This window comes from Glandiceps talaboti, chromosome 8, assembly GCF_964340395.1.
Source record: "Glandiceps talaboti chromosome 8, keGlaTala1.1, whole genome shotgun sequence".
NCBI classification, from domain to species: Eukaryota; Metazoa; Hemichordata; class Enteropneusta; family Spengelidae; genus Glandiceps; species Glandiceps talaboti.
This window is the reverse complement of record NC_135556.1, coordinates 6968085-7029032: the sequence shown is the minus strand read 5'-3', so window position 1 is coordinate 7029032 and position 60948 is coordinate 6968085. Positions and strand designations below refer to the sequence as shown.

At 37.5% G+C, this 60948-nt stretch overlaps 1 protein-coding gene and 1 long non-coding RNA gene across 2 annotated transcripts; one reads left to right on the top strand and one right to left on the bottom strand.

Annotated features, from left to right (window-relative positions):
- Positions 1-16315: 16315 nt before the first annotated feature.
- Positions 16316-17249, bottom strand: LOC144438785 (uncharacterized). The gene is made up of 2 exons (XR_013481083.1): positions 17199-17249; positions 16316-16519 (listed from the first exon to the last, which is right to left on the bottom strand). It is a non-coding gene; the product is annotated as an uncharacterized LOC144438785 (long non-coding RNA).
- Positions 17250-19349: 2100 nt separating this feature from the next.
- Positions 19350-41062, top strand: LOC144438784 (major facilitator superfamily domain-containing protein 8-like). Its single transcript, XM_078127952.1, has 10 exons — positions 19350-19417; positions 29236-29368; positions 34211-34451; positions 36149-36262; positions 37752-37937; positions 38588-38693; positions 39213-39347; positions 39823-39929; positions 40316-40527; positions 40841-41062. The coding sequence occupies exons 1-10, from the start codon at positions 19350-19352 to the stop codon at positions 41060-41062; spliced, it is 1524 nt and encodes a 507-aa protein (XP_077984078.1).
- The last annotated feature ends 19886 nt before the right edge of the window (positions 41063-60948 follow it).

The following is a 60948-nucleotide window of genomic DNA, read 5'->3' as shown; positions in this document are numbered from 1 at the left end:
GACCGTAACATATGGGATTCCCCCTGTGCCTTTACACAGTGTATACGGTACCGTTATACGTAAAGCATGCAACACATCGTACGTAATAGCATTTACAAAATTACACGTTTTATAACTACTCCGTATCCAACACAAGAGTACGACCATCGCGGTATCACAGATCAGGGCTATTTTCTCTCATCTAGCGACATCAGCATTTATGGTAAAGTACGTAATATATAACCAACGAAGGAACGAACACGGAGTCATTTGAATCGATTGGCGATTGCCACAGTACATGCTAGCATCCCGTGGAGTTACATTGTATATTGGTGGGCGTTTCTTCAACGCTGAGGCGAAGCGAAACGCAAAAGTAATAATTAAATATGACCTTTAGCTCTTGAAATATGCACTCCGGAGACTCCAACTTCTTGCAGGAGACCACAGGGACGTGTAATATTGCATAGATTGTTGTTTTCCAGGTCTACAGACTAAATATATATATTCCTACCTGTACAGGGAAAGAGAGCTCATATTTATAGTATACTTAGTACTATAGATCGATACATTTGTAGCAGCAAGATTCGTATGAAATTTTCCTAAGAAAACGGAAATCTAAGCAATAATACACGCCCCTGTGCAGGAGACGTGTCTGAGTCCCCGGGGCGAATATTTTAAGACATATACGCCGGTTGTATAATTCGAAGACAACATTTTGCTCTTCACTGGCTACATGTCCATTACAGGATTCAATACAAAATGCTACTGATCACCTACAAGGCACTCAATAACACTACTCCTGCTTACATCGCTGACTTGATTAACAGTAAACCTGCAACTCGTTCACTTCGCTCACAAGCAGTGGCAGACTTATGGAACAGTTACAGTATACCACTTGAACTTCGTGTTTCGTCAACTGTCGATAAATTCAAGAAGGACATCAAGACGCATCTGTTTGTGTGCGTGTGAAAAAAATGTCAAATATTACATGGAGTTCAGAGACTCGGGTTATCTTCATTTGAAAGAGTGAAAATATAGCCTTGTTCAGAATGTAGTGTACATAAAAAGTTTTAATTCAACACCGTTTCTGTGATTATTGAGGAAAAAATTGTTATTATTCCATGTTATGGTTTCACTGAAGGAAGGGTTTGGGCAAACCATGTAAATTTGTAATACTGCTGTGTACCAGAGACATGGTCTGTGTGTTCATCTTATTTGATCCCTGTATCGTTCAAGTAGGATGAACTTACTTAGGTACATAATTCTTGTAATCTTGGGTTAAGCATTATGGATGACCCTTCTGTTATTTTTAGCACAACTGAACTGAGGTGGAAGTGCTACATGTACATGTATAGGCATTATAAAGTGTCTGGATATATGTGCGTGTATGTGTGTATGTGTATGTATATGTGTGTGTGTGTGTGTATGTGTGTGTGTGTGTGTGTTGTGTGTGTGTGTGTGCGTGTGTGTGTGTGTGCACATGCACACATGTTGGTGATGGTCTGAGGATTGAATGTTTATTTTGGATTTTTAATTTATAAAACAATTTTATCATGACTTCCTACAGTACTTGAAAAATCGATGTCAGGATTATGTGAAACAACATAGACTAAATGTGTTTGTTACTCAATATCGCAAAGAGCTAAAAAAAAAAAGTGTGTAAAAAGTTTGTTATTGTGCAGTCTGTAACAAACATTTTGCACATTTATTATGCATATATATATATGCATATATATATATATATATATATATATATATATATATATATATATATATATATATATATATATATATATGCATACAAATATATATATATACATATATATATATATGTAATCATAAATCATTCGATGGAAATGCTAATCAAATAAATAGTGAGATGTGTTTATTGTAGATTGAATGCATTTTTTCAAGTTTTACAAATGTGTTGTGAGTTTCTTGAGGTAAACTCTACCCGAGTTCCTCAGCTGTTTCACTACATGCAGTGTTCCAAACCATAGTTCCTCCACCAAGTGGAGTATGGAAATCTATGCAAGTTTTAACAATATTAATAATTAACCCCTCTGTTACAGGGATTCTCAACAAGGTATGATAATTATATGTAAGTTCTATCAGAGATCCTCTTGTAGGGATCCCAAACCTTAGCCAAAACACCGCCAGTTTGTAAAATTAGATACTGTACATTGTATGTCTATTATCTTGTTTTCATTTGTATGCAAATTCAAGGTTCTACCAGATTTCCATCCTCTTTTACGGGGTTCCCAAACCACAGGCTTAGCCAAAACTTAAGTTTATAAATTGCATATTGTACATTTGGGGCCTTGATATCACCTGTATACAAATTACAAGTTCAAGACTCTTTGAAGATGATGTGGTGCAGACACTGAGACCAGTTTTACATTCTACTTGCAGGAGTTGTCAAGATCATAGCGAAGATGAGGCTGTATGCGGGACAGAGAAATGGGATACTAACTTGTACAGTGTCACAACTGTAAAGTACAGTCCAAAGGTCAAGACAGGTGGAATGAAACTGATTCAGACGACTTCACTTGGATTTAGTGTTGACCCCTCACCCACATACTGCTTCTTACAGGACAATGGCATTGAACACAGAATTGATTGATTTGATAAGCAATGGCGTTGATGCCAGTGAAATCGTCATCAAGATATCGTCAGGTGCTGATATCCATGCAGTGGGTAAGATGGGACTGACTGCCCTCCATCATGCAGTTCACAGGGGGGATATTGATTGTGTTAAGTTACTGTTATCTCATGGCTGCAATACAAATCTTAAAGATGATTGTGGCTACACCTCCATGCACATTGCAGCAAAGTACGGCCATGAAGACATCATCAGAGAATTGTTTGATAGTGGCGCTGACGTTCATGCCAAAGATGAAGTGGGTTTCACACCATTGCATTTAGCACTGCAGGAGGGTCAAAGTAAATGTGTCGGTATTTTACTCCGCAAAGGTGCCAACCCAAATATGTACTACAAACACATGGGTTATGAGATTCATATGGTTAACCAGCTGAGTCCGGCATGCCTTGAACTTCTCCTGCAGTACGGCGCCGATCCCAACACTCGGAATGCAAGAGGGTTAACGCTTCTGCACCTTGCGTGTCAGGAAGGCAATGTACCCTTTGTGCAGTTGTTGCTAATATATGGAGCTGACATCAATGCAAAGTCACAGAGTCCATCCAGAGGTGACATGACCCCTCTAAAGTGTGCAGTGATGGAGGATGAGCGGAATGTTGCACTTACACTGCTGGTGAATGGTGCTGATGCAAATGAAGGGGACATGAGGAAGAATACCCCATTGCATCACGCAGCCACACAAGGAAATGTCGAAATGGCCAAAATTTTACTCGAACATGGAGCAAGCATCAGAGCTGAGAATGAGGCAAGAGCTTGTCCTCTACACAAAGCATGTTGTTTCTCCCACGATGCCGATATTATACGTCTGTTTCTGGAATATGGTGCAGATCCGAATGCGATGACGGAAACGGGTGACACGCCAATCACCTGTCTGCTATGGAAGTATGGGCAGATTGCCAAAGATGACATACGAGAGGTCGACCGTGAACTCAGATGGAAAATTGGCCATCTGTTGAACTATGGTGCCAAAGTCAATTTTGTCATTGACAGACGAGATGCCTATACAGTGATGTTTGCTAAACTGAGTAAGGTGGACATACTGTGTGACAGTATGAGTTTACTGATTGAGACAGCCAACAAGATAGCCATTCATGATAACAGTGGAAATGCACCAAGTAATTTGTGCTGCTGGGTAAAAGAACAGTTACACCACACCAAGCATAATCCAAGGTCCCTTAAGTTCATAGCTAGGTCATGTATTAGGAAATGTTTACAAAACACTTGCCCAATCAGTATTCCAACATTGCCCTTGCCACCTCCACTCATCAAATATTTGCAATTTATGTGAGTTTACATTGCCATCTATGATGCATAGACCATCTACTCTGTATAAACCTCTCTATGTATAGACTATATACTCTGCATAGACTTATCTACCTATGCATAGAAGTTATCTACTCTATGTGTAGACCATCTACCTATGCATAGACTGTCTACTCTGTATAGACCATCTACCGTCTGTATAGACTATCTACTCTATACATAGAATATCTGCATTGTACTCTATAGACTATCTACTTTACATAGACTATCTACCTATGCATAGACTATTCTACTCTGTATAGACTATATAATCTATGTATAGACTATCTGCTCTATGTATAGACTATCTATTCTACTCTATGTATAGACTATATAATCTATGTATAGACTATCTATTCTACTCTATGTATAGACTATATAATCTATGTATAGACTATCTACTCTGTATAGACTATATAATCTATGTATAGACTATCTGCTCTATGTATAGACTATCTATTCTACTCTATGCATAGACTTAAATTAATATGAGATCACTCCCCCTTCACCATAACTGACATACTCTAAATAAAATGAATGCATGGGAAAAATATATGAAAATCATTATTGACCATAAAAATAGCCATTAGTGATTGTTCAGACGATGGTACATGCTGAAACCAAAATTTCACACTGTAGAATGATGTTGAAGCATATGACATATCACAAGAGCTCTGATCTTTAAAAAAAGAGAGAGACTCTTATTTTGTATGACAATAGTTGATCAAAATTATTCCAGTATGATCATTACTATAGTATTTATGGTTTGCCAGTCACATAGTAAAGATGTACAGTGTAGGCATTGGGGCAGTACTATGTACTACTACACAACTAGACTGTCTTCACGTAAATGTACAGTGAATTTCACAATACCATGCAGCTTTTCTGTGTGATACAACCACGCAGAAACCAACAAGAAACTGGACATGCTACACTTACAGATAGCAAGATTGAATGAGTGCAGGTTCTTGCTACATTTTGTCCAAGTGAAGTAAACTGCACATGCCACCATACAGACATCAAATGAACACCGCAAAAGGACATTTTATGCACCCTTCATCAGATGTTTAACAGTTAAAGAAAAATATTGGCATTCAAATGTCATCATGGAGTTGCAATACATTTAAATAATTTATTTCATTTAGACTAAATGTACCAAAACAAATGTGATCTTGTTATTGAAGTGTGGCATAATCAGTTTCTTGTTGTTTTCTGCTTGGTTGTATCAAACAAAAATGTTGCATGGTATTGTGAAGTTCACTGTAAAACAAGATGATAAAAATCACATCAGAAGCAAATACTCAAAAATGACTTGATGGGGTAGTAGATACCTGTTGCCAGTTCCAAGATGCATTGTGCATCTCGCCATACAATGCCATGTATTGTGTACGCGCCGAGGCGTTTCCACGCGCTACTTGGGGGGAATGGTTGTCACCTGACCATACCCTGGGTTCACCTGTAAAATCCCTCTCTGTCATTGATGGCGTTTAGTCTTTGTTCTATAAAATCACTCATAATCAGAGAGGTCAACATGTCTTTTCATAATTTCCTGATGAAAATGTTATTTCAAAAAAAAGACTAAATATAACAACATAAGCGACGTCCTCTCGCGCAATGCTTCTTGGAACAGGAAAATTGACTATTGCTATTTTTTGTGGGAAACAAAAGTGTATCACTCATTTTACAAAGAATTATATTCATTGCTATTGTGTAATTATTGGCATTTTAACAGGGTATACTGAAAAAATGGAAATTTTCGGTAAAGACTTATTTTCGCTAATTTCACTACAAAACAAAAATGCAAAAAGAGAGTGACTAAAATGCCTCCTTGTGTACATGAAAACAATGTACTAGTCTTGTAAATGACCAAAATTAGTGTTTAAAATATTTAAGAACTAGCTGAAGACTGTAAAATCGCCAAATTTTCTAGTAGCAAAAATATCTGCATTTGCAGTATATTGTTGTTTGGCTGATGAAAAAATTAATACTCCAATTCCAACCAGTGCAGGTTTAAGGTGAGTGATTGCAATCAAAAATGTTTTGTACATCAATTTATGAATATTATAGATGTATAATGTATGAGACAATTTATTAAAACTCTTTTATGAATTATTATTATAGATGTTGCTTTCAGTGCAATATGCCATTTTCTTGACAACTAAGAACCAGAAAACTTATTTTCTTTAGTTCTAGGGAATACCCTGTGTGAAAAGGAATGTTTCAGTATAAGTATTATATAAATCAATAACATATCGGTGTGAAGGACTGCTGTGAGCTTGTACAGCTAAAATGATGTTGGTTTGGTGTTTCATTTCACTCATGTAACATGACATGTTGTACACACTCGGAGAACTTCAAATGCCAAAAAAAAAATTAGTTTTACATGGATGCTGTGCACAGTGGGGATGTAGAGGTAATTAAGTTGATATGTTGATTATCAGTTAAATGAATATTTGAAGTCAATGAAAACATCAAGTCCATGTGTAATGTTTTCATTAGAAGACTGTTTTTACTGTACTGTAAAAGAATAGCAATGTATATCACTGTTCAATATGATTGGGCAAAGGATCCTGCTGTGTTTATTGTGTCTCTGTTATTGTTAGTCTAGAGTCCAAATATGTCTAGCTTTGTGTCAAACACATAATGTCCCATGAGTGAAACACCAAACCAACATCATTTTAGCTGTAATTTTACTAATAATTACAAAAGTTCAGTATTACGATTAACTTTCATTGGACTTTGTGGATTAAGGAAGAATTTCAGGAAGAAGTTTTTGTTTTTGTTTTTGTTTTTCTTACATAATACAAGTACAATAGTAAGATGTCTTTCAGATTTGTGAGAAATTTTCCAAGCCAAATGTGTATTTTTTTGTAGTGTGTCCAGCACATTGCTACTTTTGAACTAGACTGTTAGATACACTGTGTCGATTCACCCGCACTGGCCTCATCTGGGGTTGATCGGTGTGTGTGTGAGGTTGCACTCCATCACAGCATACCTTACAGACTACATTTGAACCAGGGATTACCTGAATCAGTCATAGCATGCTTGTATACATATTTGCATACAGGTATGTAATAATATTTTCGGTATTGCACTTCTGTGCAAATACCAGTAGTATGTGTATGCACTGATACAAATAATCACTGGTACATACATAATTATGAGTAATTTGTTATCATAATTGTAGCTTTTGTATTTGTTTCCATTGCGACAATTATGGGGAAAAAACGACTGGGCAAAAAAAAATAATAATTGTTTCTGGTCAGTGTGCGCATCACTAAAATACCCTCGCGTCAGTCTTTTTTTGCTGTTTGTCCAGCCCATGCAGTCTGCAGATCGGGGGGGGGGGGGGGGGGGGGGGGCACAAAAATAACCCTCCCTACTTCAGTGAAGACAACTGCAGAGCCACTCATGAACAAGCAAATGATATCTGCACCACATACACACTTTATACGAAATGTCCTGACCAGAAACAATTCTTTCTTTTTTTGACCTAGCAATGAATTTTTCAGCCTGTCCCTCTTTGAGGCTCTGCCAAGGCAAACACTTCTGACAATGAGGCTTAGTCGTCGTGAGTTTCAAATGAGGTGTTCACTAGGTTCTTTATTTCAGTGTTATTTCTAGAATGAGTTGAGGAAAATATCTGTGTAGGGTCAGTAAAGGGGCATTTATTTGAACTAAGCTGTGTAAATTATATATAGTATTAGCAGTATTATATTTATAATATTATTTATAACCCTAGCTCTTCATCCGTTGTGATCACAGCGCCACCTAGTGGTCAGTTTGAACCAGGTAAAGGCCATTGAGAAAAAAATTATCAATCATGGCTGATCAAAAGCTCAAATTGTTTATATAGAGAATTTTTTAAAAACTCAATAAAAACAACACTTTCTGAATAACTGACCTGGATAGTCATATTTTTCATCACGATGTCGTTGTTATAGATTATGTGTTTTATTGTTTGTGTTGTGTTATACTCAAACTGTTCATTCTAGCTAAAATGAGAAGGAACACTGTGTACATGTAACTTACAGTTACATATATAGCAATATTATTGTGTTATGTATATTAAGTTTTATTTGTATAAATTTTGCAACCATATGTGCAGAGCATATGTGCTTCAAACGGTAGGGTTAACCCATGCTTCAAAAGTTATGTCACAAGAAAATAAATATTATTGTTACTGTTCAGTAGCTGATCCAGTTGAGGGCTAGATTTTATTTCATAACTTTTTTATTCAAAGTATATATGTATATTTATATTTTTTTGAAGAAGTTGTTGTTCATTGGGATAAGAGTAAACAAGCATACATCTTGAGTTGTCAGGTATACTTTCTTCAATATCTTTGTAATTGTACCTTCAAATCTTTGCTTTCAGGGTTGTGTATGTTAATGAGACCCCAAATGTTTAACCTGATTGGCTGCTCAATGCCCAATAGGGAAGTTGCAAACCCACCATATTGAATGTTGCATCATGGGAAATATGATAATAAATATCAATCAATCAGTATTGTAAACAATATTGTTACATAGTTTGTAATCACAAATAATTGTTTCATGGTTACCCTGACCATTGTAGGTTTATTCTGTTGATATCTCCTCCAGATTAGGTATAAAGATAACTTCAATTAATCCCATAATCCTTTGCCTCTGAGCATGCTCAGTCTGGATTATAAGTTCCTTATTGGATGCCTCATTTTGTTTACTAGTTTTAAATGACAAAGCCTGTACCTTGTCTATTCTGTGATGCTCCAACATCCCCTAAATGGCATTGGATAGTTATTTGCTGCTGAAGCTTTGTCATTGCCGCCATATGGATGAGGATTTTTAATTTATAAAACAAATTTATCATGGCTTTCTACTTGAAAAATCGATCTGAAACAAACAATATATGCTAAGTCATTGCATGTAACTGAATACATTGCAAAAAGCTAAACATGTTGTAAAATGTTTGTTATTGTACATACAAAAGATGCAATGATAACATTGTTTTATAAATTAAAAATACAAAATGAATACCCAATCCTCATCCATATGGCCACTGTAAATTAACACACCTTTCAACTACTTAGAAGTTAACTTCAGTTTCTGAAGCAGCCATGTAGGAAAAACAGGTGACATGGATAGTATAAAAGGAACGCTGTGATTGGTTAATTTGTTGCTGGATAATGACAGCTTGTACTGTTTGAGGGCGTATTAACATACAACCCTGAAAGGAAAGAGTTCAAAAGCATAACTACAAAATACATTGTAAAAAAAATACTCCCTGATTTATACTGAAGGTGACAAGGTTATAGTGATTTTTACTTTATTTGTGTATCTGTACTTTTATTTTTTGAATATGACAATAAATATATGTGAAAGATATTCTAGGGAAGTTAAATTTGTGTCTGCCTGTAGTACTATTTCCAAAAATAGAAACGACTGTAACACGAAGCTGGTTGGATTTTGACGACAAAGTGGTGATCCGGGTGATAAAGTAGAGCGCCCTCTTGAGTTAGGTAGTAACTGACAGCTGTCAACAATACTACCTTACACCATAGACCCTCCACTAACGTTGGTGGAGGGTCTATGCTTACACGTTATATATTAGCCACCTATGTCAATATGAGACTGATAAAGACGGTGTAGGTCACATCATAAAACCAATGGGAGTAAAATAAATATTATCGAAGTGGTAGGATTGGATCAGTGCTTTGCAATGTAACTGGTCGTGCCCCCCCCCCCCCCCCATCGAACCTTTTTAAATCTACAAGGGCACTATTTATCACTTATTTGAAAACTTTTTTATTAATTTAATTATCCTTTAACCTCTTCTTTTGCTTGTTTCATACCTGTATACTCAAACTGGTCACAGTGACAGGTCACCAGGAGTGTGGTGGCAATAGATGACCATGTAGCTTAGAATATGCTTTGCTGTTTCATGAATTCCACAGAGTGTCTCATGCAATATGGTGCATACGCTACTGCATGTAACACTAACAGACTAACGCGGAACACTTACTAGACTATAAAAGAATCGTCGTTGCGGGCGCTTAACAGCATGAGTGGGCGCATACAACGACGAATTCAATCATACAGTTTACATATGTCAACTTGGTCATTCGAAAATGTTAATGACCTGATAGATTTATCTATTCATGTTATTGCGTTCCCTCCCTCCCACTGGCATTGGCTTGATATGACATCGTGTACTACCAACGTAAGGTACAAGTAAATTCCTCTGTAAATTCCTGTAAAGATTTCACAAACTCTAGACTGACACCTGTTGATTCTCAGCTTACTTTGCTTATAAAGTTATATATATATATATATATATATATATATATATATATATATATATATATATATATATATATATATATATATATATATATATATATATATATATATATATATATATATATATAGTAAATAGTATCAAACTCGTAGAATAGAGTGCTCGATGCTTGGGTAAGCAGGGCGGGAATAATCAAAGTGGGTTGGTTGGAACTTGAGGTGCTTGGTTGTAACTCCGAGTTTCACGCTCAATGCGTTCATCAGACGTTGTCTGATGAACGCATTGAGCGTGAAACTCGGAGTTACAACCAAGCACCTCAAGTTCCAACCAACCCACTTTGATTATATATATATATATATATATATATATATATATATATATATATATATATATATATATATATATATATATATATATATATATATATATATATATATATATATATATATATATATATATATATATATATATATATATATATATATATATATATGCTTGTTCCCTATATAGTCACAGCATTGACCTCTCCATCACAACGAAGAGACACGTGTATGCGTCACAGACCGATGGATAATCAGTTCACACTTTAACCGTTTTAGCAAAAACAATATACCGTTATCAACGGAAGTCGTGACATGGTAACATAGGAACGGAAGTAGATATAATTATAATGATAAGACCGTACCCATACCCGGTTCGGCTACTGTAGAAATAGCACACATATGCATGCATGCCGGTGTTGCGGTACGTATAGGACAGATCCATCGAGTCCTGGAAACATCAACTATGTATGTGGCCGCTTTCAACACAATGTGTTTTTTATGTTACATGTGTCAAATCGTGGAGATATGAAGGGCCTAATAATACCTCGGAGTCCATGGTCAAATGAATACACTTCGCACTAATTACACTCTGCATATGGTCCAGCTTTCTGTTCAGTTTTCCATCTCTGTTATTTGGAGTGCTCAAAATTTACCAAATGTTTATTCATGGTACCGCAGTTATTTATAGTTCACTTTAAATATTGCTACCGTTTGTTCATGCTTATTTTGTATACATTTGTAGCATACAATTTGGGTGCGGTCATATTACTGTTATAACTTCTTCTTCTTTTTTTATTGTAGGCGTTATATTGTACACAGATAACCATAAACCGATGGTCCAGATGAATTTTGAATTCGTCGTTTGATCTGGAGGACACCCTGCATAATTTATAACATTTATTTGAATTGTGGTGACAGGTGTTGATTCCATGAATCAGTGTCATGACATGGCTGACTCTAAAAGGGTTCATTTCGAAGAGGAACCGTTCACTGCCTTGAGCTTAATAGCTCTTATCCAAACAAAAGAGCGCGAGTTTTCAGAAGATGCGGTTGAAGAGATGGTGAAAAACTTATATGGAAGTATCAACCGTAGCGATAAGAACGAACAAACAGCACTGCACCATGCGGCCTCCGAAGATAAGCTGGGTTTTGTAACCGTATTGCTGAAATATGAAGCGAACGTTTCCCTACCAGACCTTGCTGGGAATATTGCTTTACATTACGCGGTTAAAAACAATAATATAATCATGCTACGGAAACTATTAGAAGCTGGCACACCGGTGAACGTGAACAATAATGTAGGCTTTCCCCCATTGCATTTTGCTATCCGTGACGGCAAGGCAACATGCATCGAGGCGTTACTGCAGTACGGAGCTGAGGTGAACAGGCAGTATGTTATGTTTAACACGTCATTCTACGAAATTCACTGCGTGAAAAATGACAGCCCAGAAAGCATGGAATTGCTGTTAAAGTTTGGTGCAAAAACTGAAGTACGCGATGCGAAAGGATTGACGGCTCTTCATCATGCTTGCCAAGGCGGAGTTTACTCATTAGCTGAAAAGTTATTGGAATATGGCGCCAACGTCGATGCAGAGACGCCACCCATGGCTAGATATCGTGGTAAATTCACGCCACTGCGGTACGCTGTGATGAGCTCCGAACGAGACATCTCACGGTTACTTTTACAGAATGGTGCGGACCCAAATATCGCCGACCTAAAGGATGTATTTCCCATACACGTTGCGGCGCAACAGAGCTATCCAGATATCGTGCAGTACTTGTTAGAACACGGAGCTGATGTCTCGGCGAGAAATAACCAAGGTCAACAGGCATTACACCGAGCATGTATTTCAAGTCGCGATTCGAGAATGTTGCTGATCCTGCTTCAACATGGTGCGGATCCGAATGCCATCGCCAACAACGGCGAAGTGCCAGTCCATGGTTTACTGTGGAAGTACGGTCGAGCACCTGTTGATGAAGCGGACACTAATGATGCAGAACTTCTAGAGAAACTTCTCATACTTCTGAACTACGGCGCTCATTTCAACCTTCGTAATGACAAAGGCGACAACTTCAGTATTACCAATAATCTGCGAAACTTAGACAAGCTGCCACTGAGTTTGAATCTTATTTTGGAAGCCACCGATTCGATCAATATTTACTGCGACAAGGGAACCATACCACGTATGCTCGGTAGTACATTGAAAGAAATGTTCATTGAGATGTCGGCAATCCCGCGGACATTAAAACAACAGGCCCGTAAGCAAATACGGAGTCTCATTACACAGAAAGGCAAACCTTTGGAGAAAACTGACGAGTTGCCTTTACCAGTAGTCTTAAAAAATTACCTTTTGTTCCAATAGTTTGTTGTCGCCTCCGACTTGAAGTAAGACTGGTGTAACCGTTCGGTGAATACTGCCATTAGTTATGTTTATCTAGAAACTTGGTATACATTATTGCTATCATTTTTTGAGGTTTGACATTGCATATAATTTGACGAAAAACTCAGCACGGACTTAGTCTGTCAGAAGTATAATAAAGACGACTTTTCAAATGTTTTCATGGCATCTTGCCTGTCAGACATATATACAATATTGCAACGTTTGCGACAGAAGTTTATGTGTAGCTAATACATACATTTTTGTAGAAACTAATAAAATATTCTTGAAATAAAATAAGTTTTAGTTAGCCGATTTTTGCTATTTTTTGAATGGAAAACTCCATTATTTAGAAGGTGCAGACCTAGCCTTCATATTTTTCAATATTCATTCTTTCTGTTTGGTTGAAATGTGTGTAACTAATATACAACAACATTTGTGCAGTTTTTCAGAATTTACTAGTTGTCAGTGGTTGACGGAAGTAAAACCTGTTGTTATTTTTCATCCTGAAAGCAATACTGTAGAAGAGAAAAGATGGAAGTCTATGGTACAGCTGTAGCTGATGCAGCGATAAAGGGGGGGGGGGGGTCTAACAAGCTGAAGGGGAGAAGTTGGCTTCTGGACGTGGGAAAGAACGTTCAACACATCATATTCTCAGTTAGAAACTGATAAGCAATGGATGGCTATTCGAAATATTAATTGACTAACTGGTAGCCCAGAGACTTGGCAATTGAACGATATGTTATGCCAGACAGCTAAGCTACTAAAGTCTCTTGGCTAATTAGTAGTGGATTACACTTTATGAATACTTCACCCTATCATAAATATTAAGCCACAATGAGCAGCCATTCATGAGAACTTTATGATATATCTCTTGAGCACTTTGTTTAATATCATTACCTAATAAGGCAATGATTGACAGCCCATTTAATCAATTGATAATTATCACCTGTTGGGTAATAATCCCTTATCATTACTACACACCATTCATCTGTTCACAGGCAGATGTGACATAATACGTTATGAGAAATGTAAGCCTAGCCTATATAATTATAATGAGCTCATTGTTATTCATGTTATGCAGTTTTTGTCATGTGATCCAGTGGCAGCTTTTGCTAGAAGTTGGAATGTGAAATTATACCAAAACATGCAAATTATGGTACGTGATCAGTTTGTCTGAAATGACAAAATGGCTGTGCATTTTTTTGACCTTGCACATTTGCATAGTATTCCAAAATAACGATTTGACAACACTGGGAAAGACTATGTTGGCCAATTATTCGATCATTTATTTACTAGGGTCATTTGGTCAGTGTGAGGGTTAATATAGGGGTAGGTTTAGACCACTTAACACACACAGAGATCTACATCTTAAATTTGTATCTCAGACATTGAATGGTTAACTGATTATACATGATGTAGGTCCCCCCCCCCCCCCCAACTGAATCTTTTATTGGGTCTATATTCAATGAGATGTTGCATCACATCTTATACAATGCACAAGCCAGGTTCAACAAAAAATATGGAATATATACTCTGGTCGTTCTACGTCATGACAATGTGCTTCTATGTCACGACAACGCTTGTCAATGTCACTGGTTCTGTTGCGTTCAAAATTTGAGTCAAAACGTTCAAAATTACCATTACTTTCCCCCAATTTTTTTTATATTACGGGCGCTGGTATAATTATGTTATTCTCCAACATTCAGCCAGAAAATACTCCTCTTGCAACTCGTAGTGACAAAGGCCCCTTAGGTCACTCGTATTTTCTTTGCATGAATTAAAAAAAAAATTGGGGACTAACATCTAAATAACATCCAGCCAGGTTATTTTTGGCAAACTTACATGCAGGAACACTGGAAGTCCCAAAACAGCACTGCAAGTTCAGGAACTCTCGATAAACTAGTTTTCAGAGATGCCTCCCTACTGAGACTATAAATAAACCAACGTCCATTCAATAGCTTATCACTGTTGTATCAACATGTTGTGACAATAGTTTTAGTTTGTGTCTATCTTAGAAAACCAAAGGCTCAACTACCAGGGTAATAAGTCTTAATATTTATTGAAAATTCCTGTCTCTGGTTGTGTGATTCATTTTTAAAAAAGTCTTATGGTTTTCAAACATCAATTTACGTCATATGATGGTAAATCTTCCATTCACTTTATTACAACACATGGTGAAATTAAAATCCAAGTTTCTATAAGTCAAATTACAATATATCAGACATGACACTACAAATTAACAATGGGTGCTGCTACATTTATACATATAACTTTCAACAATTTCAGTAAGATGTTCTAAACATGGATAACAACTTGCAATTTTATAAAATTTTGCAGACATGGAGAACAAATTCAGCTAGGTATTAAAGTCTTCATCATATCCCATCTGCTTCGTATTGTCAAATTGCCACAATCAGAATTAGAGTGATTTCAACCCCAGTGACCTTGACCTCACATTTCAAGTTCAACTGCATTTTGACAGCAAAGTATCCTGAAAAACATAACTTGTACTCTTTGCGTTATATGCCCTTCAATTTGATATAATGGGACCTATTTACTTTACCACTGACAATATAACACTATATTTGGTGGAAATTGGTCAGTACAGCAACATTAAGTAGAGCTTGTGAAAACACGATGACAACGTCAAATGCCTTCTCATTTTCATTCTGGCAACAGTAGTTAAGAAACACTTTTGAGACACGGCATATAGATAACTATTTTCAACCGAGGAATTTGTGAAATTTAGTATGGACTGAATTGTCTATCCACATCACCTCTTCCCTCGTCTTTCCAATCTCACATGCACTGCTTAATCTCTCTAATACTTGAAAGAAACCATCTTTATGTTAGCTGGAGGATGAGTATGACAACTTTGTGACAATAACATGCTCTTTCAAGGTGTGTATCCGCATGTCACATACAAAAGTCAAATTTCACCCAACTTAGAAATTGTAAATTGTGTGTTCGATGTCATATTCCTCATATCAGCATCATTTATTATCACCTGGAAATGCTTCTCACAGTCAAACCACAATCTGTGAGTGGTCTCCATGGTGAATAATTGCATTCCAATGACATCATGATTACTGAATCACATGTTAGTGCCTGTGGTGTATCACACATGGCTAGCCACTGCCATTTATCGCAGGACATGTATCCCTGTACTTTGATAAGTTTTACTTGTGTTACATCCAGAAAGACTCATCACTGTGTACACATCATTCAATCACTCATTATAATGTTTAGTAATTGATTAACAGGAACCTAAACCATGATGACTCTATAAATCTTCATCAATAAGTATCTGTCAGTTGTATTGCCCAAATCCTGGGTTGGTTCAATCAAATATATATACATATTGTTCAAATATAACTGTTGCATTATATTTGCTATGACTTCTTTGGTACATTTTCTTGCACTTTTTTTACAATTTGTCCCGTGGCATCTTTGACATCTGGGAGCACGTATGTTTGTTGAATGTAAACTCCTCCGATAATACCAAATACAAGTCCTGCAGCAAATTTTCGTGGCATCAAAATGCCGGCTACAAATCCCAGCAAACACTCTGGTTTTGCTGCACTCTCCAGGATATACTGCAAATGGTTAAAAGTAATAAACATTATAGTTATATGTAAAAGTAACAGATCACATACAAAGCTACTGTTCTGCTAACCCTCCTCCCCCCCCCCCCCTCATCCTCACCTTATTTGAGTATACATATATCTGCCACCCTTTGGGGTGTGTTTTCTAGCCCTTTGGTCTAAAATGGGGTCTGTTTTTTTTGAGCGGAAAGAGTCCAAAATGGGGTCCACTTTGCATTATTTTTTATTTTGCTCAGTCTAAAATAGGGTCCATCCTCCTTTTACCAAATCATAACTGCCATTAATTTGCCCCAAAATGTTGCCTCCTAAGGAAAGTGTATTTAGGTCTAAACTTTAATCTTTTAAAACCCTGAAATGGTCTGACTCTAAAATGGGGTATTGATTTCTGGTCGAAGTGGGTCCTGGGGTTTCCAGTACTGGTACCGCCCCCGGGTGCTAGGCCCCTGCATGGACGTCCATCCATGGCAGGCTTGTGAAGTTGTATAACTAACACAGTAGTAACACCTTCTCCAGCTCCCAGGCTAGGCACAGTTCCGGGCACAGGGAAACATGGTTTTGCTTGGAGGGTAGGATTTATAGGAGCAAATACTACAAATAATACTAAAGAACGTGCTGTGTATTGTCATGACAATGTATATTCAACTGAATATATGTAACTGCTGTAATATACCTGGTACGAAGACTTGCCATCGCTGCTGTCAGTGTTGTCGTTGTCCGCCATATTTTATACACCCCAAGCCAGTGTTACTTGACAAAGGGCCACTTAGAACCTGTAGAATCAGTAGGGGTCAAACACACGTACGACCTCAGATTCCGTGATGGACACTGGTTGATATACTACCTGGAGGGTATATGATCAAACGTTTCTTTCTATTAAAGTAAGCGATGTTATTTATATTGAGGTGAAAAAAAAGTTGTCGAATTACTGTTTTTTTTCCGCGACTGTACCAAAATTACAATGGAATACATGACGACGCTTTGAGGAGACCAACGATGATGTATTCGCTTGTTAACTTATATATACCGTGGGGAGGGGCTTTGATACAATATTAGGTTAGACGCATAGCTAGCTAGGTAAATATTGTTATAGGTATTTTTATATTGATGTGGAAAGGGTTTGATACGAGTAAGAGATCTTTCTTATTTAAAAGCGCTTGGGGGTATTATTTACAAAATGATGAAGTGGTATCCCGGGCAAATAAACTCACTGCGTGTCATTCATGTACATTGTACAATTATGGGTTCAACTTGCCCCTGGTGCTACGACACGAGTATGTCTTTGTAAAGTGTACGTGGTGACTGGGTGTTTTCAATGTATAATTTGGTATTTTTTGCATATAACAGAAAGGGATAAAGAAGTTGAGGATTAGCGTTATGGTTAGTTTAGTTATCGAGTAAATGTAGATAATTTTGATATAAGCCTATATCTGTCGTTCAGTATTATTGATTATAAAGGACGCCCTCTATCTATACCTGCTGTCTGAAATAATTGACACGTGTATGATTGTAAAAACATGTGATCATAACAAACTTGGGATTCAAACCTATGAACGGGCGAAGAATTTTTGCTTTTAGCCTCATGTGAATTTGACATAGCTTGATCGCTGCTAAAGTGGCACCAGCTGACTCTATACGCTTTTCACTCAGGTGAAAACACTTATTATATTTTTTTTAAAAAGCCATTATTATGCTAATGTCGATGCATGTCTTCTATATAACATTATGATTGTCTTTTTCCATTGTTAGAAAAGTTGCTTGCATAGTGGGGATTTCCTGGACAATTTTGATACGTATAATAAATTACGTCATCGGATCGTTTATAAGTTATATCTTAATACCAGATTATTTTGATTTAGTCAATAACAAGTGATGGCTAAGTGTGCTTCGGTAAGTACAATACTGCGAGTATATACCTCAGAACTACGCCTAAAATACGTATAAACTCCGCTTGTGCCCCTTTAACGTTATACCTGTTCAGCGACGTCGATCAGAAGTAAATTTTCATTCTTAGTATTATGTTGGCGTAAACCAATCAATTGCAAAAGTAATTATAAAGCCAACGGCGTCAGAAAAAGAATTGGTTCATATATTACACGCATGTATTCTAATATCTTACATATATTTAGCACGTCACGAGGAAGAATATGAAGGTTACGTTGATCCGTATACCCAAATATCAACTTGTTCATTTCGAATAATGTTGGTTTTGTGGTATGTGTATAGTAAAGTCAGCAAAGTGATATGTGTAGTCCACTGAGGTAGTCGATAATCCTACCCTCGTTATCCCAATGCACGGAAAATCGTATTATGGACGTATTGCCGTTAATAAATAAATATGCATGCCATACAGAGGATTTCAATATTTGACCATCTGATCACGTGACCTTTGACCTTAGGATGACCCTTGATTGTTGGGAAGTTAATGTACATGTATCTATTGGACTTCGATTTACTGCCAGAGTGCAATGACATGTATCTATGGGTATAACCAAGCCTTGAACACATTACGTGAGTATGCTTTAATAATCTAAACTCATACAAAAGTTTACTTCCAATATTGTGATTTTTTTTCTAATATATATAGCCTGTACGTACCTACATCATCAACTTGAAGGCTACGTGAACCTCAACGTACACTGTACAAAAACACCTAAGGCTGGCGGTATTGTATCTGTAATTTTTCAAATTTCAGGTCGTGTGTTCTCAAACTTTGGAGTCGTTTCTTACACGCTAAATAAATCCCTCTGAGGGGAAAGTCCACCCGCCGGCCTAAAAGGTGTATTTTGGATGTATAACACCAGGAAGGCAATCTTAACAGAAAATGAACAATTCCGTGACGACGAATCATGCCGATGAAACTACACCCTTGTTAGAAAAAACAAGAGATAGGTAAGTATTTATTCTTTATTCAAATACTTGTATGTAATAGTGTACGTATTGTCTGCTCAATTCCGACTCTGTGGGACATATCAGTACCATGTATTACCGTGTACGCCTTGGTGTGGAGAGGGAAGGGTGCACGGTTACTTGTTAGGGTTTGGAATTGGGAGTTGAAGTCGCCACTTGAACGTGAGGTGTAAACGTAGCAGAAGCTATGACCTCACACAGACAGTAGTCTCCGCCTGGTGAACTTTGACCAATAATTGGGACAGAGGATAACTCAATACATATTCACACTCTGGCAATGACGTCATATCTATTATCAAAATAATTATTTAATACATTCTCCTTATTCATTATCAAACGCACCAAAGTCGAGTCCCAGGTGCATTTTACAGAAATAAAAACTAGTCAAAAAAGAAACATACAGTAACAGCAAATCAGATGTAAACTGAATGCCTTTCGCACGGACTAATATAAAAATAACTTGAAGTCTCGATTGCTTTTCCTACACATATTATCAGAGTGCACACTTCTGAGCTAACTACCACACATGACATATCCGTAATTAGTAAATTTCAGTAATTATGTCAATGTCTCTCTTAAATTAAAATCTACATCAACATCTATATATACACGTGTACTTTTTTATCTTTGTTATCCGTGTATGGGTTACATGAAATTTAGAGTTTGCATTCCTAAGATTTCGCCTCGTTTTCAAAGATAATTATTTATGCAAATGTTACATTAGAATAAAAAAAACTACTTTGTAGGACGTGCGCGTCAATGTATGTACCAAATTACATGAAACTGACTAAAGATGTTTGCTAATATAATTACCGAAAATAGTTTATTGTGCAAACGACAAGCTTTACAGAACACGTGCACTTTCTTATCATCAATGTATGTACCATATATTTTTCAGATATTTCTAATTACCAAAAATCATTAAGCAAACGAATCATTAAAACCAAAAGCTACATCAATACGTTTTACATGGCATGTGCGCTTTGTTCTAAGCAATGTATGTACCCAATTGATATAAGAAATTTGAAACTTGTGCTTGTAAGATATTGCCTAATGCAATGTGATACATAAAATCATTAATTATGTAAATAAGTTCATGGAATTACAAGCTACATAAATCAGCTTTGGATGAAACGTGTGCCTTCTCGTCACCTGATGTGTGTACCAAGTTATTAATTCTCTGTATTTGTCAAGACGAAGAGATTGTACTAAATGTGACGTCATCACAAAATGTTTTCCCATAAACCCTTGCGGGCAAATCTCTGAGATGGCCGAACACATTTCCAGCGCACCAGGGCTTAATACAAAGATTTCAAAATTGAATAAGTTACCGATCCGAGGTGCTATTTTATCACAAACTGATGTGTAGGTTGATACTAACGAAGAAATGAGACTGGTTTAACTTTTCCATTGAATAAAGAGACATTGACAGTCTTGAAAACAGACATGATATATTAATATCTTATCAGTAAGAATTGTCATTGAGATGTCGTTACATTCCAACAGAACACCGATGCTGTATATAAGAAATGCCAACAGCGAATGTACTTACTGCGTAAACTAAGATCACTGAATATTAGACCAGATATATTGAAAGCATTCTACTCTAGCCACATTGAGAGTGTAGTTACCTTTTCGTTTCTAAGCTGGTTTGGAGGGTTGACTGTTTCAAATGTTAACAAATTGCAGACAGTTGTGAATACCTGTACTAAAATATGTGGAACTGAATGTAAAAGCATGAAATCATTATATGGAAAACGAGCACTTGTTAAAGCCACAAAAATTACCAATGACCCTTCCCATGCCTTAGTTCAGTATTTTGAGATGCTTCCCTCGGGTCGCAGGTATCGAATTTTATCCTTGAGAACACGTCGTGCTCGGCTCAGTTACGTACCTTCTGCCATCAGAATACTTAACCAGAGAATGTAAGAAGTAAAGGAATGTGAATGTTTTTATGTAGTCTTTTACAGTTTTTAATGTCTTCGTACTTTTGTTGTTCTTAGTACTACTTTAATGTGTAAGATTATATGTATGCTTTTCTGTGTTGTTGCAAGACAAATTTCCCCGTGAGGGATAATAAAGTAATAATAATAATAATAACAATAATAATAATAATCACAGGCCTGAATATCTACAAAGTCATGACGGCCAGAAAGTCTTCCGTGCCACTATATTTAAAAAATGGTGTAGTCGTCCCCGTGATAAATACATTGTATATCCCGTCTTCATCGAAGACCTCCTCTTCTAGCTAGGGGCTCTCTTTTACTTTCGAAAAAGTTGCCTCAGGTAGTTCCTGTATGCGGTTCGAAATCGTTTGCCATATAAAAGCGGGTTGATAACACTATTGATCAGCATAAAGTTACTTGGTAAGAGATGGGCCAGTTTTGGAAATGTGTCGTTAACGTCAATCACAGTTACAAACACAAATGGGAACATGACGGCGAAAAACACGCAAATAACCCAAAATATGTTCTTGGTCAGCGCGACTTCTTGTTTTTGAACTGAGTTTTGAACTGAGTTTTGAGCTGTAGTTCTTGTGTTGCCCTTGTCACCACTGTTATTTGGTAATGAATTTGTTCCGTGTACAGTCATAGGTCCGACTCGTTGTTTGCTGTCGTGGACTTTACGGAAAATCTTGTAGTAAAAAAAGCAAAAACTGACCATTGGAATAACAAACTGAATGACAGCAGCCAGGATAGTATATGTTTTACTTGACAAGCGGTCAAACATACACGTGTTCAGCTTTGGTACATAAGCATACCGGCCCCAGCCAAAACAAGGAGGCAGACTCAATATACAAGAGAAAATCCACGGAAGGATACAAAGAAGGAGTGCATTCCTGGGCTTGTTAAACATGGGAAAACGGTTGTCCTGACAGATGACAATGAAACGACTAAAGGTGATGACGATGAGGCCGTGTGTCGCCGACGCCATGCAGTGTTGAGTTATCGCGCCGTAAATTGTGCAAAACGTATCACCCATGACCCATTTACCGTAGATAATGGGCGACAGGGCCAATAAGCACGTTAACAGAAGGGACATATCCGCCACGCAAAGGTTCGTTATGAAAACACGCGCTACAGCACTGACGAGCTTCTTCCGAGCAAGTGTAATGAGTAGCAGAGTATTCGTCACACATCCTGCCAGGATTGTAGTCAAGACGATACAACATTGTATCGTCACTAGCCACAATGGATCCGAACTCGAAAAGCTGTCTTTGGGCATAACTCCTTCGACCACAGTCCTGTTTGAAGTGTCGTTCTCCATTTTGCATTCAGCCTTTTTCCTGTAGGATAATTTCTTTAGAATGTCAAAGAACTCCACTTCCCTGCCAAACCGTTCTCCTGAATTCGAAACAGATGTATCTGTAAGTTGAAACCAAGAAAACAATTGTACTAGTGTGAATGAAGAATCAGTGAACAGTCTGTCTCTCTGTCCCTGGCTCTGGGTCTGCCCCTGTCTCCCTCTCTCTCTCTGTTTCTCTGCTTAACAGGAACTATTACATGTACCAGATTTAGACTGAATGCCTTCCGTAAGGGCAAAGACTTTAGATTTTCGTTCCTACACACGTACACACAATGATTGTTGAAATGCAAATATGCAAATAGTTATGTTTGAAAAATGTACCAAATTATATAGTCGGCATTTTGAAGACATAGCCTAATTACTGAAAATCATAAATTATGCAAACGAGTCATCAAAACTAAAAGCTACATTATAAAACTTTATATGGTGCATGAACTTTGTTACCATCAATATATAAATATACCAAATTATATGGCATTTGAAGCTTACACTCTTCATCGTTATCATCAATGTATGTATCAATTATATTGAACTCGAAGAGGGCTTTCTTAAGATATAGCCTAACTACCGAAAACCATTAATTATGTACCAAAACTAATCAGTTCTTGCCACTACCCTACAGAACACGTGCACCAAATTTCGTATAACCATCCTCACAGAAGGTAAAATGAAACAAATCAAGAAAAAATACATTATAAATAAACATGTTGATTATCTCGAAAAGAGCAACTGTACGCAAAGTTAAATGGCAAGAAATGCGTATTAAAACAAAATAAGGTCTGATAAATAATGAACAATATATTACCAACTTATTTATAACCATAGTTCTGTTTAAAAAGGCGAGTTTTAAGATTGAGGCAATGCATTCCATAATTTCGGCGCAGCGCGAGAAAAAGCGCGATCTCCAAATGACGTCAGTCGGGTTGGTATTTCTGTAAGGAGATACTTTCCACCAGAACGAAGATTACGAGTTGGCTAACGCTGATGTAGAGAGATGATGTCACAGATATAGTCAGGGGCGATACCGTGAGAAAAAAATCTAGAATTCAATCCTCTATCTGTTGTATTGGTAACCAGTGAAGTGTACATACAGTGTTTCTATCGTACTTCCTGGTATTTGTGATCGACGAGACGTACAGCAGTGCTGTGAACTAGTTGTAATTTTTTTAAATACTATCTTGGGATATGCGAAATAGGATGAACATTGAATGTTCATGACTCCTAAATGCTTCTTTTTCCTTCAGATTGAACAATAAAGAAATTTGCATTGTTCATTTATTAAGTATTCGTGTCTGCTATTAAAGACCCATGAGGCTATGATGTCCCACTGACAGAACAACAGAGGCGAAAAAAAGCGTTTAAAAATTTTATGTTTCTTGGAAATTGAGCGAAATAAACGTGTCGTGAAAGCATGAACTGACACTCCTGTACCCGAAGCGTGTGGAAGCACCTTGATATCCTCGAGTGGCGTTTCCTTCGTCATAGTTTCCATAGTAACACATGATCACCCCGAACAAAATAATTATGTTTTGTCAGACATGGGAGCGTTTCCTGAGTATAGCTATTATAATTGTAATCACGTTATTGTCGGACTCTATTTATAAATATTTCACGAAGTGCAAGAGGCATCATCGTGAATATGAAAGAAAAGTTTTATCTTTGTATTAAATATTGATATAAATATCATCACGTCATCATCTCCTTGGTCATCTGTCAACCATGCTGTTCACATGACGACGGTGTCTCTGTCTGTTGTACAATGTAATACAACGTGACGTTAACCCTTTCAACAACTTTTGTCTACAAAATTGATGCTGTTGATGAGAACGTCCTTGTTCAAGTGGTGGACAGTTCAAACTGGCTTTGAAGCGAAGGGGTCAAGAGGCCTTCTACTTGAATATCACACTTTCAAACACAAATGCTGTTGATGAGAGCGTCCTCTTACAAGTGATGGACAGTTCACACTGACTTTGAAGCGAAGGTGCTGAGAGGCCCGTTCTGGTTATCACACTTTCAAACTTACACAATTCATACAAAAATGTAGATTCACGCGATGCTTTTATCAGACTTATTTTTTTTTGTTTACCTGTGAAAATTAGGCCTATATGGTGGCCCACAGGAGACAAAGGAAAACTAAATTTGTGGTCTAAATAATTGATTTTTGAGAACAAAATACTTATTACAAGGATAAAACTTTTCTTTCATATGACAAGACATTAATTTCTTCTGTCAAAATAAAAATATCAAAGCAAAAAACCGATTTCTGTAACAAAACTGTCTTTTTACAGAGCAGAAAATTAATTTGCAAAACGAAAATGTTCATTCTTATGGCCAAAACGTTATTTTCGAGTGATAATATCTAAGTTGCAGTATAAAAAGGTTTAATGGTTGGTGCAACGTTTGAAACATTAGAACCATTTTTCTAAAGTTCTGTACCAAGAGTTCAATTTGTGCAAAGCAGCGCTACTCGTATTTTAACATGTCTGTTTTTTAGAATTTGATTTTTAGCATTTTTAAACTGTACTCATTTGTTTTTTCCTTCTCATGTTTTTGTTTTGTTTTTACGTACATGTTATGATTGTAGTGTACAGCGCCTTGAGATGTCATTTTACTTGGAAGGCGTTTTTAAAGAAATAAATATTATTATTATGTATGTATACATACATACATACATACATACATACATACATACATACATACATACATACATACATACATACATACATACATACATACATACATACATACATACATGCATACATACATACATACATACATACATACACACACACACACACACACTTACATACATACATACATACATACATACATACATACATACATACATGCATACATACATACATACATACATACATACATACATACATACATACATACATACATACATACATACATGCATACATGCATACATGCATACATGCATACATACATACATACATACATACATACATACATACATACATACATACATACAATATCAAACTTTTATTTTGAATTTCTTATAACGTTGTGGATGTAGTATATATCAAGAGGAAGAGATAACAATAAATGCAGCTTATTCCCAAAGCAGTTATATAGGTAAAATTTGAAATGAGGTGGTATCAGTTGAATCAAAGTGTGAGGGAGCCAAGTGTGGGGTGGAAATCCTGGAGATTTTTGAATTTCAAGGACTAAAAGAATACTTTATTATTTTAACACGTCAAAGTTTGAGTAGCCCCCACCCCCACCCCTTCACTCCCCATTTTTTGAGTACCCCCCCCCCTTTCACTCCCAAGTTTTTGAGTGACCCCCCCCCCCGGTCGTAAATAATGATGGCTCCCTTAAGACAGCTCGGGAGTTGATATTTCAGAGAATCTGCTGATGGTAGCTAGTTTCGGTCCTAGACTTAATCGCCCCAGGCTAGACTTTAGAGATTTGATGACAATGAATTGGTGACATCCCACATAATCACATACATGTATATAATGCACAATGAATTCGGCTCCCTTCTTTACTTAGTACTTACATTTCCTTCGTTTATTGTTGTTTGTTTTCGGATTTTTCTGTTTCGGGAATGATCGATCTCCGCGATGTCGAAACAAACGACAATAAACGAATAAAGCAAGTAAAGAAATTAAGCCGTATTCACCAATCACCACATTAGATTTCACTCAGATTGATATAACAATAATGCCATGTAAGATTTTTGGAAATGAAACAACTTCACCAAAGTAGGTGAAATTAGTATACAGTACGTGTTCCCTATGGCAGGACTGTAGCATGGATACGCGGGAAAATATATTATCGATCGAAACGATTAATATTGTCTTACAGTATCAGAACAAAGACTATACAACTGAAACTGTATAATGTGAAGGTGGCAGCGGTGGGATTGAGTCCTTATCGTTAATTCTGAGACTTGTGCCATTTTTCTCGTCTGACAACATTTAAACCATTGTTTTTGAAATATTTAAACCTGTGAAAGGGTCATGTTTAGGAGAAAGAAAGTTGAGGAGCACCACATTTTATAAAACGGAATCGTTAGAGGGTCTTATTTTACACAACAAACTGGGTTCGAAACTACCCCCCCCCCCCTCTGTAATTACTGAACGTTCCCTAAATATTGCTGCTTCTTTGTCATTACCTATGTTGTTTTTAATAGTCGGTTTAACCCCCATTACCTATCAATGTCATATTCTATCATCCTTTATAGGATTTCCTTGGTTCAAACACCTATACGTGCGTCAGTGACCATTGAGAACATCCCTTCATTGTTCAAATATCTTCTGTACTCGTATTTCAAATTGGATGTATTCAATAACAGGTGTCATACACACATTACCAAACAATACATTCTGTAACACAATTAAGGAATATATAAGCTTCATTATCGTGTAGCTATTGTTCACAATTCATGTCGATTTTCTGGACCCCCGTTACCTTCGTTGTACGACCTCCATCTTTTTGTTGGCTGTATACTAGTATTCAAGAAATGTAGAAACAATTTATGCTGTCTCAGTGCCCGAAAACTATTATTCATCAGGTGTGATCATTTTTTTTCAGCAAAATTAAGGAAGCCCTTTATCAGAAAATTGAAGATTGCGGCGCGGAATTACCTAAAACTTCGCTGCTTTATTTATCGTTCCTTTGAAATCATAACCGAATTTAGCTTGTTCGCCATCTTGTTTTCGAGGAAGTCATCTTTCCATTTCTTTGTTTATTTGGTAGCCATTTTGAAGTTATAGTACGGGTACTTAGATTTGAGATAAGTTCAAATTGAGTGCCCTCGAGTTTTGAACATCTAACGAGATTTTTCAATGCAAGATGGTAAGGCTTAGAAATCGTCAGACATGCCCCCACTCTGAGGAATTACGAACCAAATATATTTTGCTCCATCATCTAGAAAACAGAACCTATTACACTTTTATTAAACTTATGCAGACAAAAGACAGATATGAAACCACTGGACTGGCTAAATTTATTTTCAAAAGCTTTAAGAAAGGACAAAATAATAGAGAAATATAATTTTTTGTTTTGTATTGCTACCGATGTGTACAGTGACTTTTTTGTGAAATTTCTGGGGGTTATTTGTAAAGTAACCTTTGAACCTATGAAGCTTATGAGGCTGTGAAATGTAACGAAAGGCCAGTGGCCTAATTTATGCAAATAAACTTTAATTAAAACTGAATTGAAATCGTCAGAATTGGTGCCTTCCCGTTGACTATGACGTCAATTGCGCCTAGTAAAAATGTGAGTTCTAAGCATGTTTGTTCTAGAAAGATGGATTTTTACTGATCAGAAGTCAAATTGCCAATAATTTCACGACTCGAAATTGTACTACTTGCATTTGGTACCTTTTGGGGTATGTACAATTGTGACCATTTCGCATATAGGAAAACATATAGTAATTCTTGTAGTTGATAAATGATTTGTAATGACTCTAGATCTGTTGTTGATGCTTGTCAGTATCTATTTATTTGTTTATTGTTTGCTGGTTTGTTTGTTTGTTTGTTTGTTTGTTTTCGTAAACATAACTAACTAAGCCTGAGTGCCCTGTGGATACACAGGAGCCATAACAAAATGTTTCGTCTGATGATCGCAACAGCGTGTAACGACTGTGTAACAACTCCTGTGTATCTACTTCAGCATAGACATTTTGCATATACTGAGTTTGTGTATAAGTATATTGTGCTCTGCTAATATTGAGCACGATTCTCTCCAGAAAGACGACATCATAGTTATTATAATTGTTATTATATATATACATATAGCCACAGGTTTTAGAAACTCATTAACCGCGACAAAAGGAAACCTTAGGGTCGAAAAACGATTGAGACAAAAATATCATGTCCAACGGCGAACATTAGTCACGAGAGGCTTGATGAAATTTTAGGGAGAGATTTTATATATTTGATTACAGTTGCATTTCCATACTTTCTTACAGCAAGGAAGTCCATATATATATATATATATATATATATATATATATATATATATATATATATATATATATATATATATATATATATATATATATATATATATATATATATATATATATATATTATATGTTGTATATTTACATCAAATCGAAAGTAAACAGGACACAAACAATACACACACACACACACACACACACACACACACACACACACACACGGTTAGTCATGCCGTGTGTGGGCTCTAGCATTCCTATCGAGCACGAGTTTCTGAAAATGAAGACAAATCCAGAAAGATGAACTTACTCTCCCAAACAATCGACTCCGTTTGTCCCACCGCCCATCTATACTTCTCCGGAGTGACGTAGTAGACTTGCCGACTACAATAAACCAAGTGACTTCTGCTGTGCAATGATTGTTAATGCATGTTTATATATCACTACGTGTATGGAGCAGTCAATTTCTTGGGGGGGGGGCGACTGGTTACGCTGTCGTCTTGTGTACATTCATGTTCTAATTCCTTATACATGATTGTCACATTGCTATTTCTTACAGCGCTATATTTGAAGAAACTGATGAGGACAACAGAAGACGATGGAGGTCTATCCGGGTGATGTACTTGACTATGTTCGTGGCCAGTCTTGGATTCTCCATCGTCGTCACCTCGATATGGCCTTACCTACAAAGCGTGAGTGTGGCATCGTCCATCTACGATCATTAATATTAGTTGCTTATTCATGGCTTTCTGATTGATATCAAAAATCACGAAGATGAACATACTAGACAATGATCCCTAGACAACGGTTGCAACAGTGCTAAGGGGTTGACCAGAGGTTGCTAAGAGTTTAATCATATGGAGATTGTATACTCGCAGGGAGCCGAGGAAGTGTAAACGATAGTTGTGTTGTCAATCTGTCTTGGCATTGAACTGTGGAAACTCATTGACCACAATGTGGAAAGCGCTCAGTAAAAAAATAGAAACATACAGTTAATATATATTGCTGTCCTCGTTTCCACAAATCTTGAGCCTAAAAAACGCAAATATTAGAAATTGAGTAGCTATCTGTTATCACCTTACAAGTCGCCATGAATACTATGCAAAGAGTATTCACAATGTTCGTAGTACTTGTCATGTGCGTGTGTACTTGTGCGTGTTGCATACATGCGATGCGACGGTCCAGCATTTAAAGAGATACTCGAGTACTAGTATATCAGTGGCCACTATATTGCTTTATATTGATGACCTTCCTACTGACATTATGTGATATATATGCTATGAGAACGTGACGCTGAACAATGGAAATAGTAGCTGAAATGTTCTATTGATAACTTATAATACATGTATTTATGAAACAAGGGTAGTCAACGAAGCTTTCTTGCAAAAAGGTGTTCTTTACACAAATTTTCAAATTTTTTCATCGGTAATGGGAGGGGAGGAAACAAGGAAGAAATACGGAGGGGAAGTCATGATTTTGATACTGTAGGAGGGGGAAAAATCAAAGGGGGAGGGGTGCACACTGTGTATGTCAAAATGAATTGTTGGTATGGTGGATATCACAAACAAAAGTGGGGAGTGGGTAAAACATTCACAATATTGGGTGTGCAGTTGGCTGACGAGAATTTGAAACCCAGTGGGAGGGCCCGAGAGAGGGCAAATATCAACACCAATGGGAGGGCACATATAAAGAACAAGCAGATGGATCAGTTACCTGGAAAATTTGCTTTATGTTTAATCTTCTAGGAGATTATCACACTGGACAAACAGTCAATCATGCACACTCTAGTAGGAAATAGAGTTAATGCACTCTAAAGTGATGTGTTCAGTTCCTGAACACTTAATTGTAACAGATTTTGAACGCAGTATATGTGTTCAATATAAATACTAGAACGCGTGTGTTCAGATTTAGAACACCGTGTTTTTATTTTGAACGCATAACATATGTTCAAAATCTTATAAACTAGAACACTGTTGACGCATCAGAACACTGTAACAGTTTTTGAACACAAAGTAAGTGTTCAGAACAAGAATAGAACACATACATTCTAGATCTGAACACTAGTGTTTTATGTTTTTGGCACAACCGACGCTAAACTGAACACATGGGACGCGTCCGAAACATCACAATCTTGAGAGTGTGCACAAATGAGTGTGATAATCTCCAAGAAGATAAGAGATAAAGCAAACTGTTAGTGATATCTTGCCAATTATAAGATTAGGAGTGTTTGAATTTAGATAAGAGAAGAATGGACAAGGCGTCTTTATTTAGTCAATAAAGAGATAATTATATACAGCTGAAAGAGAGAAAAGTAGCCAGGGAAAGAAGAAAACAATTATATCACCACAAAACTCAGTGAGTCAATTGCTCAATTTCACACACAAAATAAGTTATATTGCACCACAAAAATTGACCATTCAATCGGTCAATCATTCAACCAAATAATAAATCAATCAATAAATCGATCGATCGATCGATCGATCGATCGATCAATCAATCAATCGATCAATCAATCAATCAATTACATGCTCGCTGGGCCCTGTTGTAGGATATCCCCAAAATGGCCGAACACATGTCAAGGGTAGTCTATGTCAAAGGTAGTCGAGCTGCTTTACAAGATTTCAAAGTTGAAAGAGTTATCGAAATGCTATTTTATCACCCACAATCATAATATGCAAGTTAACAGCAGTTATAAATACAACCTCAGACCACAAGTGAACTAAAGGCAGAAATAAATCTGACTTTTCCTTTAATGCACATGTATGGATAAGAAGTGTTATTTGTCAGTCTGTTTTTTATCAATCTGACGTGTACCCACTACGTAAAAATGCTTGTGAACCCCATCCACAATGCACCTTAGTCTAGTATACACCGTTCATTGCGTTGACAGCAATCCTGTGTATCATGTGTGTAATGAGGATTTCAAGGGAATCCCCTGGAACTATTATCAAATTAACTACCATATATCCCTTAAGGGTACTTATCACCAAGTGATTAGCTCTCTGGTCGACTTGTATTTCATTGTTTCTTGTTGTATCAGGTGTGATCCTATCATATTTAGCAGGGTATTGGTGACAAGTACTCTGTATTATCAACTTGACATTGTAGGGCGAAGGGCTGCGCATCTGCTACATCTTTTGGAGTACAACTGTCGACATCAGACCGTGGACGAACGGAACCTGTTACAAACAATGAAAGGAAAACAATAAATTGGATTAATAAAAATTGGCACAGCATGCTGGAAGTACAAAGACTTGAACTACATTTCAGCATTTGATAAGGACAGTTGTATGGCCACTTCACATAACAGTTCACATTCACAAACAAATTAGAAGTTTCCGGCATGGCATTTCATGCTCACAATACAGAGGCCGCCATAGAACTGTTCTTACCAAACCCTGAACTGTGCTACAAGTCTCTAGCTCTGCTGTTCCAATATTGTGTGCAAAGTGTCAAAATCATATTCCATTCATTCGCGGTATGATGTCAGCAGCTGTAACGTCACTTTCTCTGTTTTAAGCCTGACAACTGTATAATCTAGACGACACCAACCAGTTATAGATTGTGACACTCTACGCTTTGGAATATTCTTTTCTTAAAAACTGCATGTGTACCTACTGTCTTGACATTAAATTTACACTGTTACCAGTACCGTAGCCTGCGGGGGGGGAAATGGAGGGGGCAGCTGCCCCCCCCCCCCCTAAGATTTTGGAAAACAAAGAGTAAAAAAGCTACTTTTTGAATACATAGCGATGCTATTAAAATTGTTATTTACGTGACGATTCCTAGCATGCGCGATTTCAATGGATAGTTCACTAAAATGACTGTACACTGACTCATGGCTAATATGTATCTTATATCGTTATTGTACGCTGGCTTAACTTTGAATTAAAATCTGTCCAGTTAAAAATTGTAACATTTTGCAGCAAAATAAAAAAAAATTGCGCTTGAAAGTACAAAAGAAGTGCACGCACACGCACACGTACACGTACACGCACTGTGCATTTTCCGCGAGTAACAGTAGTCTTGAAAGTCTCCTTCATTTGAAGATCATAGCAAGTCGCAATTATAATGTCAGCGAGTGAAACTCAAAAAAAAGACGGAAAAAGTCGTTCAACGTGAGGTTGCCTGCTATGCTGCATGCAGTGACTCGTGACTCTGAAGATGCGCTCGATCTCATTTACATCTTGTTCTTATATTAAAACATTTCATGCTGATAAAACGGCAGATCTCTTTTTGTAATATTTGGTGGCTCTGAAAAACTATTAAACTAGTTACGCAGTTTAAGATCCACTATTTGAAGATATTTCTTTCAATACTTGTGTTCGACGTTGTCTTTGGTTAAAATGTTGTTTGATATAATTATCTCATTGCACACTGACACTAGCGTCATTCCGCAATTCATTTTGAAGCGACAATTTGCTATGGAAAGAATGGCCCTGAATTAAATTGTAAACAGAGCTGTACCTTCGACATCAAAATCCAAACTTCAATTTCCAGTATAATGATAATGACAAGGAGAATTCACTGAGTTCACCTTGGGTTCCGACATAAACGAGGCCATAACAGTTTTGGGAGTTGGGTAAAGAAAATGGATAATGATTATTTTGTTGTGTTACTTATTTGAGAAAGCACCATCCATTTTGTTACTTTGAATGTGACATCTTTTCGGCAACTACTTTGAAAGATACAACATTAGACCAGAAAAAATGAAAAAGCTGTTCAACCTACCCATATATGTTTTTTTCTGGTGATGGGCAATATATCCTCATGCGGGCTTCGCATTTTTTTTTTAAATTAAGGATATGTCTTTATATTTTCTGAAAATGAAATCGACCTACTTACCAATGTGATGGGTTAGGTTACCCGTTGACATGCAAATGTATGTAAATTAGCACTTTTCTAAATTTTAAATGCATGATTGCACCAAGACAAAGTTCTACCCCCCCCCCCCCGGCAATTTGGTCAGGCTACGGCCCTGGTTACTATATTAGAGATTACATATTATAGACTGGACCCAGTTTTCTGAATCTGTCCATGTTTTGATCGTGCTCTCATCTTGGATAATGTCACGCAATCACAACAGCAAACAAGGTCGAGACTAAACTAGCCATGAATAATATTGAACCCCGGAGTAGGGGGGGGGGAGTTCTCGCCAAAGGCTTTCAAACAGGACGAAGTTTCTGTTTAGTGTTGATCAGATGTGTGCCAAAAAATGACTAATTCTGGAAAATACAGCCAATGTTAAAACCAATATTAAAACTGTACGTAGTTGTTATCTGTGTAGATACTAGTTGTTTCAGACGAATGATGCTATAGTTTAGCCGTGCAGTTGGTTTCATTACTAATAGTCTCTGTACCTAGCATCAATAAAGTAGTATGCAGTAGAGTGTTTAGTATTGTCGACTACAGCTACTAGACGTAAAAAGTAGGCAAATATCCGCATATTGAGAACACTGCGCTTTCCATAGATACATCACCTCTCTTTACTTTTGAAACGCGTATGCAGTGATTTCTTTATTTCTTTGTTTTAGATCGCACCAACCAAAGACACTACTTTTCTCGGCTGGTTGGTTGCCGCCTTCAGCCTTGGACAACTGGTGGCCTCGCCGTTGTTTGGGCTATGTAGTAATTATGTTACGCCGAAATGGCCGGTAGCTTTTACGTTGGTGATCGGCATATTTGCTAACATCCTGTACGGCTATGTTGCGGCATTTCATACAAACAACGGTGTGATAATGATGGTTTCGCGAGTTTTTGTAGGAATTAGTGCAGGTAAGTGTACGTCACAATCGATATCGCTTCCTTGACACCGTGATTCCTAAATTATTCTTTCCATCCCAATTCTTTATAATAATCAGATATTATCTCCCAATATTTTTCTTCGTTCAGCCAAGGAAAGTACCTGAGACCTAATTGACCTTGTCATTACTCGTCTTGCGACTCGTAGTAGCAAAACCCTTAGGTCATGAGTATTTTCAGACTGAATATCGGTCAACCGATTGCAATGCTTTTCGCAAAGTTGAAAGACATCTCTTAGATGATGCTATACACAAAATATCCCTCTAAGTAAACTGCTCGTTCTGGAGAAGAAGGTTTTTAAAGGAAAAATGACATTTTTTTTCGAAAATCCAATATGGTGGCCAAGGTCGTGTTTTATTGACAAAATTAAAAGGGCAGGGGACATGCATACTACATACCAAATTTCGAGCAGCCAACTGGACCCCTAGGTTTTGAGACGAAATTGTTTTTTTTTACGAAATCCAATATGGCGGCCAGGTCATGTGACCAGCCCGAAATTCCGTTTTCTAGTTCTAGCTTGACAAAAAAGGGCAGAAGAAGAAAGAAGAAAGAAGGAAAATACTAACATCATAATTACTGCTCACAAGGAGCATGTACATGTAGATGTGTCGTAGAGTGTGTAGTAGACAAGTAGAAATCAACACCTACTTGTTACATTGCATACAAAAGAAATGCGTATAAATGGTAGATGTATACAATGGTGGAAATCCTTAATTACAAAGCATAGAATGTACTGTACCCATCACCTAACCTGATTTTTGTGTGCCAAATCATTGACCTCTGATACAATATATATGTTAGTCTCGGTTACCCAGACTCTTGCCGTTGAGGACTCCACCCCCAGCAGTATAAGTATATTTTTGAACATTCATTTAAAACAGATTTAATATAAGGCTAACTTTGAAACATTCTTATTATTACACACAATGTTTCATTTGTTAAATTCTAATGACTATTACTATACATGTTACATTGCCCCCTGAATAACCTTTGACCTTTTCATCTGGAACGCGTTTACGTACTCATCTCATTTCAACAAAAAATTAGGTACGGAGGGCATTAATTTTTATCAATTTTTGCAAACTGCCAAAGGTTTACCCTCTGAGTTAGGGTGACCGATTTCCAGTCGTGAAACAGAGTCACTTGCTCGATCGTTATTCATCTTTGGGGATGTAATTCCTTGAACTGAAGACACTAATTGCATGGTGATTTTGAAAACAAAGATAACTGATGGCGAATTGCTGAGATAAAATAACCTGACAACTAATCGAAATCTACACCAAATATAATGACGGATTCACATCGTTGGATCTGAATGTGAATAAAAAAATATTCAACCGATACCTAGCCTGGCCTGGCCTGGCCTTGCCTGTACCTGGCCTGTACCTGTGTTTTGTACACACCCGAAATTTTACCTTCGCAAATTCAATGTCCATCGCATACGTGAAAACCGTATATTGATTAAATATTTGGTCAACAAATGCAACCGTATAGTGTACATGCCTTGTTCGATTTTTTGTTATCAGAAATTTGACCCGTTTCTTCATAAATATGTGTTGACCCTGTCCTTCTACAAAGAAGATCAGATCTCGTATTCTTTGAAGCGTACAATGATTTGCAACTTGAATTTGAATCACTTCTATAGAAAATTACACGGTCGTTTCTTTTAGGCAACAACGCTGTCGCCAGATCGTATGTATCGGCAGCAACAACTCTGACAGAGAGAACTCCTGCTATGGCCAACCTTAGTGCAGCACAGGCCCTTGGATTCATCCTCGGACCAGGTAAAATAACAAGAAGCATGGTTTTCTATTTAAGGCGTATAATATCAGAAATCTTACAGTGATCATTGTAGTGTATGCACTTTGAGCTAGAAGTAATATGACTTGAGATACGCCAGTTACTACAAAACCAGAGAGACTATAATTATTTCAATTACTAGGTGGCATGGTGTTTTTTTTTTACATCTTACACAACTTCTTTTTTTTTGTTATAATTATTCAAACAAAATACAATTTACATGTTACATTGATCGCTCTGAACACAAATAAACAGGTCTGTGTTTGAATCTTCCTTATTTACATTTCATCTGACAGTGATGTTGATTTGTGTTCACAGTGAGATAAAATGTATCAGTTTTTATATGCTTCCGCGCTATCAGAGTCTGTATGCAATTTGTAACAAAAACGTTGAGCGAGACATGAAAAGAAACATCATGCTGCAAATAAAGTTCAAACTCTATAGTCACTCTGGTTTGGTAGTACAGTGGCATGAGCCAAGTTTAAAAAAAAAAGATATGTTTTATTTTTACCCTGATGAAAATACCTGAAACCTGGATTTAGATATTCTAGTATAATAGTACATGCCTTCGGTGGCATTAAGATTGTTTGGACATTTGGTGGCATAGGTTCCATCAACATAGTAGTGTATACGTAAATTGAACTATTGTAAAGTAATAATATGTACAATATAAGTTTGATCGTGCCAATACCAAATCATGTTTATAGGGGAACGCCACTTCAGGAAATAAAAGTATTTCCTTAATCTTTCCATAATCTTTCGGTTCTGGAGAGTCATTTTATGATTTTCACATCACTTAAATCTTGCATGATTGCCAAGAAATGCCTAAATCGAAACTCTAATAATTCAGCGTCATTGGCTAGTAGTGACCCACTGTTGCAATTGCCTCATGGAACTTGACATACATGAATATGTATTAGATGAACAATGAATATTCATGAATCATAAGGGCTTAATTTCTTCTGATGTATATTCGTGAATATCCAATGTTCATCTAATGCATATGTATATCTGCTAAGTCCCGTGATGCAACAGTGGATTGCTGTGAGAATAATGAAGGTGAAATATAGTTTCAATTTGATGTTTTTTTATAATCGCGCGAAATTTATGTGATGTGAAATCATGAAGTGGCTCTCCACAACCCGAAATTTATGAAAAAAAAACATTATTTCCAAAATTGTTCATTCACAGAGTACAATTTCATAACAACTTGTCACGTCATTATCATAAAGATCTATAAAACTATTTGAAGTCAAGGTTACCGTCAAATTTGTTTTGTACTAACCAGATCATGTCTTGAAGATTTTGCCGTGACGTCACTCAGCAACTACAGTCTAAAATGTCTGTGAGTGGGATGAACTGTTCGCACTTTGCAGATAATGTGGTTTATAATCGTATGATTGTTGGATGATGGTTGTTTTTTTTTCAGACAATTGATTAACCATTGTAAATATATTTTTATCTGTCTACTAGTCATCCAGACTGCGTTTACACCTATAGGTGAAACTGGAATACGATTGGACGCCATCAAACTGACACTTAATATGTATACCGTTCCTGCCTTCATGAACGCTTTACTAGGAATTCTCAACCTTATTCTTCTGTTAGCTGTATTCAAGCCGTATATTGTACCTGACACGGGAGATTGTCATGATCGAGGTAACAAATAACAACAAATATACCACCTAATCAATCAGCGTCCTGAAAATGAAATATACCTAGAGCTTAATTTACATTTGCCACTGAGACAGACAGACAGACAGACAGCCAGACAGACAGACAGACAGACAGACAGACAGACAGACAGACAGACAGACAGACAGACAGACAGACAGACAGACAGGCAGGCAGGCAGGCAGGCAGACAGACAGACAGACAGACAGACAGACAGACAGATGGACCGATAGATAGATAGATAGATAGATATGTGGCCAGGTAGGTTAACAGACAGACAGACACGCAGACAGGTAGGCGTGCAGGCAGACAGATAGATAGGTAGTCAGCCATACAGAAAGATAGATCTATAAACAGACAGGTTGGCAGGCAGGCAGACATACATACATAGACAGCAAAAGGGGAGACAGAGGCGACATGCAGAGACAAAGATGTCAGACATAACGTTATTCCATGACTGACCGGGGAGTGCAAAATTTATATACATATTAGATTGTTAGCAGTGACAGATTATACGATAATACTTAATATAATGAAAACATTAATTTTAACAATTAAGTTTTGTTTTGTTTTGTTTTGTTTTGTTTGTTTTATTTTGTTTTGTTTTGTTTTGTTTTGTTTTGATCTACTAACAGATCTTGAACTAGCTGAAGAAGTCGAGGGAAGCGTAGATAAATTGGCAGTAATCGCCTGTATCGTCGTGTTTTTTGTCATTCTCTTCGTGTTTTCACTAAACGAAACGTAAGTCAAATCCCACTTCAACCTAATCTCTACAATGCCTCGAGTCCACAACACCTGCACACATGAATTCATTATTTTCATATCTATGACAACCAATGTTACATTATATAACATGGACGATTAGCTATAGTTATAAAAATTACGATGTGAATGACGTCATTCTGACGTCATTCCTCTTTGTCCGGTGTAGAGTGACGAGTAATTCATTATTGTTTGTGGCACGTTTTCTAAATCTTGTATTATCTTTTACCAGCGAATGTGTCTTAAATTATCCCTACCTGTGAGATTACAATGCATTAACAAACAGTTTAATGAACGTGGCCCGTCATTATCTACATTGTCCTGTGATTAATAATGATAGGTGTGAAAGCAACTACATTGTAACAAGAAAATCACACGTGGATACAACAATGGTATGTTTTGTTATTACAAAGGAATCAATTCTCTAGGGGCTTAAGAAGTGAAAAATACAGCAATTGAGGTAAAATTTAACACGTATCCGTTACTTTTCTCATGTAGAATTGGAGTGCCTCTCGCGATGGATATGTATGCCTGGACCCGTAAACAAGCCGTGTTGTATACCGGCTTTATCCTGGGATCAGGTAGCATCATTGCAATGGTTATGTTTATGGTACTCAAACCTCTATCTAAAAGGTAACCAGTCTTCAAAAACCTTTATTTTTAAAATTGAAGGTAGCCACAATTCCCCCGGCCCTCGCACCTGTTCTAAATACTGAAGGCTCCCAATTATTTTCAATACGTACAGTATCCTACGGCCGGGAGTGTACAGTCTACTTCCCCCTATTAGAGGAAATCAATCATAAATGCAACGTCGTATAAACATGGATACAGTTTAAAAGTGTTCTCTTACAAGGTTAAGCTAATTGTTTCGATTTAATACATCCACGGTACACATATTACCATGGAAGTACCTGATACTTCTAATCCAGTGATGTTTCAGGTTAACCATGTTTAAACTCAGTGGTCTGAGGTATAAAAAGACGGATATTTACATTGCTTCATAAAACTCCCTATTCACAGGTATACAGGGTTATAATATTCAAAGTGGTCTCGATTTTTAATTTTCTTGAAATACCCATTGTACATTATGCTTTATGATTATTGATAGATTTGATGAACGAAATCTCTTACTGGTTGGGGTGTTCTTGATGTTGATTGGTTTTGTACTTGATATTCCAATGCCATGGTCATCTGACTATCCACCTAGACCTATTTGTAAGTTTCTATTTTTTATCCCTTTATATCTATCAATGTGTGTGTGTGTGTGTGTGTATGTATGTATGTATGTATGTATGTATGTATGTATGTATGTATACAAATATGTATGTATGTATGTATGTATGTATGTATATAATGTATGTGTGCGCGCGCATGCGTGCATGCATGCATGCATACAAGTATGTGTTTTTTATGTATATATGTATGAGTGATTTTGTTTGTTTGTTTGTTTGTTTGTTTGTTTGTTTGTTTGTTTGTTGTGTGTATGTGTGTGCACGCGCGCGCGCATTTGTACAAGGAAATTACACATTTGTCGTGAAATATAGAAAATTACGATGCCCGATTCGGACCTTTTTCTCTTTTCTTTCTTTCACTCTCTTCAGATAATTTGAACGTCACAAACAACAGCTATGAACTCACAACGTCTCATAGTGAAGCAGTCGGCTGTGCATGGAACGTCGGCTGGTGCAATTATACACATAAGATTTATCTTGCTCAGTACCTGGTGGGGGCGTCATTTCTTGCTGCCGGATACCCTATAGCTACCGTAATGAGTATGACGATCTATTCAAAGATATTGGGTCCTAAACCACAGGTAAGCAGCGATTATTCGTCAACTTGAGGGGTTTACATGTTTTTTTTTCTTGCCAGTCTAAAGTTCATGCTTTAGTGTTAGACTAGATTTCAAATATAACGGAGTTTAGACTGTTGGATACATCTTACTATATATGTCAGCGCCTAATTCGTCGGTCTTCTCTTCAAGGTGACCAAAAGGGGATACGACATGTCGTCGTATCCTGGCGCGTGAAAATTGAACCCCAAAAAAGAATTGTTAATTTTTATCGAATTCTTTGTAACAATATTTTGCCTGATTGATTATATCTCTTTTTTATCTTTGCTATTCATAGGGTCTGTTCATGGGGTTTCTAACAGGAGCTGGTAGTCTTGCACGGACTGTTGGACCAATCTTTGTCAGCCAATTCTACGCTAAACTCGGTCCAAAGTGGACTTTTCTTACAGTATCAATAATATTGATGTTGACTTTGATCTCCATTGTAATTACCTATACGAGACTTATACCATTTATTGACAGACATAAACAAATAAGAGGGCTTTCAATACAACAATGATAAGGACGATGAAGTGTTACCATGGAGATTTCGAACAACAGTGTTACTCTAGATATTTGATCGGCAATGTTATACCATGAAGATTTGTACAATAATGTTACCATCTACATTTGTACAATAATGTTAGCATGGACATTTCGAACAACTGTGTTACCATGGAGATTTGGATAATAAAGTTACCATGGAGATTTGAACAATATTACCATGGAGATTTGGAACAATAAACAATGCAACTTTATCGAGTTTTTACAAGATGAAATTTTGAAACACAAACGAGTAATGTTATAAAGAAAAGAACATCTACATTAATATATAAAATTTAAAGATTATATGTCAATAAATGATTTTAAACAAATATATTTCGATGGATTGATTTTTATTTCATTCATGAAAATAAAACTACTGTAAAATCTTACATCATGGAAAACATTAGAGACAAACACTTACTTTCTGTTTTGACAAGAAATGAAATTTATAGTACTAAAAAAAACATCTTTTTTGAAAATTTACATTAATTCAGCCCTCTTTGATGTCATATGACATAACGTAAAGGAGTAAATAACGAATGTCCGTTTACCAGAATGGTTTGATTTAACAAAAAAACTGAATTCGGCAACTGACAGGGTATTGTTTCTATGCAGAGTTTCACCGGGCCCAAAGGCGACAGGGCCGTAAAAGAAATGAAAGACCTTGTATACGTTTCGCTGTTAATGTTCTAAAACGGTGACCTCCTCATACAAGTTTGTTGAACCAGGGTATTGTGTATGCTTCTTGATTTATCCTTCAGTTTCTTTATGTATTCCCAGTGCATTCAATCCACAACATAGTAGTCTCGATTACCCAGCCTCTCGTAGCTGGGGGCTCTGCCTACGAGATAGACCATCCCAGTCGTTCGTGTGTCGTCTTAAAAATGATTCAAGCTCATCTAATGCGCATTCTCAGAACTCAGGCTGGGTAATGATGAATATTCATAGCGTAATGGGGAAGAATTCTAGATTTTTATTTGTGGGCTCGCTGAGCGAGATGAATGGGTAAGCAAGTTCCGGCCACAGCTGAGAGGGGTCCAAAATTTACAAAAAACCCTCAATTCCAGGCCACTGCTATGCCTCAAGTGTCTACGTCTACTCCGACTACAAGACAGCAACCACAAACTAGTGGATACAAGCATCAAAGTCAAAGTAAGAAACGCACCAAGAAAACCAAGACAAGTTCAGGGTCAGGCTGCGAACACTAGGCGCACGAGTCAGCCGAGTAAGCCGTCCACTTCCTCGACCAATCAAACACAAGGATCAGGAAGTCGTCAGCAGTTCTCCTGACTTCCTTCCCGACAGGACCGTGAACACCACGAACAGTGGTCCAGTGGGGGAGGGGGAATGTATAAGTTTATACGCAAAACATTGGGAATGCATTACTTCAGACGAATAGATTTTGTCTACCGTAAGGGAGGGTTACCATGTATCTTTTGTACGCGATCCCCCTCTTTCGGTCGTACCGTTCATTACTCCAGTTTCAAGACTGGCCAGTCAGCGAAAGGCATTTCTGGAAGCTATTGACTCCCTAATAAGCAAAAACGCAATAAGGGAAATTGATGCCCAGTCATCAGGACCCGGCTTTTACACCCACTTTTTCCTGGTTCCTAAAAAGTCGGGGTGATGGCATCCCATACTGATTCTATCCACTCTCAACAAGTATCAGCGAGTGCCCAGATTCAAGATGGAAACAGACCGATCCGTTCTCACCTCTATTCAGCCAGGCGAATGGATGGCGTCCATAGATTTGAAGGACGCTTACTTCCACATTCCCATTCACGAGCCGGTCGTCACTTTCTCTGCTTTGCAACAACGGGTAGTTTTTGCACTGGTGACCACTCTCCATGCATGCGGTTTTCTACTAAATCCTTATCCAGACGACTGGTTGCTACATGACAAGAAAGTCGAACAGCTACGTCGCTTTGTATGAGACAGCCAGATTATTCTGAGGTCTCTCCGATTTTCTCCTGAGTCCCGACAAATCGATTCTATTTCCTAGTTAGGACATGATTTTTATCGGGATGTGTTTTATGACCAAACAGGGAATAGTCTGTCCACCGCAAGAGCAAGTAGACAAGATTGTAGTACTGGTAAGGCTTGTAGCAAAAACAAACCCGCATACAAGCCAAACTATTTCTGTCCCTATTGGGTTTGGTGAATTCCATCATTGACTTTTCACCATGGGCATGCCTCAGAATGCGACCAATTCAGCTCTAACTGTTGGCTTACTGGCAGACCAAGTATCCAATCAACAGAGTCCACGGTTCCCATCCTACCACCCCTTTTTCCACACCTACAGTTGTGGTTGGACAAAGAGGTAATGTTGGAAGGAAAACAAATGCCTAGTTGGAAAACAGATATTTCCCTTTTTACCAATGAATCCAAGGTGGGATGGGGAGCCCATCTGGACCACCACTGGACCTCAGGTACTTGGGATCTACCATCGATCAACAGGTTAGAATTGCAGGCAGTTGTTCTAGCTCTTCGCCAGTTCGAACACCTGGTGCCACACCGCTGTGTGCTAGTCAATACCGACAACACAACAGTGGTGGCTTACATCAACAAAACAGGGGGACCAGGTCACCGACCCTATGTTATCTCAACGGGGACCTAATGCTCTGGTGCGAGGACAGGAGGATAACACTAAGGGCGTGGCACCTTCCGGGGAAGCGCAACAGGATCGCAGACGCACTCTCGTGCTGCATCCAAGTTCCACAGAATGTAGCCAATCAAATCTTCATCAGGTGGAACAAGCCAGTAATCAACCTGTTCGCGACATTTCTCAATCGCAAACTGTCTCTCTTTGTATCTCCAGTACCAGATCTCAGAGCAATGGCAGTGGATACCCTGTCACTCAGTTGGGGGGGGGGGGGGGGGTTGGAGGCCTACATCTTCCCACCTCTACCCCTACTACCACAGAAAAATTCAAGAGGAAAAGTGTGTTCTATCTCTAGTCGCTCCACTATGGCCGAACCACTCGTGGTTCCCAGTGTTACTGTCTCTTCTAATAGATCTCCCATGCAAACTGCCCCAGAGAGAAGATCTGTTGTCACAGTGACGGAACATCCTTCATCTGCATCCAGAGACGTTCCATCTACACACATTCAGATTGTTGAACAATCTCTCATTGCAAAGGGGTTTCTTGCAAGACTACCGCGGTCATCGCACGACCCCAGCATGCGAGTACCCTTGCCACTTACGGGGAAAAGTGGAAGAGATTCTCTAGTTGGTGTAATCAATGATCGATTGATCCACTCCAAGTTACTACACAACAGTTAACTGCCATTCTGTTTGAACTATTTGATGTACAGAAGTTAACTGTCCAAACCATAATGGTATACCGCTCAGCTATTTCCAGTACCATTAGGAGTGTTGGGGGCCTTGGACTTTGGACAAACTAAGATCTTATCTAGTTTGATAAGGAACTTCCACATTAAGAGACCGCCTCAGCCCATTTCAGCTCAGCAGTGGAGTCTGATTTCGTTGGAATTTCTCACACTTAAAACTACGTTCCTACTAGCTCTTGCTTCAGGCAGTCGTAGAAGCGAGATCCATGCACTTGATATTGGACAGGGTCGAATCCAGTGGTTACAACACCAGGTTGTACTTCAGACTCATCCTAAGTTCATTCAATTTGCTAAAAATCATGTTTTAGGTCAAGTGGTTTCTCCCATTATCATTAAGGATTTAGCCACGGTGGTGGGAAGGGACCGAAAAGAACGTCTTTTATGTCCAGTCAGAGCTCTCAAGTGGTACTGTAATCGCACTAAGGACATTAGGGGCGATCCCTTGGAAATCAGACAACTTGGATTGTACAACGGCCGACATTTCTAAGTGGATAGTTAATACTATTAAAGTGGCATAGAGTTCTTTCATGGCTGATACACGGGCACTTTCTAAAGTTACTGCTCATGAAGTTCGTGCAGTGGCTACTTCCTGGGCACTCTGGTCTGGCGTACCCATTAAGTCAGTCATTGAGACAGGAACCTGGCGCTCTCAGAACTCCTTCATCAACTTTTAGTTGCGGGACATGGCTCAAGAGGCAGTCAGGATGTCTGCTCTAGGTCCTATCAGTTCGGCTCAAAATGTTACTATGCCTTTCAGTGTGGAGACTCCCTCCACCAACTAGTTGTCGTATTCTAGGCTTACCCAAAAGTAAGCTAAAGGTGGATATTTGTTTGTACAGAATTTTAATTTCTACTGAGATGAATTTCTGTTTAAGACTAATACCCACCTTTTACGCTCCCACCCTCCTCCCCACAGTCTCCAGTCCTTGTAATCTTCTGTTATGTTTAGGACCAAGGAATACTAGGATTGGCTAGTCAAGGTCATGTGACCACTAGGAGGACAGGCCACAAGGTGCCGGGGGTATTAATTCATATTTGGCAATAAACAAGAGGAAGCAGAGGGACAGTAAGCTAAAAGGTGGGTATTAGGCTTATACAGAAATTCATTTCAGTAGAAATTACAATTATATCAGGGGGTAGGTAAACCTAATATTTTTCTAAATTACTGACGAAGATCAAATGTAATTCAGGGGTAATTTATAAACATTTGGTAATTACCTGCTGCAGTGGAAGAGGTCAAGTGTTAGGTAACGAAAATGCCAAGGTTGCAATTTTATGATACATGCTTTTTACAGTAAATGTCAGGCCAGCTAGTCACACACGGAGAAACAGTTGTCAGTGGATTGATATCAAGAAGACAGTAACTAGAACATATTCACTTTTCATTGATACACATTTTTTACCATGCCTTTCGGGTAAAACCCCACCCGATGTGTGGCTTTATGTTCATCCTGAGAATGGCAATCCCTATGATCGCAATGCAGTTGGTGTGTGGTATCCACCATTGGTGGAAATACCCACACTTAAACACAACTATGTTGCCAAAGAGGCAAATAACAGAGGCCCACAACAGTTGGTCAGAAACAATGCTGGGAAGCAAGTAGGAAGAGTGCCAGCCAATCTGTGTGGCAAATTTAGGGAACTGCTGGAACAAGGATTGATAACTAAAATTGAATGGTAAGAAGGATAATTATTTGTTACATCATATATCTACCAGAAAAATTGAAGGAAGTGCAGATAAATTCTAAAGCTACCCATGAAAAAGTACTTTTTCTGTAATTTCCTTTGTCCAATGCATTTCTTCAGTGCCAATGTTTGCACTGATACTATTTGTTATAAGTATATTCACATTTAATATGAAAAAAATGCTCAAATGTATAACAGTTTCTTCATATGCCCTCAGACATATAAAACACTAGTATGAAACATTATGCTTGAAGTTTGAGGTCTAACAAAAAACAGTATGCATTGACACATCATAACTGTGAGGTGTCACAGTCATGACATCAACATCTACCTACACTTGTTTGTGTCCATTTTTTCTTATGAACTTTCTTTCATTCAGTCAGTACACATGTGATTCTGGACCAAGCAGTGCCCCACCACAACACCAACGTTTTGTTAAAAGACAACGTAGGAGGGATCGGCCAGGAGGGTGAGCCATCCTTTCGTGTATTTTCCATGTACAAACCAAAACTGGCTGTATGGAACCGACCAGAGAGGCTATCGACAAAACTCTGGAACACATGGCGGGTATGGCCAGGCGTCTACCTTAGTTAAACAATATACCAGTAAATTTTGTTTCTCTCTTTCACTATCCATTTAGATTCATATCTATCAAAATTAATAAAGATATGAAAACTCTGTACCTCGTAACTCATTTTCTACCAATCTATCTATAATGATGAAAACAGTACTTATTCGCAAATTGGGTAACAGACTGTTGTATTAATTTACAGTGCCATTGGATGATAACACAGGGTCAACAACATATGGTCAGCTGATTCATGACTACTCATAAACTAATCTGTTAACCAACTGTTGTTGACTCAGTGTTGATACGGATTAAAAGGGGTATTACTACTGTAAACTTATAACATATTAGCTGTCACCCTATTAACAGATAAGCAGTCTTTTAATTATAATGGATAGAGATAGTGGTAGAAATGGTTGAGAAATCAGAGGAATAGAGTTTTCACATCTCTGCTAATTTTGAAAACTAATGGATAGTCATAACAAAAACAGTTTGATTTGTATGTTGATGGAACAGGCCTAACAAGGAATATTCCATAAGGAGGTGGGGAGAAACAAGACTTTGAAACGTTGTTTGTGATATGGTTTGTCACTTTTACTTGTTTGTCATAATTCTAGCCCCTACAGAGTTCTATGCGTAAGTGCAAGTTTAAAAGTTTTCTCCACAAGATTGTTTGAGATATGAATAATATTGTTGTTGACGTTCATAGTTTTAAGCCAAACAAAATTTTATGTGCAATGTTTATATGCCAACCTGTTTATCTTACCATTTTACCGTTGATAAAATGTTCTAAATATTTTATTGTTGTAATTAAAAGTTACATTTTGTCATTGAATCATTTACGTGTTGTTGGTCATTATTTATCTGCATGCTAACAGAGTTAGATGAAGAAGTTACTGGTCACATCTATGCATTGTCAACTGTGTGCAGGATATGTTCCCCAACAATTACTGACATCACCAGGGCACGCTATGTGTGTGACTATATACCTGTAATTAAAAATACATGGAATGTTGATGTCACAAGAGACAAAGAGAAGAAGAACATCCCCCTCAATGGATGTAACATATGCAGGAGAACTTTGGATTACCATAAATCATGCATGGAAAAGAATAAAAAGTACAAAACTGACAAAGTAATGAAAAGTTATGATCCTAATGATCATACATGTGTGCTCTGTTTCTCTGGGACCAAAAATGAAAATCATACCTATGCTGTTGCTAGCAGTGCTAGTGAGCCATGCCAATGTCACAAATGTACGACCATGTTAGTAAGTACAGAAACTCAGACACCCCCATCAGTAACAATACCCACAGAAGCAGAAGATCACCAAAAACATTTTTCATATTGAAACTAGGGAAATAATCCGAGACTTCTCCTCATTTGACCAAACCTACAAAGACATCTCTAACTGTGTACAATTCAACCCAGAAACATACTACAGTCTAAGGAATCCAATGATCAGAAATGTTATCGAAGGACTTGAGACTGGTTCCAGAGTAGGTGTTACTATGACAACAAAAATGATGGCTGTAGAACAGCTGTATCGAATTGTTTGCCCAGGAATGATGGCTCCATTTTCATTCCTTGTATCATTGCTGCTATATGCTTTGACAGGGAGTACCATGGTTATATCAATCATAAGTAAGCTTAGCCCAAGTGGCAGTTGGTTCACATTTAGGAAATGGCTCGGTTCAATGAGTAATCAACCCATCCAACTACCTGCTGGTGATCTGTCTATTGCCTTTGAAAATGACCAGATAGTACAGAAGCAGTACGAGGTGAAAGCAGGTGGAAAACCATGAGTTTCTATCCTTACCAGCATCTGTTACTCAATCATGGGAAGTGGAGGACTTCAATTAAAATCAAACTTAGCTCCAAGGTATGACTTTTTATATTTTTTATTCTTGTTTTGGAATACACAAGGTACATATAAATACTTGGTGAAACCTGTGTTCACACCATACTTGGAACACTAGCCTGAGTAACATTCACTGATTTAACAGTAAACTATGATTGCATATCACCTGTGGTAGATGTATATAAATTCAATGACATGGTTTGTCATACAGGGGACACAGTTCATATGGTAAACATGATCAAGATTAGACCTGTTCTAACAGTTATTTGTTTTTACAGTAATTAGTTACAAAAAACACAGTGATGAAACAGGACAGGGGGAAAGAGAGATATTCAAACTAACGCTTGTAAGCAATGTAGAGGGGAAAAAGTACTGTTGGAACAGTGCATGTTCACAAATATTTAGAGAATTTTACAGACTTTGGATGGAAAGAACATATATACATGCTGCGCATGCATCAATCATAACAGATTTTTAATCTCTGTGTTACTGTATAGTAGTAGTAGGCAAGGAATCCCTCGGAACAATGCTTATCCGAACACCGAAGGAAAATTCCAGAATGAAATCATTTATCATAACCATCTCTGAAAGTGGGGAAGAAGCAAATGTTGAAGCAGCTGCTGATGATGTAGCTGCCAACTACAGCCACCTACAGTCCAGCCATCCAGGGCACCCAGTACAAGTTTTCTGTGGTGAACCTGTCTTTGTCAATCCAAACTCATACAAAACAGTGACAGAAGTTTTACTTAGTATTGGGGAAGCAGGAAATGTTTCCAGAAGTGGATCAAATGACTCGATCCTCAAAGACGGGAAACGGTGCTGGTTGAAAGTTACTGTGGATGGTCTACCATACATGATTGCTCGTAAGTTAATTGCTGAGTCTTTCCACTGTGGACTTTGTTCAAAAACACTGACTGGTATGGCAGCATATGAAAAACATGTTAAGACAGATCTTCAACACTGTCCCCTTCCAAAGCCATGTCTTGAGTTTGATTGGGTTTTACTCTGCCCAGGCAAACTGCATATAGAAATGAACATGGTTAGGAATTTCCTTCCTGTGAACTGGGGGTATTTATGTCTGACTTGGCCTTTGAAATGGGCTTTACATCAGAGAGAGCTCAACAGTATATGCAATTTGGAGATCACCATATTGCATGGCAGTTGCTGAATGTGGCCGTCCATGGTAACATCAGGGAGCTATTGGTGCCCTATGTTCGAGATTGTTTATCGAAAAAGCAGTCAGCATCAGTGAATGATTTCATCCACTTTGGTTCTGAAGCTAAGGATTCAAACTACACTTACATGTTTGAGCAAACGTACAGGTATGCAGGTGCCACTTTGGTGTACAGAATGGGAGTCCGACTGAACAGGGCAGACCTCATATCTCGAGCATCCCTAGTGTTTGCTCCTCTTTGGAGCAGAAGCAAAGATTCCAAATACCAACTCCTGGACCTATACAACAGGTACATAACACTAAATCTCAATTTATTTCCTATGTAAAGGGACAGTAGCTGTAACTGTTGATGATTAGGTCGGGGGGGGGGGGTGTATACTGACAAGAAAATGCAAGAAAGAAGAAGAAACTGCAAGCAGCCATCACAAACAATAAGTGTTGCAGTCTAAACAGGATTCAACAGCTTCCCGAAAAAAGAGGTTGAGCCAGAAGGTACAATGTCTTTGACAATGACTTGTTGTTACTGAATTGACATTGTCAGCATTGATAGGTAGTTTGTTGGTCACTTTGGACTGTTTACTTCTCAGAATACCCTCAGGTACCTTTGCTAAATTACCTCAAACCATATAGTACATGCATTTCTGTAGTTTGAATATGGTGCCGTTATTGTGTCAGTATGACTTCATCAGTGATAGTAGTTTTACTCTATAATCCCCAGGGCCAACAGAGCAATGATGCCAGACGAACTCCTGTCATTTTTGGAGGCAAACAAAAGTGTATCTGTTTCAGGAAGTTTATATCATGGAGAGGACATGGATGCCCGCCTTGAAGAAACCAATAAAGCCTCTAAACGGTGGTCAGCTGGGGCCATGTTCGCATATCAGTGGATGCGCACTTTAATTTCAGGAACTTGGATAATCTGACAGCAGTAACCCTTGATTTTGCTTTCCCTTTTTTGTCAGTTCCCTTCCTGTCTTAAGGAGTAGAGGGATAGGTTACATGTTGAATAAGGTGGTTAATTAAAAATGCAGCCCCTAGTAATTATCGACTGATAGAAGAGAAAGGCAATAATTGTTTAATCCAGTACTTTGTCACCGATGGCTGACAAATATGACGACAGCAACACACTGGAAAGATGTTATTTATGGTCCAATATCATTTCTCTCAAATTGTAGATTAGAAGGAAAATGGAGGCCATTCTGAAAGTGGAATCAAAATCAAGTTCAAGTAATCCATCACGATTGAACAAAGTGGTGACTGCTTGGCGTATTAAACTTCGTAAAGAAAAATAAGCATGTTTTCTTATTCACTGAAACTTTCTGAACATCAGGGAAGGATAAGTAAGGTTCATTTTGTCATATATTTCTCTTTTAAGTTCTGTTAGCCAGTAAAAGACATTTTCAGCAATCCAACATCACATCTAAATTTTAATTCTCGGAGTCAAATTGGAAGGGCTCTGTGTAAGTCAAGTGTAATTTGGTCACCTGATGACCTTTCATGGAAACAATAGTAGTATCAATGATTGTATAACTTTTAAGTCTTGCTGTTGATTGTTTCTTCGTGTTTGTAGATTCATCTTGTTGAGATTAGAAGTTAACTGTGTCTCTGTCATAAATCAATTTCAATACAATAAAATATCGCACATTTCTCAAGAATTGTATAAGAATAAGAGCGTCACCTATCAGATAAGGTCATCACCCATTTTAACACATGGAGCCCTGGTACAGGAAATGTGCCGGATCAACACACGCTTTACTTGCAATCAATATCTGTCTTCATCTGTAGTCATCCTGCTTTTTCAACTCTCTCATGACGCCAGAAGAAGAAAGAGCCCATGTTGGTGTGGGTGGAAAAAACTTGACAAGGGCCTAAAAGATATCACAGCAACTTGTGAAGAAAATCAGAAAATGGTGCTTGATAAAGTAGTCTTAGGTGGTGCTTCAAAAACCAGTGTTCGCCATGAATTAACTCCTGTCTACGTCACAGTTGAGGAACGGAAACAGAGTGAATTGCTTGAAAACAAAACAAAAATGCAACTGGTAAAACTTGTTGAAGCAGCTGTTGAGAAAGTTTGTAATAGTGATTCAAAATATGAAATTTCAGAGACATTTAACACTATCAAAATGGCTAAAAAAGAAAAAACTGATAGAATTCTATAAGGAACTCGAGAACTTCATTGTACTAAAAGCAGCTGAACAGTTGGCAAAACTTGAAGAAGATGGAAACTTGGACTGAACTAAACCCTGTAAAGGGTATAATTGGAGGGGTTTATGTGTTTTGCATGACAACGGCTTGTATCACACCCAACCAAAATTGAAAATGTAGATACAGTAAAACCTGTCTAAACCGAACACCCATGGGACTGAAAAAGTTTTGTTTAGAGAGGTGTTTGGTTTATAGAGGTTTATGTTACATTGTTTCTATTGGCAAGGGACTAAAATAACTTCGGTATGGACAGTGTTCCAGTTTAGACAGGATTTGGTTTCGACAGGTTTTACTGTATATATATTATATTGTGAAAACACCAAGAGCACACTGAAAGCTCATGTAAGTTTTCAAAATATATGACTGGTAAAAGACGTCTCAGCATAGCATACACCCTGATTGAGCTAATGTGTGATGCAAGGTTTGTTAACATTTTTGTATTGTTAGTCTGTTTTGGGACCTGAGAGAAAGACGATTAAATAAATGTTATTAGTTTAAAAACATGCAATAGACTAAGGTTGAATAGTGTCATTTATCACTGTGCATGAATGTGTCTTCCGTGTGTGGTTGACAGACCAATTAATGACTAATTACACTTTGTATACAGAGAAAAATATATATTTATTACTGGTACAGGAACAATTAACAAAAACACAAAATAAACCTTATAGAATATCTCTCTTTGGAATGTTAATCATGAAACAGGCTTTCGGGAGCTGAAAATTGCACATGAAGAAGTGCATAAAAACTGATATGCTGACATGTCAACTTGGACGGCAAGTTCAAGTTCGAACAAGTACTGGCTTGGTACTCAAGGTTTTATAAATATGTTTACGTAATAGTGGCATCAAAACTTACATGAAACCAATAAAAGTTACATGTATCTCTAAATAAATAATAGATAATAAATAGATAAATAAACACTAGTATGACCGAGTTCTTTTGCATACATGAAATTACTTGAAATAATGTTGCAACACAAAAGGGTTGGCAAATGTCCTCACTAATGAAATATATCAGTTTTGGTAAATACCGAGCTTGACAAACTGACATTATGTCCACAAAGCTATCACAGGTAAAGAAATCTTAGCTTCATGCAATGTTTTGGAAAGTACTGAGTCTGTCTAACTGACATGTCAGCACAACAATAACAGAAACTACAATATTATGCTTATGTAAATGTTTGTAAAACACAAAACAGGAACAGACATTACAATCTTATGTATATGTAATTGTTTTGGTAAATACTGAGTTTGTCAAACTGACATGTCATCAAAACAACAAGAGTTTGTAAAACACAAAACAACAACAGAAACTAAAATCTTATTTTCATGTAAATGTTTTGGTAAATATGAGTTTTTAAAACACAAACCAACTTAACAGAAACTGAAATGTTTGCTTCATGTACAAAAAAAACGGTACATAAAGTGTTTTATGCAAGTGCAAAATTTTGCTTGTCTGCTATGATCATTAATTTATCCTTTATCAGTGTAAAATGAGGACAAAGCAATCATTTCATGATAAACCCCTAGTATGTGGCCAGTATAATCTGTAATTATCCAGTGTAAAATGAGGACAAAGGAAACATTTCATAGTCTAGTGATGTAATCAGTCTGAAATTATCAGTGTAAAATGAGGACAAAGCAATCATTTCATGATAAACTCCTAGTATGTGGCCAGTCTACTTATGTAATCAATCTGTAATTATCAGTGTAAAATACTTCCTGTGGCCGAATAGGTAACATTATTAAGCCCCCTTTCTTTCTACATGTTTTATGGGTAAATGAAATTGAATTACAATTCAACTTTTTTTTCAGTGGAAAGCAGTGCAAATATTTCCAAATTTAAATAGCTTATGCCCATAACCTTCCATCTATTTGTTTTCACAAATTTTGAAAAATGAATTTCCACAATTTCTCAATAGTGTTCACTCAGGTCAACTTACCTTCTTTTTAAGCCCTCTCTTGTGTTTGCAGCTGAAACTATTCCTTCTTGTAGTAATCTGCCAAGAATTCATTAGGTATCTTTTTCTTACCGTAACAACTCTTTCATCCAACTTCCTTGTACTCAGTATCTATGGCAGGTGCTTTCTCTGCTGACTAGAAATGGAAATATTGGTATTAATGAAAGGTACAAAGTAAATACCTAAATTGTATATCATTGATGGGATCATCATGTCATGAACAATTCTTAATCTAAACATCTCTAAGAACGTTCCAACCAAATTTCAGATCGATCTGCTGAGCAGTTTTGGAGTTAAAGATTTTTGACCAAAAATCATATTTTTTTACCCAAATCACACACCAGTGCAGTGGTAAGATCACTTTGATTTCAACAATTTCCCAACTAGACACCTAAGGTAATATGCCCACCAAATCACCAAATATCATGGCAATCGGTCCAGTCCAGTGGTTTTTGACTTGAAGTTGTTCACACACACACACACACACACACACACACACACACACAACGCTATCCAACTATGATAATATGGTTGTTTTTTGGCAAGATTAGAGAGAATCATTTCCATTCAACCATGAATTCATATACTGTATGTTGTGAGACGGTGTGTAAGCTACTATTTATGGCCCACTGACTTCATTAGTTTGCTTAATGTTTTTGCCTGCCGACGAAAAAGACACATATTTGATAGAAAATCACAACTTTGTATTTCTTTCTAATATCAATAATCGATTGATACTCGGTGAGTATCAATCTGCTAAGACAGTGCTCTATACCGCAGTGGCAGAGCGTAATAGTTTTGGTAGTACTGGAACTCTTTCTTGGTTGTAACTCGGAGTTTCACGCATAGTGCGATCATCAGACAACTCTGATGATCGCACTATGCGTGAAACTCCGAGTTACAACCAAGAAAGAGTTCCAGTACTACCAAAACTATATATATATATATATATGTGTGTGTGTGTGTGGTACATGTATATATATACACATATTTATAATGTGTGTGTGTGTGGTTACAACTTATGACTTCCTAATTCTTCTGGTTAAGTTGTGTTCTGCATATTCTCCCCAGTGAGACATGCCCGTGTGCGTGTGTTTGTCTGTATGTGTGTGTGTGTGTGTGCGTGTGTGTGTTTTCAATATATTTCTCCATTTAGCCAGAAAATACTTATGACATAAGGGTTGTCGCTACTCCTCTATCAACTTGTAGTAACAAGGAACCCTTAGGTCACCAGTGTTTTCCTTGGCTGAACGAAGAAAAATATTTTGGAATAACATGTACATGTAATTACCAACTCATTTGCTGTTCTTTATTTGTTACAGGGTGTTTACATGGGCTTTCTGACATCAATGGGAAGTTCTGCACGACTTCTTGGACCGATCAATGTCAGTAATTTCTTTGCTGAATTTGGCCCTACTTTTCTTACATTTCTCACGTTGTCCATTTCAATAATGACAACTTTCATTTTCATAGTACTCACCTGTAAGAGACTTATACCGTTTATTGAGAGACAGACACAAACCAGAGGACCGAATTCCTAAACAAGAAAATGAGCCATTACATTAGTGATGTGTGTTGATTGCCGAAGTTTTTCTTCCTTCATCATTTGCTACTTCGTGTTTCTCAATCTTGATATTGAGCGTAACGAAGTATGTGTACTTATTTTTAATGGATATAGTCCATGGGCCAGAGGGGGTTACCGTGCACCCCCCCCCCCACACACACACACACACATAAACCTCCGACATAGGTATTTTTTTGTTCTTTGAAGTACACATACTTCCTTTTGTTTAAGGTTCCTGTGTACTACAGTCTGTATAAAGTGAAATGTCAATAGGAATTTCCTTATTACATGTATCATAATATATAAGGGTTGGTCACCCCCGTTTATCTAGATGACTTTCAAATATCTGTTGATGATAACAATAAGCAATTTGTTCCATATCTCAACTGATCTATTTATAAATTAATAATTTCTTAGCTTCAGATTACAAAATGTTTTACAAATCTTGATGAATAGTAGTACTCAAGTCAGAAATTTGAAACTTGTGGGTCATATATAATAGTCTGTTTTAATATTTTGAACATTTCAATCATAACTCCACTTATACATTATAAACTAAATAAAAGGAATCTTGAGCAGTCGAGATATTTTTGGGTAACACTATTTCGACAGACCCAGCACTTGTTTAGTTGCCCTTCTCTGTTGGTTCTTAATTCTATTTCAATTTGCTTCATATAACACAAACACCTTGATTCTGTATTTGAGATGAGGCTTCACCAGCACCCTGTGTAACACATGAAGACATATATACACATGGGCCTTTATAGACCCCCTCTCATCAGTCCTCAGTAGCATAGCTATTTTGTATGTACCAACATCTACCAAATAATTGTACTAAAATACCCTTGTACTGTGGGCCCTCATCGACTACCCAGGCTAATCATATTTATTGACATGTTGCTGCGACTCGGTGTTATTACAACACCTCGGGCATCACATTAACAAGTCAACAAATGATTAGCCTATGTAGTTGAGATGAGGGCCCACCGAACAATTATGCAGTAGATATCGGTACATACAAAACTGCCCTTTTAGCAGTGTGATGCTCAGAGGACGATGAGAGAGTCTAGGGCCTTTAATTCAGTGGTACTGAAACCAAAGAAAGGAACAACAACACTTTCGAGTACTTCTTTCACAGTATAAAGTACATGAAATAGTATACTATCATTATAGAAGTGACTTAGGATTTTTATTAAACTCTAAAAATTAAATATTTACAGTGACCAGTTGTGTGGCATTGTACAGTTGGCGTAAGTTACTTTTCTTAAAGTAGACAAATCTAAGCTTAAAACTCGAACTGCATTAAAAGTTACATTTATATAGACTTCTAGTTACCATAGCACTGATCAAAACACACTAGCACATGCACGCACACACACACACACAAACAAACAAACACAGATACAGATACAGACACAGACACACATGCACACACACACACACACAGATACAGATACAGATACAGATACAGACACAGACACACATGCACACACACCGCAGAGTTTACAAATGTTGGTCAAGAAATTAACATCTCAGGAGCAATGTACCCTCTTATGAAAAGTGCATTTTGCTTGTTGTGGGTCAAAATGCTTAACACTGACTTTTCTTGGCTTTCACTCTCATAGAAAGGGATTGGAGCACCATATTTGGTGTAGTCTACTGCTATCCATCATTGAATCATAAGCTGTCTTTACATCGAGCTCAATGAAGTTAGTCCTGAGCATGAGAAGCATGAGATGAAATTTAAAATTCAACCACAGCCACCCACACAGTCATTAACATCATGTCTTTGTTAATCAATCACAAAATTCTAACCAATAATAAGCTAGTGTTTATTGGGGGCAATTATGTAATGTCCAAATATGGTAATCACAAAATTCTAACCAATATGGTAATCACAAAATGTTACCTCCTCAGGAGGTAACATTTTGGGGGCAATTAATAGGACAGTTATGATTTGGTAAAGGAAAATTTAACAAATTTAGACTGATCAATATTGGAAATATTGCAGAGGGGACCCCATTTCAGACTCTTTAGCTCGAAAAAACCCACCCCATTTTAGACCAAAGGGCTGGAAAACGCACCCCAAAGGGTGGCAGATATATGTACAGTTTAATAAGGGGAGTGGTATAGTGCATAGTATATCTCTTTATATACATTCAGTCATTGACAATAACAATAAGTTAACTCAATTGGCACAATTTTCATACATATATAAATATTTACTATTCAGAGAGGAACTTGGTAAGTAGAAAATTAATTCTATTTTATGCACTGAAGAAGCCAGTTTTTTAAACCTGAGACCATTAGAATCAATGGGCTATTAATGTGAAATACACAATTTTAAGTGATCTAATTTCATATTCAGTTTTAAAACTGGATATATGGGTTTTCATTCATAACATCATAAATTTCAATTCTATCCTGAAATCATCGTGTTTTGGAAATACTTGTATGTAGATTTCATATACATTTATTGTGCATATCTGTACATGCTGGCTGCAGCTAGGCAAACTAAAGAAGACACAAGTGACAAAAGCTGAGTTCATAAAAGTCTACGTTCGATTTCAGGTAAGGTTGCTTGAAAATGGTACTAGAGGCAATCTGTGGTAAAGTTGGCAAGCAACTTTATTTGGGTGATTTCATGCCGCTGAATCCATAAATATATCTTCCAATCAAACATTTTCAGATACTACCCAAATTTTGGAGGTTTCTAAAACCTTTTAACCTAAAGATTTTTCTTTCCAACTAATTTTTGCAGAAAGTCCAAAATGTGTCAATTTTATGCAAATATGTAGGGGTAAAATCTCTCAAAATTTTGCTTGGAAGGCATTTTTTCTGGATTCAGTCCCATGAATTACCCTAAACAGTTGCCACCCCATTTTTATCCCAAACGCCTACAGCATTCACATTTCCTGAAATTTGGATTAAGCTTTTCTCCTCAGATGGATACATGTATTACACAGTGATTAACTGCTCTGATATACTGTTAACGTTGATGCATGCCTCAAATAGCAACTAAATTACAGCATTCTCCCTACTATAGGGAAAGCATGGTACTAACACCATCCTTGCCATCTAGGCCACCATGCTTAGCAGGTTTCTACCATGCTGTGTTCTCCCCACTATAGAGAAAGCATGGTGCAAACACCGTTCTTGCCATCTAGGCCACCATGTTTGGTAGGTTTCTATCGTGCTTCAAAAGTGTTCTGTCGTCCTTGAACTTTAGTAATCTTTGAATGACAAAATCATAATAATACAGTAACTTTCACATGAAGAGAAATGGCTGATCCTCAATGTACATGTGTGTATGTGTTAAAATAAACATGTCAGAATTTGTTCCAGTGTTGAAGACACTTTGCAAACCAATATGCAAATTAGTATGTTATGTATATGTAAATCAATATGCAAATTAGCCACCATCCTTGCAATCTGTCCTGGGGAGACCACTGATCACATATCGTCTTCTGGTGTCATTAGCATTTAGTTAATGGGGTTTTCTTAAGACTTTGGTCATTTAGAAATTCAACAAACGATAGTGGTAAGGCTCGAACTTGTAACTTGCACATTCCAAGCCTGTCGACCAAAACGTTTTAAGTCAGTTGACCATCATGGCTTTATATAGCTACATGTACATAAATCTTATTTTCTTATCAAGTTACTGACGATCCAGACATCATCGTTTGGTTCTTCTTGTTATGGATTAACTTCATAAATGAAGGCACAGACCCTGGGAATGTGATGTACATGTGTGTCTGGGTGCTGATCGACACATATTCCTATTTAGATTTCTTCCAATGACCACACACCACTAGGGTAAGACTGTTCAATGCTGGCCATATCCTCTCCCATTGCTGATCTTCTCTCTGTTACTGCCTGTAGAAGAAGATGATTTAAGCTTGTTTTAATAAAAAAGAACTCCTAGAAAGGATAAACTGAACCAAAGTGACTATGTACTACTGGGGGTGGAGGAAACCTTATTCTGAAAGTATACATACATACATTCAGATATATTCAGGTGTTTACCTAATATGTCTTGCCTTTGAATACCTTGAAAAAGAATTTTTATTCGAAACGTTGGATTACATCTATTTATTCGGACTGTCTCACAAGTTCCTTATGCATTTCTTTCTACATACATACATACATACATACATACATACTACATACATACATACAGACAGACAGACAGACAGAGACAGCCAGACACACACACACACACATACATACACACACAAACGAACAAACGAACGAACGAACAAACAAACGAACGAACAAACGAATGAATGAACTGACATACACACACACACACAACCCTATGTAACTACAGTGCCTCAATTCCAGAAAATTCTCACCTTCTTCAATATTTCAGCAATACTTGTCAGTTTATCTTGGCTAACCTTGGTCAGATCTGCTAGCTGACTCGGGTGGGGATCAGTTGCTGGCTTTAATCTTGCTTTCTGTTTCAACAACTCTGAGACGGGAACAGTCAACTGACCCTTGACTGGCGTGATTGTAGCTGCAACTGTTCTTCTAAGTGGCTGAGTTTTTATGTTGCTGCTTGTGATTTTAGGCCTTGCACCTTGTGTAAAGGCAGCGGACTGTGATAAATCAGGGACTGGAGGGGGTACTGGAATAGTGGATTTGACTTCCTGGCTACCTGGCCCGTTGTCCTGCCATGCTGTGGATGCTCTCACTGACCTCTCACTGTGTTCAGATCTATGTGAAGATTTACCATGAGAAGCAGAACCTTCATCTGCAAACTTTACTGATCTCTCTGGACTTCTTGACTTTGTTGGTGACATCTGAACAGATTCTTGGCTCCTTTTTGTTGATCCTTCCCTGCTTCTTGAACTCAAAGAGTCACTTTTAGTGTCAACATCTCCATCATCATCAACATCATCCTCTCCATTCCATGGCAGATGGACATGGTATTCCTTTTTTTCACTACCTCGGTGACTACCATTGCCATGGCAACCCTCCTTAGCATCCAACACACTCTGGGGAATACTTAGCACAAAGTCGTCTATACTTTCTTTAACATCCTTTGGGACGCTCCAGTCTTCATCAGATGAGACACTATCGATGTCAACGTCCTTTCCCTGGTTAGATGTTTTGATTGGTACGACGACGTCATCCAGACTGAGTTCGAGATCTAGTCGAGGTACGACAGTCATACTGCTGGTAAGCTCTGTTTGTGTCATCACTACCGATTTGTTGACAAGATCAATGATACTGCGTGCCGAGTAACCATCATACATAGTGTCCCTGGATATTCCGGCAGCTGCTATCAAGTCACGCCATTCCGGTGGAAATGACAACCCTTCCAGAGCTATCAGGATATCCTATTGACAAGTATGAATATTGCGCAATTAATTACGATTATGTGCTACAGAAAAGTTTTGGCAATGAAATATCACATCTGTCGCATTAACATACTGTCTTTTCATATTTGGCAGACACTGTCAACTTATCATTCCATAAGGAAT

Bases quoted from the DNA above. Each gene is read 5' to 3' on its own strand.
- LOC144438784 (XM_078127952.1), top strand. From the start codon at position 19,350: ATGAACAATTCCGTGACGACGAATCATGCCGATGAAACTACACCCTTG. The intron at 19,418-29,235 runs GTAAGTATTTAT...TATTTCTTACAG, and splicing joins TTAGAAAAAACAAGAGATAG to CGCTATATTTGAAGAAACTG. The intron at 39,930-40,315 runs GTAAGTTTCTAT...CACTCTCTTCAG, and splicing joins CTATCCACCTAGACCTATTT to ATAATTTGAACGTCACAAAC.